Below are 72089 nucleotides of genomic sequence, written 5' to 3' on the forward strand. Positions count from 1 at the left end.
GCCTCTCTGCTCCTATGATGCTGCTTGGCCTGCTGTGTTCATCCAGCCCTGCACTTTGTTGTCTTGGTTTTCATAGTGACAGGATTTGGGTGCAGGAGCAGGGATGTCTTGCTGCAATTGTACAGCGCCTTGGTCAGACCACATCTGGAATATTGTGTGTAGTTTTGGCTTCCTTATCTGAGGTAGGATGTTCTGGCCATGGACGGAGTGCAACAAAGGTTTAACAGGCTGATTCCTGGAATGGCAGGACTGACATACAAAAAAAAGACTTGACTGCTTCGGACTATATTCACTGCAGTTTAGATGAATGAGTAGGGATCACATAGAAATCTATAAAATTCCAACAGGACTAGACAGGGTAAAATCAGGAAGGATGTTCCCAATAACCAGGGATCACAGTCTAAGAATATGGGATAAGCCATTTAGGACTGAGCTGACAAGAAATTTCTTCACGCAGACAGTGGAGAGCCTGTGGAATTCTCTGCCATAGAAAATGGTTGAAGCAAAAGCATTAAATATTTGCAAGAAGGACATAGCAGACAGAATATTTTATTTAATTTGTTAACATTAAGATTTGTATGACAGCTGGTGAGCAAATTACTTATGAACAGATGCAAGTCTAGCAAAGACTAACTTTGTAATGGATGCCGCTGGCTACTCTGAATTGTCAAGTAATATAGACAATCAAAAAGAATACAAGCTTAATAGTGTGTCCTTCACATAATTATATCTCAATAAATTACAATAACAGCTATTAAGCTGTGATTTGAATGACGCAACAACCCTGATCAAGCTTTTCCACATGCAGTTAATGACATTATACCCCTGCGGCTCGGCTTTCATTGATAGGATACCTTTGTACCTTTGTACTTGAACAAATAATGGAATACCATGGTGCTGTCATTTCACAGCTGTAAGGCACACCCATGAATGGAGATTACAGACTTCAAATAAAATGCTAACAAATTCACCCGACAATCACCTCATTAACCCTAACATTGTGTCTGGTGGATCAATACGTTTCCAACACTGCATGGTACGGTCCTTGTAACAGTCATACCTGACTTTGGGATTTGCTTCTGAATGGCTAAACACAGCATAAAGTCATTGAATATCACGTATTTTTTAGTCTTAGACTCTAAAATCCCTTCTCCATCTATGCGCACAAAGGAAAACTTGTTCCAGCTGAAAAATAGTGCAAAGCCAGTTGATGTAGCTGAATGGACATTTGGTTCAGTGTGAAATGTGGACCTCTGGCATTGACAAAGCCTTGATATGTCAGTACCTTTCTCAGTCAGAGACCATCACTCTGACCTAAGTGTCAATTAGGTCCATCCTTGTTCTTAAGTCCAACTTCAATAGCTTTTCAGAATGACTATTCCTGTCCTCCGAGCTCAGCTTTGTCAGTGATTTAACACCAATGGCTGAAGCTGAATTTAGTTAGCATTTGATAGGCCTCAAGTACTGCATGACACTTGATACTGGAGCCTGCAAGTGCTTCATGAATTCAAATCCAGCTGCTTCACTCCCGTCCACAGGCTTCAGTTTGTGCTGATGATGAAAAGTGTAATTTATAACTAGATTTTGTTGGGAGTACAATTGCTTTGACAATGGGCTGCAGCTGTCTTAGATGTCAAGCTATATTTATGGCCCTGAAATAATTTCTAAACAATAAATAGTATTCCTGCATATTAGAAAAAAAAATTCACATCAGCTAAAAAGAAATGGCGTGTTTAGTCTGTGTTATGATTGTGTTTAGCAAAGTGGCTAGTTCCATGTTGAGGACTCTGATGGTAGGAATGATTGTTATGAGGTTTGAAAAAGGCAGCATTTGTCTTCTTTAGGACAGAATTCTTTGTTGCTTCTCAGAATTGGCTCTTTTGATCGATAGCTTGTCCTTGTCTCCGACACACCTTCGGCAAAACTGATTGCTGAGCATCATCCTAGAAAAAAAGATTGTATCCTCTTTCTACAGCCTCCAGGGCTTTCTCAAGTAGCAGATCATTCTGCATCAATCCCTAGATTTGAAGTTTGTCCTTTTCAATGGATTCCACACATATATTGTTTAAGTGCTTGGTTTGTTTAGCTTACAGGCAAGACAAGTTTTCCATCTCTCACATTCTTTATAAAAGCCAGTTTAGAGCTGTATGGATAGAAACCTGTGCAGGATGTATGACAAGGATAGAAAAAAAAACGAAATGCAGTTGATTTGATTTGATTTATTATTGGCACATGTACCTAGCTACAGTGAAACATTTTGTTTTGCATGCAGTACAGACAAATCATACCATACAAAGTACATTAGGGTAATAGATCACTTGATCACTTCTTGAGAAACAAACATGGCAGGCACTGTCCATACAGCAATGATCTTCCAAGCAGCAACGAGAGGTGAAGTGTGCAGAAGCAGAATATTTCAAATATAATGGAAATTTGAAATAGACAGAAAGTGCTGGAAAACTCTGCAGGTCAGGCAGCACCTGCAAAGAGAGAAACTGGTTTCAAGTTGCAATGACTTCTCATCACAGCATTTGAGCAGTGAGCAGGGGCATGAGGGGCAGGAAGAACAAAGGGGAAAGTTTGTAAGTTGTTGACCAATAGGAAACAGTAAATGACAAAGAGGTTCATGTACAAAGGCCCAAGGGAAGTACTAATGGGTAAAGCGTAAAAAAGAAAAGATGTGCCTAAATGTGATGTGAATGGCTGGATAGCAAATGTCCAACTTCAAGGTGAAGACATGAAGAAAGAAAACAGAAAGAATTGAACCAACATTAACTCAATTAAAAAGAAAGAACGAAAGCAGTGGTTATGCTTCAAAATAGTAATACACACCTTTACATATAGGAGGCTGTGGAGTGCCAAATGGAAAGGTCAGTGGCTGTTCCTTGACCTTTCATTAGCCCTCATTAGCACATTATGGCAGACCAAGAATAGAAAGGTTAGAGTGTGATCAAGTTAGAAAATTGAAACCACAAGCAATGGAAAGATCAGGGGCATGTTTGGGAGTGTGCAGAGGTGTTCCACACAATGGTCACCCAGTCTGTGTTTGGCATCCTTGTGCAGACGGGATTGCATCACAAGCAGTGAGTACTGTTTTCCAAACTGAAAGAAGTAAAAAGGAAATCATTGTTTCAGCTGGAGGGAATGTTCAGTGTGAGAGATAGTGAGATAAATGACTTGCTTTTGGTGATGCTGGCTGAGGGAGGAAGAATAATTGGAACAATCAAGGAATTCCTTACTGCTTTTTAACCAGTGTCATGGAATCCATTACATCCATGTGAAAACCATCAGAACAGGCAGCTGAGAGTTTTCCTGAGATAACTGCATCTAACTATTAATTCATTAGAGATGCTTCCATTCTGGTGCAGTAGTTTTTCCAAAGTTCTAGCAGAAATGCTCCTCTGAACAGCTCTATGGAAATTGTTGGCTATTACTTTCTAGTATGTTGAGTATGAGTTATTCTTCGGTATCAGCATCAAGCTTGGTAAGTTGACTTTGAGTTCAGTGTTGGGATCGTTTCTGTTTCAAAAATTATATTGATGGCATTGGAATAGGAACTCAAAACAAATTGATTCAATTTGCAGGCAATACTAAACTAGAAGCAGCTTTTGAATTTGAGAAGGTAGTTTGTGAACTATAAATGGTCAAATGATAGCAGATGATACTTAATTTTTTTTAATAGAATCCCCACACTGTGGAAACAGACCATTTGGCCCAACAAGTCTACACCAACCCTCCAAAAAGCATCCCACCCAGACCTGCCACCCCCCACCCCTATTCTATCACGGTAACCCTGCATTTCCCATGGCTAATCCACCTAGCCAACACATCCCTGGACACTATTGGTAATTTAGCATGGCCAATCCACCTAACTTGCACACCTTTGGACTGTGGGAGGAAACCGGAGCACCCGGCAGAAACACACGCAGACACAGGGTGAACGTGCAAACTGCATACAGACAGTTGTCCAAGGCTGGAATCGAACTCCGGTTGCTGGCGCAACCATGAACATATAAGACCACAGTGAATTTCTTTGTACTTTCAGTCCCCATTACTATATAATGTGAAGGTTTCAGTGCGCTAATGAACTTGGCGCTCACTGTGTCCAATCTGGCAGAACAGTAATGTATAAATCAGCGGAAGTCATTGAGAAATTGTTATCATACTGTTATCAGACCACACCTTTTTACTTTACATAGTTCTGGTCACTGTAACAAAAGGAAAATATTGAAGCCGTGGGGATGGTACAGGTACAAACCACAAGGTTAATTCATAATATTGGAGAAATAAGAACATTTTGTTTTTCCAATCTTAAAAGAGCCCACACTGAAATGATCTGTTTGTGATCAAAAATGTTAGACAGAGCTATATCTAGAATATTATTGCAAGTTGTATGATGAAGTATATCCAGTATGGTGAATCTTTCTCGGTGCTCACTATAGTTCCAAATTGGTTTCTGTGGCGAACACACATATGACCTGAAGTATGCCAGATACCATAATTGTGAAATGGTTAGCACCATCAAGAGTATGCAGAGCAGTTGGAACATGACATCAGTCAGCTTACTGCACTGATTTGACACCAGGTCTGTCATTTTGAAGATCTATGTTTTAGCCTAAGCCCAATTTTAACCTTGCACAACTCAACATCCGTTCAATGGATTGAAGAACCCATCTTTCCCATCCTCACTACATATCCCTGGCACTATTCCAAGAGATCATTAACAATTAGCAGGTAGTTTGCTGGATTCTTTTTCATGGCTCGCGTAATTCTATGCATTTTGGGTGTGCTTCCACATTGGCTGGGGCCAAAGCAATTTTTTGGTGAGTTAAATGCTTGTGTGCAAACCAGGTGCTTCCATGGATGAATGGTCTGGTTGGGTTTCCTCTTGGTATTTAGTTTGGCCGAATGAACACAGGGGTTGTGTAAAGCAGGACAAGCTGCTCAAGTGAGGAGAACAAGAAGGGGAGAATGGTTTTCACAGAAACCCATATTTGCAGATGGTTTTTAAGCAGCAGATCTGTTGACAAATAGATTATGTGATGCTCTTTGCATGATCTTCAGTTTGAGGTTCCATTGCATGGACATTAGGTGGTGTATTCTTGTGCTGTAATGGCAGTGGCTTGTTTAGCTCTGAAATTTTGTTTTTGGAAGTGATCACCCATTCTATGCTGGAAAGAATGGGATCAAAGATTTAAATGCTACATACTCCTTGACGCTGAACATAGACTTCCTCACAGGCTTTCTTCTGCACCAAACAGTTAGGTGTGTGCACTCATGCAAACTCTGAATTAGCTTTTGTACCCTTTTGTAGGGTAGTGTGTGGCAGCAACTTCCAGTCAGTTGGCACCAAAGCTGTTCATTTTCACCTTAATTGGCTGCAGACCACTTGTGCCCAGCACCTCACCATGTGCAAATATCACCTTTATTTTGACATCTAAATTATGCACATTGTCAATATCTGAGCTTGTGTGTAAAATCACATGACAGCATGTCTTCATCGTCGCTGTCTTCTTTGTCAACTCCCTGGCCAGTCCATGGGCCTCTGATAGAATAAAAAACAGGTAAGTTTCAGTTTGGGGAGAAGGGAGAAGAGAAAGATAAATGTGTATGCCAACATATCAACAGCTCCTCAGTCATAAGGCAGCATGTGATAAAGGGAAGTCAGCAGTGAGAAGGAGGATTAGATAGAAAGATAGCATCATCTTCAAATAGTCACGTTAGTTGCTGGTCACAGCAATGGATAGCATCATCTTTTACATGGGATCAGGACACAAAGGCAAGCTCCTTTCATTTTGTTTAGCTCCTGCTGTCTCCAGCTGTCTCTGGCTATTTCCCAGTGAGAAAAAGGGAAGTGTGTCAGTGAATGTATTACAATCGGTTCAGATGACATGGCCATCATAGTTGAATAGCTGCCAATATTTTCGAGTTGAGAGATGTGAGTCTGAGACCTTTGCAATGGTGCAAAGTATGTGAGAGGGAGGTGAAGCATTTGAATGTAAAGTATGGGTCCTGATTGATTAAGATTGCCAGTGGATAACTGTTGGTGTTGGGACATATTGAGCAGAGGCAGGGATGACTAGTGCACATGGTAGAAAATGGAATTCTATAAGGCAGTCATTAATGTTGACCAGCATGTATGGCCATTAAACATCTTCTAGAACTGCATCCAGTGCTTGGGTCTGTACAGGCACTGACTTCCATGACCACCTGCTCCTCTGCCTACTCATCATGTTCCTGGAGAGCCTCCTGCCTCTTTTAGATACATATTACATGTCCTCCATGTTGCACCTCCTCCATGTTACATGTCCTCCATATTACACCTCCTCCATACTGCACATCCTCCATATTACAGATCTTCCATCAAAACTTGCAGAGAACCAACCAAAAGCCTTGTTGTAGATCATTCTCCCATTCTGTTTTTCCAGGTCAGATTTGATTATAGAATGAATGTCAGCACCTGCAACTAAACCACTTCTTCCCCTTTAAGGCGTACGTGTTACCTTTGTGTAAACAGGCTATCTTGAAGAAGTGCACGTTGTTATCAATATTGTGCCCCTTGCTGATGTGTGTAGTTAATAAGCAGTGATGGAAACTTTATTTTGCGTACAACAAAAGGAATCAGCAGGGAGTTCACCTACCATCCACACAACAATTAATCACTCACGTTGTGCTCAATGCACCCATTTAAAGGGACTAACAAATTTAAAACCCACTATTTGTTAAAGGAACATGTTTATTTCAAATATTTCTAAATGTTCATTTGAAACAGCACAGTTTCTTTTGTTCCCATCTATCATCTTTCAAACACCTCTATAATTTTGCTTTGAAAGAATTTATGGACTCTGCTTCAACAACAGCTGGTGGTAAAGAATTTCAGGTTCCAAACTGATTCTGTGTAAAGAATTCTAACTTCCCTTTCAATTCTTTTATGGGCTTACTAACCGGAGGGAATAGTCTCTCACTATTAACCTGATTATGGCCTTTGTAATTGTGAAGATCAGTATCGTGTGACCCTGTGTTCTCTCTGGATAACTGTAACTCCTCATCCCTGGTAACATCTGAGTGAATTTATATTTTCTGCATTTATTTTACATTCTGCTTATCAATGGCTGCTGAAAAACTGTGTACTATAGTCCAACAGTGTGATAATCAATGTCTTGGACAAGTTCAGCTTTGCCACTTTGCTGTTGTATTCTATGCCTCCAAGTGCAATTCTATGAACTTCCTTTAACCTAATTGATTAGTTTAGTCACCTTTAATAACACAAATGCCTGGCCTTGGACTTTGGCCACTTTTTTAATGTGTGTTTTTAGCTTTGAATTGTATTATGAAAATCGCAACAGGAAATGCTGAACTTCAGACTGTACCAAGGGTGATGCAGTAATGGAGTTATCATGTCTTGAAACTTGTTCATTAATAAATGAATCCAAGTCTGATTAAAAAATCCATAACATTACAATCATCTCGCACTCAACACTGAATATTGTGGAGTGTCGATTTCTGTAACAATTCCACTTTAAGGTTGATGCCTTAAAATACACAGAACATAACTGTAAATAAATCTGGTACCTTTAAGATTTTGACTTAAAAAAACATGAAGTCAAGTTCCATTAAAACATGACAGCAATAATTGTGAATTGCAAAGTATTACATCCTGCAAGTTGAGAACATAGCTTTACCCTCTGTAAGAAAAACAGATGCCCGACCTTGAGGGGATCTTTGCCCTCAGTAGCAGTTCAAGTTGTTTTTGCCTGACACCAAACATGTTTCTCTGGGGTCATAGAGTGTAACCTATTGGAGTCCTTGAAACGATGGATGTCAGGCGAAAGGAAATAAGCACCTGCATATCAGGCACACACAGCCGACGTCAGATGTTATTAACCAATTGCTGATAGAGATGTGGCGGAACATCAAAGCCAGAGGGAGAGTTAAATAGAAAGCTTGTAGATATGTTGTCAAATGCCTGGCCTTGGACTTTGGTCACTTTTTTAATGCGTGTTTTTAGCTTTGAATTGTATTTGTGAAAATCGCAACAGGAAATGCTGAACTTCAGACTGGAAGCTTGTGTTTCAGTCCAAGATATTTCCTAACATAATCATAAAACCATAAGAAATAGAAACAGGAGTAGGCCATTCAATAGGATCATGGCTGATCCGACATTCCTCAATCCCTGTAACCCTTGATTCATCTACTGATCAAAAATCTATCTATCTAAACCTTAAATATGCACAAGGACTCTGCCTCCACAGCTCTCTGTGGCAAGGAGTCCCAAAGATTCACAACTCTCTGAGAGATGAAATTCTTCCTAATCTCAGTCTTAAGTGTGGACCAGTTAATTCTGAGATTATGCCCTCTGGTCCTAGACCCTCCCATGGGGGAAAACGTCCTCTCGGCATTAATTATGTCAAGCCTGTTAAGAATCCTATATGCTTCAATGAGAACCTCTGGCCTGAAAGTTCTGCTGTGTTATCTTACAAAGAGTTTGCACGTTTATATCAAACTCACTTTGTTTGAATGGAGATTTTAATATTTTCATTTCTAACAAGCTAATACCTCTGTTAAAGTAGTGGGTTAAAGAATTTGACAATATAGAAATTTTTGTCTCAAAATATTATGTAAGTTTATGTCTGAAAATATTACACACTGTTCATTCTTGCGGCTGCACAAATAATATGTTCATCTGTTTATTCTAATGAAATAATGAAATTCTAATGGATGGTCATTGACCTGAAATGTTAGGCAGAATGTAATGTCACTGCTCCCTGCCCAAAAGAGAGTTAAAGACCGGGTGCAGAAGGGTGTTACTTCGAAGATCCCAATGCCTTCCCACCTATGTTTGGTGAAGTCCAGTTTGCGAAGGTTCATGGATGATTTTCCAGCCCAGATGCTAATTAAGGTTCTCAAGTTGGGGAGTTAATTCCCACTTAAGGGCGTCAATCCACAGTCATCATTGGTCAGCTGTAAAACAAGAACTCCAAAAACCAAACTGTCAAATTCTTTTGTGGGGAATGGGGGTGCTGGGGTTGGTGTTGGGGGTTGCCATGTTTAAAGGCACTAAAGTGCTGAAAGCCACTGCATTGGGATAGGAGGAGAAGGGACAGTGGTTCTTCTGAAAGTCACCCCTTGCCCTTGTTTCCAAACCCCCATCTCAACCCTCTCCTGCGACCCTTCCCTGTGACGTACATCAAGTCTCACTGGATTCCTTCTTAAATCCTTGACCTCTGGTGGGTGCATTACTGATAGCTGCCACAGCACCTGGTGGCGATGGTGGAATTGGACGGTTATTTGCGGAATGGCAGGCAGATCTTAAGGGGGCAGGATTTCTGCTGCTAGGGCCCTTACTCCAGAATGTTCCATGAGTGCCTGTGGTCTCAACCCAAGGTGGGACTCCAGCCAATTATCCAGCTAGCAAGTGGAGACTCCTGTCGCAAACATTACATTTTTCCCGTTAACTCTTTGTCTTCCAAAGGTGCTGCTTGACCTGCTGAGTATTTCCAGCATTTTCAGTTTTCATTTCCAGTCCGGTATCGACAGCATTTTGTTTTTAAAAACCTTATTAATAATTTGATTTCTTTTCCTTTCAACATGGGTATTTTCTTCAGGTGGTTAGTTGTGTCATGGGCAATAGTTCAGGTAGGCATCTCACTGCTAGGCCCTACAACTGTTGCTCTGAATCTGGTGACAGTGAGTAATCTATACAAACAGTGCCTCTGATTATTTTTTTACTGCTCTTTTCACTGTAAAGGGAATACTCAACTTGTCACACCTCAGGTTGAGCAACTGTGCCATGGCAGAGATTGCTGGTACCACCTTCAGTTTAACAATTCCCTTGTACCGATCAGAGGTCAGAGAAGATTTAAGTTGTTTGATCTTCAGCCGATCTCTTTGACTCATTGCTGTAGATTGTGACACTGTGCGACAGTATCAAAATGGTTATAGAGAACAGGCAGTCTGTTGTCCCCGCTCCTTATTTTTACTCCCTTTGAAGTCAGACTGCCCGATTAATGTTATCGCAATCAAAATCTCCTGTGTTGATACTGCATGCCGAAATAGTCTTGGATTCATGCACTCCTACCTCAGCAATTGCCTTATACCAGGGTGGATTTGATGGCAAATTGTGGGTGAGGTATTTAATCACACACTCCCACAATATTTTGGGTGGTGGGCTAATATCAGCATCCATAGTGCATGATCTGGTTGTTGTATGTGTATGCACAAAATATAACAAATTTAACTACAAAAACAACTCTGGTGAGTCAGCTGTGTAAAAGGAGCAGTACAAATGAATGTGACATTTTGGATTCAGGTACAGAGCCAATACAAAGCTGCTGGGTCTGAGAATAAACAAGATCAAAGGCGACTTTGAGCATGGGTTTTCTGCGTTTGTTTATTTTGGGGTGACTTTGATATGAAAGTACACAATTTTAGTGCATAAGTGTTTGACAAACCTTTCTTGTTGTTTGATTACAAACATCAACCAATAATGGTCTGAATGTAATGCCCTCCCCCTTGTGAGTTGGGGACTGCGAAAAATGCAGTTAGTTGAGAGGGTGATTTTGTATGAGTTGCTAGTCATGATGAAGGTGGCTGTCACCACCATCTTTAACTGTTGTAAACTGCATAGTGACAGAGGAAAACCACTTCCTGTCTCTTGTGGATAACAACATATAGTTTATTGCACATTACTAACTAGTTACAGGTAACATCAACATGAGAGACAGTGCTGGAGAGACGTTGAGGAGACGTCAAGTCTCACTTCTTCAAGTTCCTGAACTGTTCTGCCCAGAAGTCCCGAGGACATTATCATTGTGAATAGTGCTAATGACCCTCTCAGTATTAACCCTTTCATACCCTTCCAAAGCAACATACAACAGTTGGTAGTTGGGGCCAACTCTTGTTCTCTCCCTCCCGGGTGTCCTGCCACTCCATAGAGCTGTTAGTCACTAACTGGCTGGCAGCTCTGTGCAAGAAGGATTTCTTCCCCCCTGGGATGCCAGACCGTGATGAAGACCTGCCACTATCCAGTTAAATGCCTGAGTGGCATTTAATTCAGCTAGACAAACAGGAGGCTGGTAGAACACAGCAGACCATGAAGCATCTGGAGGAAAGGAGCAGTCAACGCTTTGGGTATTACCCTTCTCCAGTCCTGAAGAAGGGTAATACTTGAAACGTTGACTGCTCCTTTCCTCCAGATGCTGCCTGGCCTGCTATGTTCTTCCACCCTCCTGTTTGTCTACCTTGGATTCCAGCATCTGCGGTTTTATTTTGTCTCTAATTTAATTCAGCTAACCTTCTTTAAAGGGGATTACCATAAGATCATAAGACCATAACATAGAGGAGCAGACTTGGGCCGTTTGGTCCATCGAGTCTGCACAACCATTCAGTCACGGCTGATATGTTTCACCACCCCATTCTCCTGTCTTCTCCCCTTTACCCTTGACCCCCTTGCCAAGAAAATATCAATCTCTATCGTAAATACATTCAATTACCTGGCCTCCATAGCCTTCTGTGGCAATGATTTCCATAGGTTCACCAGCTCTCTGGCTGAAGAAATTCCTCCTCATCTCAGTTCTAAAGGGTTGTCCATTCACCCTGAGGCTGTATTCCTGGGTCCTAGTCTCTTCTACTAGTGGAAACATCTTCTCCATGTCCATTCTATCCAGGCCTCTCAGTATCCTGTAAGTTCCACAGTGGCACAGGGTTCTCACTGGTTCTGTAGACAACGGGCAAGATTTCTGTTACCTTCTTTAAGTACATATGGTTCAGTAATGCCAACTGTTTTTCAACTATGGAAATGACACACAACTGGTTTTGTGATTCTCCTACTCAAAATTAAAAGATTTACCAGACACCTTTCTTTGTGGAGAGCAATGACAATCCTGACATCGAATTCAGAATTCCCTCATTGTTATAATTCGATTTCTCATCCACATCATTCTCAGCCACTTCGCTCTAGAAAATCTTGACTTTGTTTCAGTGACCTTTATACTTGAGGGATATTTTATCTGTCTTCTTAAACATTGGGGTTATTGGTGCAGATACCATAAATCACAGTGTATTAACACAAACAACAGAAAGTTAACTTTTAACAGAGTGAAATGGCCCAAGGTGCTGCACATAAGCAACAACAAAGAAAAATTGACACCAAGTCGCACATTAGGGCAGGTGATCTAAAACTTTGTCAAAAATATAAGTTGCAAGGACCATCCTAAAAAAGGACAGAAAGATAGCAATTTGGAGAGGGTAAGAGGGAAAATTTCAGTGCTTAGGACCCAGGCAGTTGGAGGCATAGCCATCAATGATAGAGTGACTAAGGATGTGCAAGGAACCACAACTGGAGGAATGCAGAGGTCTCAGCGGGTTATAGGGCTGGAGGACGATTCAGTGATAGGAGGGGGTAAAGCATAGAGGGACTGAACATAAGCATTAACATTTTAAAATCAAAATGTGCAATTTTAGGTGGAGACTCATCTTTTTCCAGCTCCAACCATTTTGTGCAACCAGTTTGTTAAGACTATCATGCATCTTCGCCACATGCACCAAAGAAGTTAACTTCAACTGTGTTTCATAATCTTTGCAATGCCGGATTTCTTGAGGCTGTATTTATTCTTGGGTGGAATGAATCTCTTTGTCATGAGAACCTTAGTGGAAACCGTGACAACTGTGGCTCAGTCTGACACTGAGTGTTGTGATAACAGGGTACTGATGGCCAATATACCTAAACCAAAACAACCAATTTACATACAGCAAACACCCACAAACAGCAATGAGACAATTATTAGATCATCTGTTTTAATGGTGAGCGTATGCAGAGAATTCTCTTGTACTTCTACGATTTACTGGTGTTTTGAGGGGCCAGAGAAGCCTTGGTTTAGCATCTCATCAAAATGACACACTATTCATTTGAACTGGAGTGTGACCTGAACCCACAACCTTATGACACAAAGGTGACCGTGCTAGCACTGAGTCACTGTTGATGCATTGACATTATAGCGTTGCTATGTTCAGCTGGACTGGAATTTTATGAGGCCACAATTAATATAGATATGCAGGTTCTATTGTAGTGATAGGACCAGGGAACTATTTTGGACCAATTCCAGATACCAGTGCAACTTATACTTCTGTTCCTTGGGGTTATTTCTGGCCTCTGCATGCTTGTTCACAAATATTTCACTGGATTCTTTATCCTTCAACAGTTGACCTCTTGCTGCAAACTATTAACCATATAAGGAGTTACCCTATTCTTGTTGAAATTTGGACAAATAGATTCATTTCTTCACATTGTTTCCATGCCAACATTGTCTTATCTCTGAAGTGTGCATCTTCGCACATTTTAACGGTTGAAAGTTATTTTCTCCAGAAGATGAGCCAACATCCACGCAATTGGCCTTCATACATTGCGCTGTCAGTAATTCAGCGACAGCACTGCCTTCTGGAATGGAAGATGTAGCTTTGTGGGGTCCTCATTGCATTTTGTGTATACCAGTGATGGTATTTGTGCACACAGTTTGCTTCTGCTTTCACTTTCACATTAGCTCTTGGCTACCTGCCATTTTAGTACTAGTTGCTGGTACAAGGTGCAATTCTGGAATTTAGCCAATTACCAGTCCTTGGCTGATAGACCATGGTCTGGGGATGCGGATGGTCTCACTCCACTTTTGTTAGAGAAAGTGAAATTACAGGACGGTGTAAGGGCAGAGGCTGGGTTGCTATGACTGAAGCTTGCTTTAAATAAATTAATAGTCTGTCAACATTATTTAGTACCCTTACTCCCGTGACTTGCTGCAGACTGAAGCTGATAAAGAATTCAGGTTCAGTCGCGCCATGAGAGCATTTTTATTCTAAAAGATTCAGAACTTCTTTTGAAAGGAAAGCACAGCAGTCAAATATACTTGACCTTCATAAGGTACCTGCTACCCTTTTATGTGCAACAAACATAACGACAAAGGGAATATACTTTAAATTCCTAATGTGGCAGAACATGTTTGTGGATTTCGAGATGGAAAATTGTCAGCACTCGCTCAATATCTCAGTGTACACTGTTGAAAGTGAGTGTTTATCTTGGGGATGGGGGGTGGGGTTTGTCCATGTAAATAGATCCCAGTGACGGCTGATTCTGGTTTAACAGACTGCTTCCTGAAACTGGGAATAGTTACAGGTTTAGATTTTACCTCTTCTGTACTGAGGTATTCAGTCAGGGTGCTTTCACCAGGAAGTGAGGATTTGAGTAGGCTTTGGCCACTGCTGCCCCTACACTAAGTAAGGGAGAGGTCAGCTGTAGTTTTCTCCTCTCCCACCTCATCAATAATCCAGGAGGTTGCTGGAAAGTGCTTGCACAAAATGACAGAGTTGGCCACCAGAGATATGCTGGTCCTGCTGTGCGGATGGCCCCTTTTTAAATACATGCGTGCGCAAGCTTGTAAAAGCCACAGAAGCCTGTTTTCAGCTGAATGATCAATTAATCAGCTGAAAGCAAAAGCTCTGACACTTTAAAATCCTTTGTGCGCAATAAAAGATGTCAGCTTGATGAAACATGCCACTTTAATATAGTTCATAAAGCAATCGGGATGGCGAGTCCAAAATAAATTGATTTTGCGATTCTCAGGTCATTACCAATATTAAGTTATCGAACTGAAAATCGACACATTTTGTCATGTCTTTTTCCTGCTGCTTTCATTTAATAGCTCACAGATGATGATGTATCAGCAGGATGGTTATATTCCCATAGCAGAGACCACTGAAATATTGACGGCAATCAATGTAAAATTGTTAAAATAAACGTGGTATCTGCGACACCTAAACTTATTGTAACCCCGTTTCCCCACTTCGTCCAAGTTGCTCTACTGTTCCCTGGGCAATGGAGAAGTGATTACATGCAATCCTGATACTGTTTTACTTGGCTGTCAAGCTTCCTTTCTGAGTCAATAACAACAACTTATTTCAAATAGCACCTTAACCACAGTAAAACATCCCAAGGCTCTTCACAGCAGCTTTATCAAACAAACTCTGACATAGGGACACATATGTTCATATTAAGGTCCCTGATCTGAGTTTGGTCAAAGAGTTAAGTTTTAAAAAGTTGTTACAGGAGGAAAAAGAGAGGCAGAAAGGTTTTGGGAAGACATTTCAGAGTCTGATTGAAGATAGGTGCCAGATTTGTGAATGGTTGTTCAGTTCTGCAGGGTATTTGGCAGTCATTCTTTCGAATGCCTCAAAATAACTAATATTTTCATGGGAATTCAGAATCTTAAGAGTGCAAATAATTTTTTTTATGTAAAAACACAGAAAATAGGAGCAAGAGTAGGCCATTCAGCCCTTCGAGTCTGCTCCACCATTCAGTCTGATCATCCAACTCAGCACCTTGTTCCCACTTTCTCCTCGCAACTTTTGAACCCTTTAGCACAAAGAAGAATATAAAACTCCTTCTTGAAAACATTCAATGTTTTGGTCTCTTTCTGTGGCAGGCAAAGAATTCCACAGGCTCACTACTCTCCAAGTAAACAAAAACTCCTCATCTCAGTCTTAAATGGCCCACCCCATATCCTAAGAGTGTGCTTTTGCTGTACCTAAAAGCTGTGAGCCAATGACACAGACAACTTCCATTTATAAAGCTCCTGTAAGATAGTGAAAAGTCCCAAAGTGATTCACTGTAGCATTATCAAACAACATTTGGCACTAGGCCCACTATAAGGATAACCCAAAGCTTGGCCAGAGAGGTAGATTTTAAGGTGTGTCTTAAATGGGAGACAGGTAGAGATGTAAGAAGACTTAAGGAGAGAATTCTATAGCTTAGGACATAGGCAGCTGGAAACAGTTCAGAGATTGAAATCAGTGCTACACAACAGGTCAGAATGAAGGAGTGCAGAGATCTTGGATGGTTGGAGGATGCTCTGGAGATAGAAAAATGTATAGAGTTCAATGGAATTGGAAATTCTGGAGAAGATTTGTTTACATGTACAATATTATCACAGACATCGATATGGGTTCTATCATTTAACAGGATGATCTTCCTGATGAATTACAAAGTACAATAAGAGCTGCTCAAGATGTCACAAGAATATCATGTACTAATGCATTCTTTAAAGTACATACTTGCCAAGTCATAGAAACATGCAATGTCAAAACAACATTCAAAAAGGATGAAAAGGTGGCTAGTGCCAAAATCAGTAAACATCACACCAGTACTATTAGGGTATCCTTCTGTAAGTGAGTTAAGACTGGTGAGAAATGATCAAAGCTGGTCTCCCAAAATAGGAGGCTGACAATTTAAAGTTGGTGGAATTAACCTGAACACAGGCCTTTATTCAAGCACACAGTATCCAATGCCCACAACAACAAGCTAAGATACTATCCCTGGTTCAGATGCCCTGATTGAACTGTTAAAAGAGAAATGGGTGGAGTGTGTGGAGTGCACACTGGGCGCAATTCTTCAGGAATTGACAGAAATAACATATCTTTAAAGGCAAAGTCAACCCAAAATAATGGGTGATGTTCTGACATAGGGACCTGGCAAACTGCATTGTGAAATTCTTCCTTGGTTCTGCTGTTCACGAACAATGACCTGGAAGTGGTTCTGGCCACCTAAACTATGCATTGGGTGAATATGGCGCACATGTGGCTATATTTGTACCTACTTGTGACACCAATTAAAACTCCATCCTACAATACTGCCAGGGTAAAGGAGACCATTACTTAGCAACTGCTTTTAGATAGAAGGTGGAATGCACCACCACAGGTCATAGTGAGAAGCACGATATATCTAAGGGGAAGCTAAATAAACACACGAGGAAAAAAGGGATAGGTACGTTGATAAGACTAGATGCAAAACGCAAGATCAGCCATGATCATACAATGGAGCTCAATAGGTCATATGGTCCATTCCTGCTTCTATTTCTTATGTTCTTGTGGAAAGGGAATGAAGAGGAGCATCAAAACCAGCAGAGACCAATGGTGTCAAATGGCTTGTTTCCATGCTTGAGAATAACATTGGCTGTCCATTCTACGTTACTAACACATCTCTGTCAATACCTCTCACCTCGTTCACCAAATGAAACCTTTCTCTTTGCTTAAAAAGAAAAGCCACGACTCTAAAACTGATGGTTGCTTGCTTATCTATTGATTACGTGTGCATTTCTTTACTGTTGATCTCAAGAACTCACAGCAGAAAAGTTGGATCCCTTGTTGTCCTCAAAGTGTTAATACTCATAATTAAAAATATTATGCCTTTTTTAAACAAGCATCACAGGGAGCCCACTGCAGTTAAAGGATACATTCAGTGATGCATTAGTATGTGACTCATTGGTATTTAAGTAACCTCCCCAGTGGAACAACACAAAGCAATGAATTCTTTCAATGGAGCTTCTGGTGAATGCTATAAATTTGCAGACATTTGGTTGAGAACATTGAACTATTTTTCACGTTGCCAAGCACGATACGATTCTCGCTTTTTCTTATGTATCTCAGGCAGCAGTATGTTTGCAGATGTGAAATGTTTCACATGACCTGAATTATTGGGAAACAGGTACTTTCCCAGACTAGCTTCAGCATGCACTGGAACCCCATGAGTAAATCAAGGGGCGGCCCCCTTTTACACCCGCACCCCTTTGAGTTGCACAGCTTGAGACAGAAATGATCTAGGCAGGGGAGAAAAAACCCCAAAAGAAATTGAGAGCTGATTTGGTATGAGAAGAGTTTAATCATTGTGACTGTTTCTAACCTCAAGACTTACAACACTTTAAAGTAACTGCTGGAGGCCAAATTGTCATTTCTGAACTTTTTAAAGTCATTGTCTCTGCAACAAATGGCTTTAAGTGAGTTACACGTTATGCTACATGTGTCACTGGGACCAAGGAAGCCAGTAGTCGCTTCAGTCAATTGCTGGTCTCTACTAAGTTCACTGGTATTGGCTAAGTCAGGATCTGGAATGAAATTATGATAGTAAGCATCAGAACTGGAAAATGTTTGACCTCACTGGTGTAGTACACTGGAAATCAAGGCCTGCTATTCCTGAGTCATCACAAAGTGAAAGACCTTTTTTTCAAAAACTTGCAGAATTCCATAATATGCCCCACTTTTAGACCAAGATTGACAGAAAGTATTTATTAAGAATGATTATGTATTGCAAATAGCTCATTGCTACATACTGATGGTCGTGAACCACCAACATATAACTTGATTAGTTAAAATTCTAACCCAGTTATAGAACACCCCATACACATATACGTACAAACAGACACAGATAGATATACAGAAAATACGAGTGATATGCACAGAGGGAAAGACTGCAAAGATAATTCAGTGATCCCTGTCCACAGGGTTGGCTGAGATTGTCCTTTTGCTAATCAGAATGCTGATTCTTGATCTTTTCTCTGCAGATATTTTTGCTTGTTTTCAGGAGGCACAGAATGCATAGTTCACGGTTACAAATGTCTCCGACCTATTAATTAAAAGTCACAGCTTGGAGCAACTGGTGAGGGAAATAAAATGACTATCTTCAAGTTTGAAAGAGTTTCTTATAGAGCAAAAGCTGCTCCTTCCCTTCCAGAAGTTTGATAGCTTCTCCCTCAATATTCTAGGAACCAATCACATAATTGTTGGCAGGCAGGTGGACTTTGTTATTGATAACTGGTCACTAATCCACAGACCAATCAGCTACTTGTTGCTGATTGAATCACCCTTTGTAAACAGCTCCAGCTCATCTGCAACCAGACTTCAACCAATGCTTGACCAAGTAGCTGTGTAAACAGTACATACAATGGTTATCAGGAAACTTGCTTTTAAAAAGTACAGTAATCCTTCAGCAATCCTTCATTTTTAAATTTTCCTATTTCTGTCCACAATTAAAAATACAGAAAAAGAAAAATATTTGGTCTTTACAAAAACTGGAGAAGAGTTGAAAATCCAACTTTCAGGAAGGTCAAACCCTCAAAGTGCTCTCAGCACCTGGTTAGGTTCACATGAGCACTAACTGCTTTTTGTTTTGGACATCTTTCCATGTATGAGAGATAATATACACACAGCAAATAATCCATTTAGGTGGTGGTGGGGAGTGTGTGAATTCTTCATTTGGTGAACTTTTGCTGATGGCTTTGAAGGCCAATTCTTGGGAGACAGCTTCTACAACATGCACATGATGTTGCCAAGTGACATAGCAGATTATTCTTTTCAGCATTGGTACCTGTCACCAAGCTGCTAAAGTCACTAGACACTGTGGTGATGGACAATAGTCACAGGAGTTATGGTTAGTTCCCTCGAAGCACCAGCTGACAACTCCCTCAAGCAACAGTTGATGTTCAGGTCCTCATCCACTTGCATGCATCCTGCAAGTTGAGTCTTGGGTGCCCTACTAGTAGACTAATTCCAGCTACCTCCCCACACAGAAGGTCCTTGGATATGTCTCCCTTCTGCAGATATGCCCAATCCACTAAAGCTGCTTCTGTTTGATTGGTGCCAACACATTTAGGAGCTCTGCCTCTGAGAGAATAGTTGCATTTGTGATTCTACCTGAGCTGCTTCTGCTTCTGCCTTTGTTGTGTTAGTACCACAGACTAATATCCTTATTCTGCTGGCACGATAAAGTGACACAGAGAGCAAAGTTGACAATTGTTGAACTTCTTTTCCTGTTAGCTATAGGTGACTCATGTTTCATAACCATACAGTGAAGTGCTGAGAACATAGGTCTTTGACCCCAGGGATCAGCTTCTTATTATCCCATATACACTTCATGAGTCAGCCAAACATAATAGTTCCTTTCCTAATGCGTGCATTGAGCTGTGTATCAAGGGACAGATTGTTACTGTGGACTCAAGGTAACACAATTTGCTAACCACTTCCAATGGGATGTTACTTGGCATGATCTTTTCCCATGACCCCAGTTTTCTTAATGCTTATCATCAGGGAAAACGAGTCATAGGCATAGGAGAGACAACCCATCTGCTGAGTTTCTATGTGGGCAGATAGCACAGCATTATTTGTACAGAGAGTTCCAGTGATCCAGATACAATGTGTTTGTATCTTCACCTTCTATTTTGATAAGCGCAGACCTTACCGTCTGACATAACACACAAGTAGACTCATTCCATAGGGATGGTGAAGGTTAGGAGAGTGGAGAGAAAGGTGGGGTGGAGGGGGAGATCTAGAACACAATATTTAGTAAGTCCTGACAGGTTGAATAGTAATATCTGGAGCAGGGGTTGTGATGGTGTGGAAAAGTCTTCAGAAATATATATAATGAAGCGATAATGTGGTGAAATCTTACAATCACAGGAAAGAATGACAATACCGTTGCCTTTGCAGTTCAGTTTTAACACAATGCTAATCATTGCATTTACTCACAAAAAGGCAAGGCTAAAGTTTCACCTCGATATGGAGGCAGGTTTGGAGGCAGGAGTGCCAAGATTTCTTGTCACTGGCCTGTGCGCTGCTCTTCCTCGATGTTCCCAACTCTGGCCCATTTCCAGGAAGGTGATGGCTACCCACCTGCAAGTGACAGTTGGCCAGTTAAAGTGCCAATTATGGGCACTCTTTACCTGCTTGTGTGGATTTTCCAGATGGCAGGCTGCCTCCCACTCTCCCCCACCCCATCCTCCTGCCCCCACCCACAATGTGGCTAGAGCTTGAAGAAATAAATGACAGGCATCTCCCAGCAGCTCTGACCATGAAATGTTTTACACAATTTTCAAGTATCCTGAGGGAGTCTTTCTCCCAGCTTCAGGCAGAGCTAAGGCCTGCCCACAACCTCGAGTGCTGTCATTGCTTTGGCCCCCAGGTTGCAGAGTCCCAGCCATCATCCTTCATTATCCTATAGGGCTCCCACATGTAGCCTTTAATTGCCTCGTCATAATCTCCTCCAGGGTATCACCATGGCCACTTCAAAATAGGCTCCAAACTCACTAAAAGAGGATGGACCATAGTGAGGTGGTGGCCCTGATTGAAGATCAGATGTACCAGGTCAATTATTTCAGTGGCAATTGCTAATCAGCAGAACAGCAATTAAAGGCACTCATTTGATTAATATGTAAAGATGTAATTATGGGTCAACAACTACAATACTCACAGGCAAGAAATTTTAGCACAGATGCACTTTCCCTTATTTCAGAGATAATACAAATCTTAGCTCTTCCCTTTCCCAGTTACAGGTTATGCTGCTTCCTGAGGTGTTCATTCTAGAATATTATTCAGTCAAATGAACTTGTGAAGCTTTTGATGACACTGTTACAATGATTGTGTTATAAAAGGCAAGGACAGACCATACTTTCAGCAGTAATTCTTTGGGGTTTCTAAATTACAAAGTTCGATAACCCATCACCATTTTTGGTAAAATATCTTTGAAAGACAGCAACAACTTTAATAGTGCCCTTCAAACCAATTCTGATATGTAGCATTTATTTTATCATCATGGTGTGGCACCTTCTCTGTCTGGAAATGATTATTATAGGATGAGCAATTTACTTCTTATTAATGAACAGAAAGATTAAACCAGCTTCTGTTTTTGTGTCAAGACATTCAATTACTTCCCATCATCTGGTAAAGAAATGGGAAAAGTGGTCCTTTGAGAATGATACTTATGTTAGCTCCCATAACATAAAGGAGAGGCAATGGTAGTTTTATAGATCATAGAATCCCTACAGTATGGAAGCAGGCTATTTGGCCCATTGACCCTCTGAAGAGCATCCCACCCAGATCCACCCCCTATAACCCTGCAATCCCCATGGCTAACCCACCTAGCCTGCACATCCCTGGACACTATGTGTAATTTAACATTGACAATCCACCTAATCTGTACATCTTTAGACTTTGGGAGGAAACCAGAGCACCCGGCAGAAACCCATGCTGACATGTGGAGAATGTACAAACTCCACACAGATAGTCACCCAAGGCTGGAATCAAACCCAGGTCCCTGGCACTATAAAGCAGCAGTGCTAACCATTGAGTCACTGCGCCACTCACATTGGGCTGTTAATCCAGCAACTCGGGTAATCTTCTGGGAACCTGGGTTTGGATCCTGCAATGGGAAATGGTGGAATGTGAGCTCAATAAAAAAAAAAATCTGAGATTAAGAGTCTAATGATGATCATGAAATCGTTGCTGATTGTCAGGAAAATATCATCTGGTTCACTAATGCCCTTTAGAAAGGAAACTGCCATCTTTACCCAGTCTAGCCTATATGTGACTCCAGATCCACAGCAAATGTGGTTGACTCTTAACTGCCCTCTGGACAATTAAGGATGGGCAATAAACACTGGTCTAGCCTGCAATGCCATCATCCTGTGAATGAACTTTAAAAAAGCATACGAATGAGAAGTGTTTACGTAGTACTGAATGATTCAATTAGAGCACCTGATATTCACGTTAATAATATGAATAATCACAGGCATTTGCATTACTGTGTTTAAGATTTGCAGTTCTGATGTATTGCAGCACACTTCCCTCAGTATGCCATGCTGCAAGAACACAAAGTGCAGTAAGATGGAGACTGAGGACTTTATATTATTAAATCGCATGTCATCATATAGTGATGACATCACAAGCATTTCCCCTTAAAGGCATATCTGCTGTGAGACTTAACACAACAGAGGAGGGATTTCCAGCAGGGCCTCAAGAGAGAGAAGGGGAATAGGTGTAGGCTAGGTCAGACAAAATGTTGTGTGTTTCACTGAGGATGACTAATGTGGATTCACAATAGGCAGCCAGTATTGAACTATTTACACCTCCCCTGCAGATAGGGGAACAGAACAAAATGACAGAGCGAACAAAACATTCAGTGTTAGCAATGTGCTGCAAAGAACATAAAAAGTAAACGTTGGAGAAGGCATTTGGCTTCTCAAACCTTCCTGCCATTCAATAAGGTCATGGTTGATCTGATGCAGCTGGAACTCACTCTTCTGTCCTTCCCCATAACCATTGACTCTCTCTTCTATCTAAAGTCTTGATTACATTCAATAATTCAGCCTCCATTTCTCATTGCTCATGGGGATGGGAGGATTTGAAATCTTTAAGGGGACATGTTTGTGATATCATCACCATATTCATGACATGTGACCTAATAATATAAAGCTCTTAGTCTCCATCTTACTGAGCTTTGTCCTCCTGCAGGATGGCATGCTGAATGAAGTGTGCTACAATACATTGGAATTGCTAATCTTGAGCCCAGATATGCAAATGCCTGTGATCATTCATATTATTAATGTGAATGAACCTCTGAGAGAAGAGATTCTTGCTCATTTCTGTCTCAAGCAGGCCCTTAATTTTGAAACAGGATTCCCTGGTTCAAAATTTCCCCACAAGGGGAAATATCTTCTCAGCATCTACCCTATCAAACCCCCTCAGAGTGTTATGTTTCAATAAGATTACCTCTCATTCTTCAAGACTCCAATGAGTATAGACCCAACCCAAACAACCTTTCCTCACAAGACAACTATTTTATCCTGGGATCAGCCACGTGAACCTTCTCTGAACTGACCTCTGCAAGCTTGCCCTTCCTTGAATAAGGTGACTAAAACAATATGTAACAGTTTAGATGTTAATCCTACCAATGACCTGCACTATTGTAGCAAGACTTCCCTGCTGTTTTCCCTCTTTCATCTGCAGAAGAATTTGTAGTGGGAGGGAAAGATCTAGTTGTCCACATAGGTACCAATGATATAGGCACAAGGAGGAAAGAGGTTCTGCTGAGGGAATATGAACAAGTCGGGGCTAAATTAAAAAAACAGAACCAAAAAAGGTAACAATCTCTGGATTGCTACCTGAGCCGTGAGCAAATTGCCACAGGGTCAGCAAGATTGAAGAGGTAAACGCATAAATCAAAGTTTGGTGCAGAAGAAACAGGCTCAAATTCATAGGACATTGGAACCAGTACTGGAGAAGGAGGAAGCTGTTCCGATGGGACAGGCTTCACCTGAATCATGCTAGGACCAAAGTCTTGGCAAATCGTGCAACTAGAGTTATGTATATGCCTTTAAACTACTTTAAACTAAATAGTGAGGGAGGAAGGGGTCAGGTGCATGGAAAATCACAGAAGTTAAAGGGAGGGGTTGAGCTCATCAGTAATACGAAATAAGATATCTAAAAGGTAAGAGAGAGGCAAGTGTGGAATACTGGAATATGAGGCTAGAAAAGAAACAAAGAAATGGCTGAGAAAATTCAAGAGAGTCAATGGGGCAGAGGTGAGTGTAGTGGCCTTCACGAAGGAGGTGCTGGGGAAGCTGAAAGGTCTGAGGTAGATATATCACCCAGACTGGATGAACTATACCCCAGAGTTCTGAAGGAGTTAGCTGAGGAAACTGTAGAAGCATTGATGGTGATCTTTGAGGAATCACTGGAGGGCCCTAGATGACTGGAAAATGGCTTATGTAAACTCCTGTCTAAGAAGGGAGGGAGGCAGAAGACAAGAAACTGTAGGCCGGTTAACCTGACCTTGGTTGGTGGTAAGATCTTAGATTTCATTATTAAGGATAAGTTTGAGGAGTATGTGGAAGTACATGGTAAAACAGGGCCAAGTCAGCATGGCTTAGTCAAGGTAAGGTCACGGCTGACAAATCTATTAGAATTCTTTGAGGAGGTAATGACCACTTTTGACAAAGAACAGCCAGTGGACGTGACCTATTAGCATTTCCAGACAACCTTTGACAAGATGCCGCACAGAAGGCTACTAAATATGATTAGAGTCCATGGTGTTAGTGGCACAGTACTGGCATGGATAGAAGATTGGCTGACTGGCAGAGGACAGACAATGGGGATAAAAGGGTTTTTCTCCGACTGGTAGCCGGTGACTAGTGGAGTTCTGCAGGAGTCCATATTAGGACCACAATTATTCATGCTGTACATTAACAATCTGGATAAAGGAACCGAGACACTGTTGCAAAGTCTGCAGATGACACAAAGATAGGTGGAGGGACAGGTAGTGTTGAGGAAGTGGGATAGCTGCAGAAGGACTTGGATAGCCTAGGAAAGTGGGCAAAAAAGGTAGCAGATGGAATACAATGTGGGAAAGTTGTGTGCTTTGGCAGGAAGAATAGAGGTGTAAACTATTTTCTAAACAGGGAAAGGCTTTGGAAATTTGAAGCACAAAGGGACTTGAAACTCCTAGTTCGAGATGCTGTTAAGTTAACATGCAAGTTCATTTGGCATTTAGGAAGGTAAGTGCCATGTTAGAATTCATTTAAAGAATTTTGGAGCAGGGATGTTCTGCTGAAGCTGTATAAGGTTCTGGTCAGAGCGCATTTGGAATGTTCTGTGCAATTTTGGGCCCCATATCTAAGGAAGGATGTGCCAGCCTTGGAGGATATCCAGAGGAGATTTACAAGCATTATCCAGGGGATGAAGGACTTGTCACGTAAGTATCAGTTGAAGACTCAAGGTCGATGCTTGATGGAGTTTAGAAGGATGAAGGGGGGCGGATTGTAACTTACAGAATACTGAGAGGCCTGGATAGAGTGGACATGGAGAAGATGTTTCAACTAGTAAGAGACAGTAGAACCCTTGGGCACAGCCTGCGAGTGAAGGGACAATCCTTTAGGACGGAGATGAGGCGGAATATTTTCAGCCAGAGGGTAGTTAATCCTTTGAACTCAATATCACAGAGGGCTGTGGACACCAAGTCATTGTGTTTAAGACAGAGGTAGATACATTCTTCGTTGGTAAGGGGATCAAGGGTTATAGGGAGAAGGCAGGAGAATAGAATTTAGAAACGTGTCAGCCATTATTTGATGGTTAGAATGGCCTAATTCTGCTCCTATATCTTTTGGAATTACGATCCTAAGGGACTTGCCAACTTTGGGAGGATAGCTTCAAGGACACAGTTATTTCTTGTTCTTGTTAAATGACTCCAGACTATTTTTGTACCTTCTCTTATACTAATACCATTTAGCATTTGAGCGACCTTCGTGACAGTTTCCTTTGCTTTACCTTGCTAAACAAATCAATGACTGGGCCAGTATCAGCATGTATCAATGATTCTTAGCAGTAGATCAGGTCATTTACTAAATTACTCGGTTTTTTTCAAGGTCTACTCCCAATGGGTGCTAGAAAACAAATTGCTTCTTAATAGGTAAAACATATTTTATATTGTAATGGGGCTTATGAATAACACACAATAGCATCCAATTAGCTCAGATGTCCACAACATTGGCAAGGATGAGTGGAACTGGAGCTGCAAGTTTTTGCCTCAGATCACAGCAACCAGTCTGTTCCTGGATACATCCATGGCACCCATGTTACAAACAATTTAAGTGATGTCCTTCTCTGAAGTCGTAACATATCAATGTTCCCTTCCATGCAGATAATCAGGATGTTTTGATCAGGTAGAATAGCCTGTCTTCCAAGCTGGGCTGTAGATTCTAGAAGGAGATGCACAGGACCTGTGATAGCATGCTTCAACTAAAACATCAATTACAGCTAACAAAAGGCCAGGAAAGGTCCTGAAGGACCTCACATCTCAGGAACACCATTAGGTTCAAGGGGTGTGCCTCACTGTGTGTAGCAGCTTGAAATTAGAATTGCTATAAGTGCGATCATTTTTCCTGGTCCCCTTAAAATTGAATATGCTTTTATTGACTTAACATGGTAATATTAAACAAGAGTTCATTTATCCCTGAATTAACATTAGGCCAGCCACACCTGGATTAGAGCAGCAGTTTTTACAGGACAAGAACAAATAACTACCTTCCATGACTCATCATACAGGGAGGTACATTTTCACCTTCACCGTGCGAGCAGTAATCTGTCAGAGCAGATCACCTTTCCATTATACATCAGAACTATTGAAATGAGCGGAATAGAAATCAATTGCATTTTATAGCCATCAGGCAATCAATCTATATTGACAAATTACCAACTATGAGAGAGATGAAAGGTGTTGTTCCAAGTTAAGCGAAGTTAACACAGTGGTCTTCAGTGGTTTTGTTGAAACCAGTTCAGTATGGCATTAGCTCTATGTCGAATTTTCTGATTTGAGAATGGCATGTGCAAAGTAGCAGTGGAAAGGAGACATTGTGCTATTGTTAAAGCATGTTTATTTCTCATGTAGAATAAATTGTTGCTCCTTTTGAAATTTGGCAATCTTCCATCTATCCTGACAAGTGCAAGATGAAATGTTTTGACAGCAATGCAAATTATTTTTAGCGAATTTAGGGAGGAGAGGGTAGTAATTGAATGATGTCTCGATGTTAATGTGAAGATGATTCTGATTTTTGAATGGCCACTATCCCATATCCAAGATGAAGAGGTAGCAGTCCAGTTTATGCTAGATCAGCAACTTGTGAGATACTAAAGAGTTGTGGCCAATCCAGACTGCCCCTACCAGACAACCCCACTCCTGTCGCCAGCTTCCAATAAGGTAAGAGTGGCGTATGGGTTGACATTTACAGAATGGAACATCCTATGGTGATAGCAGTCCATGTTATTACTGAGGGACATCCTCCTCCGACACCACCAACTAACCTTAGTGGGGTCTATCTGGGCCCATAATGAACAGCTTCAATTTATAAAATGGTGATTGTGGTCCCCAGACCATGACATGCATGTTTTAAAAAAAGCCTGCTACTGGAAGCTAGCAATTTCTTTGGACACCCAACAGTAGAATCATAGAATCCCTACAGCATGGAAGCAGGTGATTCAGCCCATCAAGTCCACACCAACCCTCCAAACAGCATCTCACACAGACCCGAACCGCTACTCCCTACCTGCATATTTATCATGGTCAACCCACCCAGCCTGCACATCCCTGGACACTATCAACAATTTAGCATGGCCAATCCACCTAACCTGCACATCTTTGGAGTGTGGGAGGAAACTCGCACAAACATGGGGAGAATGGGCAAACTCCACACAGGCAGTTGCCCAAGAGGGGAATTTAACCTGGGCCCTTAGTACAGTAAGGTAGCAGTGCTAACCACTGATCCACTGTAGGCTGCTTTAAAACAGAGTTGTCAAAGTTAACAGAATGGTAAGGCCATTCATCCTGTTCTCAGATTGTTCCCAACCTGTTAGTACTAGAATCAGTTATAATCAACCCTTATGAATATATCTCTAAATGTACAATCATAAACTAATCAGCCTAACAGAGTCTTAATGCAGCAACACATCAAATTATCAATCTGCATCAATAAAACGTGTTGTTTTGGATCTGTGCATTCTCAATGCTACTTTAAAGCAATCACCACTATAACTAGAAGGCAAATTATTTTTGTCACTGCTAGATAATGATAAACTGAAAGAGCTTTCTGCATCATTAAGAATTCTGTGGGAGTCAAAATCAATTTCAACATTAACAATTCAACCTTGCTTAGAGCTTTTAGGAGCTGGGCTAAGGTTGCCGCTCTCTTTTCACAGCAGGTTAGTGAAGGAACTCATGTGGAAAAATATCAAGACCCAGAGTTGAAATTATATTGTGGATCCACTGCAGCACCCAATCCATCTCCTGCCAGGACTCACAAATCTGCAAAGAAAAAGCAAAAATAGTAACTCTCTGTCGCAAATCATCACAGAAGGTAGATGTAATGCAGAAGCTAGAAGATTAGATGTAGTCAGAGTAATTTTGTGAAGACGAAAAATGTGTTAACAACAAGAAAACTCAAATTTGTGACATGGTAAAACACACATTTGATCCATTTTCCTGGCTGCAATCTGGACAATAAGCGGAAAAGGATAGAGGCCTTTGAAATTTGGGTGCTATGACATAAGCTAAAAATTCTATACATGTCGAGGAATTTTCCCCAGGGTAAGGGCGTCCAAAACTGGAGGGTTAAGGTGATAGGGGAAAGATTTAAAAGGTACCTCAGGTTACTTTTTCACGCAGAGAGTGGTGCATGTATGGAATGAGCTGCCAGAGGAAGCTGGTGAAAGGTGGTACAATTACAACATTTAAAAGGCTTCTGGATGGGTATATGAACAGGAAGGGTTTAGAGAGATATGGGCCAAATGCTGGCAAATGGGACTAGGTTAATTTAGAATACCTGATCGGCATGGATGTGTTGGACTGAAGGATCTGTTTCTGTGCTGTACAGCTCTATGACTCTATGATTATATGGGCCACAGGACAAAGGTTGCATCTTCTGACACACGTGCAGTAGAAGAAATCAATGGCAAACAAACTTTTAAAAAGAATGATTAAAAACTAGCAAAGACACAAAAATGAAACTATATGAAAGTATAGAATAGTACATGTAAAGTGCCAAGAAAAGTAGAATTTTGTAATTTCTTAAAGAAATTGCTTTTATATTGTGCATGCAGAGAATAAAAAAAAAATCAGAATGAGCTTGCACCATCAGAACTTATTGGTGAATCATTAGTGCCAGCAAATACTTTGTAAAGAAGAGGTGCCTGAAATTAAAAGAACTCTGAATAGTGACATGCAGAAAAGAAAATGTCAGTATTTCAGTCACTTGATCAGAGCTGAGGAGCTGCTGAGATTTTTTCTAGGTGGCAAAATAGAGGACAGGAGAGAAAGGAGTTCTATGATGGATGTCATAGAGTGGTTGCAGGTGAGATAGAATGGATGTATGAGGATGGCGCAAGACAGATGAGTGTAACTTATCACGACAGCAGCAATATCAGTTCTGTTACTGTAAAACTTCAAATCATGAACACCACCCTCTTGAATTACAAGCTTCTCTTTGTTTGAATGCACCTTGATTTCCAATTTAATCTGTTAAGCCCTTTTAATGAACTGTAACAGATTTGACAGACTGAATTGCTTCCTTCTTTGCTTTGTGGTTCTGTAACAAAACAACGAAAAAGCATTAGGCTTCTTCCTGATTAACTCCAATGGTCATTATCCATCTCTAACGATGGCCTGAAAATAGATGGGACTTGTGAACAATGTGTGGAAACCTGTGAATTAGTGTGAATCGGCTCACAATACATTACCTATAACGTACTTTTAGATTCCACAGAATTCGTGATGCTGTTTTAGGGGTATAGACCACTTGAAGTCCCTTTAATCATGCCCCTGAATCATAGAATCACATCGTACAGGGCTGTTATTCTAATCCAGAGACCTAAGAGTTGGCTTTCCAAAGCCGTCTTTGGACGTAACTGAAAAAGTTTGCGAAAATTGATGATTCCTCTCAGGGAAATTTGCATAACTGTTCTTGGCTAGCAGTCAGTAATTTTCTTCAAATACTGAAACTCAGTTCAGGAACCCAGACACAGCCAGTAATTCCTGTCCACATCTTGATAAGAGGATCTTATCAATGTGCAAGCACTCTTAAGCATATTTCCTAAACATACTTGGCATATATTAAGGCAAAACTTTAAACTAAATTCTTTAAGTTAAAAGCTTTAAATTTTAAACCTTTAAACTCCAACATAATGGCAACCATGGGGACCTACCCACTTCTTTCATGGTCCAGTTTGACATCTGTCCTATGCCAGCAGTCACCTATGCAATTCAAGCTTGAAGACATCAAAGTGGACATTTGTGATTTTGCAAAATGGCATCAATTCTGTGTTCTTTTACATTGGATTTGATTTTAAATATAGACAGAAATGCGGACCAAGGTATTTCACAGACCATACGATAGACATGAATGTGAGATAGTAAGAACAGACGATGCTGGAGCCAGAGATAACACAGTGTGGAGCTGGAGGAATACAGCAGGCCAGGCAGCATCAGAAGTGCAGGAAAGCTGATGTTTCGGGTCGGGACCCATTTCTAAAGAACGGTCCCGACACAAAACGTCAGCTTTCCTGCTCCTCTGATGCTCTCTGGCCTGCTGTGTTCCTCCAGCTCCACACTGTGTATTATATAGACATGAATGTGCTTGTTTTAAGGAGAATATAAGCTGAGTGTCATTTGTGTTAAATCAGACTTCCATGCACTTTTAGCAATATCGTTTCATTAACTCTACGAAAGTCTTGCTAACATTCCCTTCATTTTCCTGGACAAGAAGAGACCTGGAGAAGCATAACGTCCTATCATTAGCAGCATCTCAGGTCGGATGAACTTTGATGGCAGGGAGGCTGCATACTTTCTGTAGTTAGATGGCTTGATGGTGCTCATGACCTTAGATAACTGGTAGAGAATGGGCAGCTGCTAACACTAAAGAGATGGTATCTCAGCATGAATCACCACCTTGAGAGCAGGCTAAATTGTGAGAATAAAAGACATTAATATTCTTTGCTTACACAAAGCATTAAACATTTTACTGAATGTCGCCGTATATCATGGCATTTGTTTGCATTGTCAGTCATCACCAGGTCCAATTGGAATTTAACTCAAAAACCTCTCTGAGCATTTTGCGTTCCTCTAATTGACTTCCCCAAAAACCTTTGTCCCAGTTCCTTCAGCTGTTTAGGCCTTAAAGCACTGGAATTTTATTCCTTAGCTCCTCTACCTCACTATCTCTCTCTCTCTCCTCCTTTAAGAAACTTCTCGAAATCTATTCTCCATACAAGCTTTTGGGAAACTGTTTTAATATCTCCTTATGTGACTCAGTGTTAATTCAATTCACTCCACAAGATATTAGGTAAGCCCTGAAGGCATTGATTTCCAGGAAGGTTATGGACTGTGAGAACATTCTGGCAATAGTATTGAAGACTCATGCTCCAGTCATAGCCGCAGCCCTTTCCAAGCTGTTTCTGTGCAGTGATAACACTGGCATCTACCTGGCAATATAAAAAATTGCTCAGATATATCCTATCTACAAAAAGTACAAATGTACCACCACCTCCCGGGTCTACTTGCTACCATGTGCAAAGTGAAGGGAGTTGTCCTCATTAGAACTGTCAAAATGGCATTTGCTCAGCAATAACCTTCTCACTGATGCCCAGTTTGGGTCATGCCAGGGCCACTCAGCTCTTGACCTCAGTATAGCCTTGGTCCAAATGTGGACAAAAGAACTAAACTCCAGAGGTGAGGTGAGAGTGACAGCGCTTGAGATCAAGGCTGCATTTGGCCATGTATGACATCAAGGACTCCTGACAAAACTGGAGACAATGAGAGTCAATAAATGTGGATCTGTAAAAGCACAGCAGGTGAGACAGCATTCAAGGAGCAGGCAAGTCAATGTTTCAGTCCAAAACCCTTCCAAAATCTTTCCAGCTCCACACTAATTGACTCTAGCTTCCAGCATCTGCAGTCCTTACTGTCTCCAAGTCCCTGGAGACAATGAGAATCGATGGTGGGGGAGGATGACTCTGAATTGGTTGGAGTCATACCTAGCACAAAGGAAAGTGGTTGTGGTTATTGGAGATCAATCATGTCAGGTCAACAACATCATTGCCAGAATTTCTCAGGTTAGTCTCCAAGGCTCAACCATCTTCAGCTGCTTCATCAATGACCTTCCTTTGATTATTTATTTTTTTTAATGGGATGTGGATGTCACTATAAAGGCCAGTATTTTTTATCCATTCCTAACTTCTCATGAATTAAGCAGCTTTTTCAGAGCGTAGTTAAGAATCAACCACATTTCTGTGGATCTAGAGTTACAAGTAGGCCAGACCAGGTAAAAACAATGTATTTCCTTCCCTAAAATGGTATCAGTGAAGTAGACAGGTTTTTACAATTGATGATAGTTTCAGTGATGGTGACCATGAAACTATGTTTCTGTTCCAGAATCATTAATTGAAATTTAATTCCACACACCTCCACGATGTCCCCAAGAGCATTACTAATCCAGTAACATTGCCATTACGCCACCAGCAACCCAAAGGAAATCATAAGATACAAAGTGGGGATGTTTGCACATTCCAACTTAATGGCCAGCTTTCTATTACTTAATTGACGAAACAAATCTTCACTGGTAGGCAGTGAATAAATTGTGTTCTTCATCATTTTACTTACTGTTCACTTATAACCTCCATTGGTACAGTCTATTAGCTACACTTCACGTTCATTGCCCCTGTTCTTCCCAGACTATCCAGTTATTTGCTTATTGTTCCTAATTTTACAAGAAGTGCTGTCCTACTCTGCAGAAATGTTGACCATACATTGACTTTCACCTTGACCTCTGCCTTGTTATGCCTCAATTTATCATTCGTTCCTCCTTGCTCAAAGACCCTATTTGTGTCCTCAGCACTTTCTCAATGTTAGACATACTCTTACTATTCCCTCCTGCAAATAACTCATCTCCTTTCACCGTACTTTCTTAATTCCTTCCCATCAGAGAGACATCACCTCCTTCAATCACTAACAATAGCAGGTAATAGGATGCATCATTGCATTTCACCCTAAGACAAACTTAACCTACCACTGGAAATGCTATTGGAATCATTGACCCATTATCTCACTACCAGGCATACCAAAATATAGACTAGCCAAAGAACTACAACAGAAACTGAAATACTTAGTTGACAACACTACCCACTCCATCCACTCCTCCCAAGAATTCCTCAACATCATCAAGGACACCAGAATAGAAGAGAGTGAGATAATGATATCCTTCGACATAACAGCACTATTAACATCCATAAATAATCGACCTAGCCAAAGAGACAACTGCTAACAAATCAGGAAGGCAGGGATCCCACGACACCAACAGCATCAAGGACAGGACCCTGAAACTACTGGATCTGTGCTTCACAACCCACTTTACCTTCAACGGTCATATATTTAAACAACGGAACACCAATGGGATCCCCAATATCGGGACTGATAGCAGAAGAAGTAATGCAAAGGTTTGAACGAACAGCACTCCCCACTATCAAACCCAAACTCTGGATCAGCCAGTTACATGACACCTTCATGATTATCAAATGCACAAGACTAGAAGACACCCATTGACACAAATATCATCCTCACCAGAATAAAATTCACAAAAGAAGAGAACAACAGCCAACTAATCTTACTGGACGTAATGATAAAACATAAGAACAATGGGGAACTCCAGACTAGCGTACACAGAAAGACCACACATATGGACCAGATACTTAATTACTCCAGCAATCACCCCAATACCCATAAATGAAGCTGCATCAGGACATTATTCAAACCGGTCACAACACACTACAGCAACCTGCAATTGAGCAAAGCAGAACAGGAGCATTTATATGGAGTTTTTAAAAGGAACGGATACCCAAATAGCACAATCTGCCATTACCTCCATGACAGACCACAACAAGACAACACAACACGGCCAAGACACTAGTCACCCTACTGTACATCAGGGACACCTCAGATGACCGCAAGACTGCTCCCCTAGGTATCAGGGTAGCCCACAATCCAACAACCACCCTGCGTCAGCTAGTGACGAATACAAAGGACCCCATATCCACAACTAATAAAACTAACGTAATATACAAAATACCATGCAAGGACTGTGAGAAATATTACATAGGCCAAACTGGAAGAAAACTGACAATACAGATACATGAACACCAACTAGCCATCAAGGGACACGACCAATACTCACTGGTCTCAATACACACAGACAAAGAAGGGCATGAATTTGATTGAGACAACACAGCCATAATAGCGCAAGCCAAACAGAGACATGCCAGAGAATTCCTGGAGGCCTGGCATTCCAACTGGAACCCCATCAACAAACGCATTGAATTAGATCCTGTGTACAAACCACTGAAGAACAGAACCGGAAGTAATACCATCCACCCCAGCAAACCGAGGCATATAAATAACAAGCGGGACAGAACACCAACACTTCACCGGAGGCACACTGACCATGTTACCTAGCAGGGTGACAAAACATCTGCAATCAAACACACCAGTTCAGAGAGCATGTCTACAACCTCGTCTACAACCTCATCCACAACCTGAGCTGCAAATCTTCTCAAAACTTTCAACACCTTGTTGATTGTTCAGAAGCCCTGTGTTATACTCAGTTAATCCGTGATACAGAAACATGATAATTAAATGGATTAAAGCTACACCATACCCTAAGTGTGTTTGTACTGCAACAGGGTCAGTTCCTCAAAAAACACTTCAGTACTTATGAAGATTGGCCCGAGCATCTGATGATATATTACATAGATTTAAGTTTTGTTCTTCAGCACCTACTGACATTTGTCTTGTGGATTTTGATGGATTTTCTTGGTTCATCCATTTAACACTTGCACTGTACTTTGTGTATGCAACATTAAATCAGTTTTTTCACATTATGTATACTTCCTTCCATTTCCAGTGTTTTCTGGATGACATTTTATTTGAATGGTCTCATTTGTAGATTGGAACATAATCTCAAAAGCTTTGCTGTAACCCTTCTAAATGTGTCCCATATTCATTCACAATATTTGCTCCCTAAATTTCTTCAGTAACCAGATGAGTTTTTACAATGATTGATGTGGTTACATGTGACCATCAGGTCAGGTCTTTGTTTCAGATTTTATTGAATTCAAACTTCACTATTTGCCATAGTAGGATTTGAACCCATGTTCCCAGAGCACTGATCTAGGCTGTTTAATGTCCAGTGACATTGCCACTATGTCATCTCCTTCCCTAATTGATATAATACAAAGTAAAGAAATTGATGATCTCCCCATGATACTGCATTGGGTTGTCACTACAATGGGGCTGAAATACACCATTCCAGTTTAAGGTATATCCCTGATAAGAACTTTTGCTGAATCTGAGTGTGGAAGTTTCAGAGAAAGGTTCCCTTATTAAAACTATGCTGGTACACCACTATATATATTCTTACCAAAGTGGGATGTTACTAAATACAATAGTGGGAAGTTTCTTTGTTTGGGTAGAGCATTGGTTTGAATCGTTGGAATTGAAAATTTGGGCTGTTAGTTGGGGAAATGATTGGGTTACATAGTTGAAACCTAGGAACAGGAGTAGACCATTTAAATATTTAATGCTCTTCTACTATTTGTATAATCAGATGGATTGGGAGAGTTTATAGGGCAATTGTGTTGATTAAACAGGGAAAAGCCAAGTTGGGAGTTTGGAGATTGAGTTGGAGAATTGAGAGTTGAGGTTGATTGGGGGAGAAATTAAGATTTTGGGGGTTGGACTGAACATTTGGATTGGGGATTTTAGGGTTGCTTTGTTTGGATTTGGGGTAAGAGAAGTTGACCTTGAGGAGTTGGTTGCATTGGGAGGCAGAGTCTAGAGATTTGAAGAATTTCTGTTGCGGGATTTGGATTGGATGCAGGTTGATTTCTGACTCAGATAAAACGTTATCTCAGGCAGTTTTTCTTCAAACTTTTTCTTCAGTTTGCAGTTATGTTAAAATATCTCCTTGTATGTTGCAAAACCAGCTGTACGATAGTTTGCTTTATTCATAATGGGGTCCTGATTATTTCCATACTTCATGTTTCTCTGAGTAACTGCTAACAGCCGCTGTTACCTTCTCCATGAATCTGTTTCCATGACTTTTAGAATTTTACTGGAACAATACTGCTTTATGAACTCACAGCTCAGTTATGTTCTTAAGGAAAATAAGCAGCATACCTGAAAAGATTGTTTAAGCAAACAACATATTAACAAGAATAATACACATTAATCTTTTTGTTGTAGTTGTAGTTTGAGGAACCTTTGATGCCTTAGTATCATAAGAACCAACGCTTCTGTGTTCAAACCTCATCCATCAGCTTAGACGACAGGGCTAAGCCCCTGTGACCTCAGGGTATGAACTTCCGGTTCAAAGAACTTCCAATCCTTTGATAATAGCTTGGCTTTGTGTGTCTGACATTAGTGCCTTATTTCAGAAGGGTTAAGAAAATATATAAAAACTTATCTGCTTAAGGCCCACAGAGATTTGCAGCTGAGTTTTTGACTGATGCCTTCGGACCTCATTTCCCATCAAATTGTTTTTTTTGCTTCTCGTGGGGGATCGACAGCATGTTCCATGTGCTGCTATTGTGGCCTGCAAATGTTCATTTCTGTAGTTTAGATATGACTATTGGTAATGTAACAGTTGAACAGTTAAGGCGGTTCCAGCCTCTGTTGTCTACTTTCTCAGTGGCCATTTTGTCCTTTTGAGACATTGGATTGAGTGTGTACATTAAAATAGTGGACAGATGTTACATGATTTTACACGAATGCATTCAAAGTTCAACCATAAACTTTATAGAATCATCATTCTAGTCTGTCATGATATTTCCTGTTTAACTGTATTAGCCACCATATGGTTCAAGGAGAGACATGTGTTAAAATTTGGCCCTGAGTTGCCTCAAACAATTTATTTATTTGGGAAGAGTCATCTCACTTGATACCATTACTGGGCAATCAGGTTTCAAACCAGCAAGCAGTGCATTTGTCAGACGTTACAAATGAGTGCACAACAACTACAGCTTTAGAGCACAGACTTAATTAACATGTAAAAAGCTATTGTCTTCTCCCCGCTTCCATAAGACGCTAAGTCAGGGGTTTTGTACTGCTGTCATAGACACCTTCTCCTGTGCCCTGTCCACTTGCCTGGGTATCTGCAGCTTCAACTACACTCAAAGAGTTCAGTACCACCCAAGACAAAGCTGCCTGCTTGATTAGTGCCACATCCATTACCATTCACACTCTCCATCACAGGCAGTGTGCACCATCTGTAAGTTACACATCCAAGGCTCCTTAAACAGCACCTTCTGATCCCATGATCTAGGGGGACGAAGGCAGCAGATATATCAGAATACCATCACCTGCAAATTCACCTCAAAGCGGTAGACCATGGTGACTTGGAAAAGTATTGCCTATCCTTCACTGTTGCTGGATCAGCTCCCTCTCTAATGGTTTCTGGGGCTTATCCTCAGTGCATGGACTCCAGCAGTTCAAGAAGGTAGCTGACCTTCTCGAGGGCAACTAGGGATGGGAAAGAAATGCTGGCCCTGACAGTGACATCCACATCCTGTGAATTTATTAAAAAAGAAAGGCCCCTCTCTGCATGCTTCATCCTCTATTGCGAATGAGAAGCATACACCAATTCTAGTTCGCGTGATTCCTCGAGATGCTTCATCAGGAATGCTACAGAGATCTTTGAGACTGAGGAGAAAAGGAGGAGAAGGATAAATACAATTGTCCCCAACCTCGGCTCCAGACCCTCTGGTTGTTAATCAGGCAACCGATAAGTACATGCTTCCAAAATTCTTCATCCATGAAAAAATGCCAAGAGAAGTTGCTTTAAGCACTTTAAAAAAACCTGCCTGTGTTAGCCTTTCATAAAGGGACCTATCATTGCTACTACTTTGCAAATGATGTAAAGATGTGTTTCACGAACCCCTACAACAGTCAACAGCAGAATATCCATTCATCTGTTGCTAGATGGAACTGAAAATAGCACAGTATGGGCTTGAAGATCCCCCTTGACTCATATGGTAAATATATTGCGAGGCTATAAAACTCAGCCACACAGAGCAGGGACATATGAAGGTTTAGATATTACTAGAAGAGTAAAGGAAGCATTTTGTTTCCACACAAGGGCTCTCAGAAGTGCAAGTTGCTAAAGTAGTCACTGCCCCAAAACTGTAACATCATGTAACAGTGAGCATGTATTTGGCATGTAAGAATACAAAGAAATACTGAGAAAAGACTGGCAAATGGGATGACAGTAGATATCTCCAGTGAAGGAGCTAGCACTAGGATAGGGTCAAAGTGGAATAGTCTCCTCCTGTGTTGTAATTTCCATGAGCATCATAAGGAAAGCTACGATGCAGTAGGTAGCATAGCCATAGATACCACAATACTCCAATCATGGGAACAGATTGTATTTTAACTGATCACCATGCCTTTGTTGCTCTTGTTCTTGGTTTCTCTTTCAGTACAAAATATTTTTCCTGGAGTCTTTTTAAGTTTATTTTGCAGCAAAAGCCCTGGGCTCAGTTCCCTGTATGTGTGGATACAGTCAGCCTGAACCATGGCATTAACAAGGCTGCCACAATTCTCTCATCTGAGCATTACACAAGGAAACGAAAACCACCCAAGGTTTCGGTAGCTGAACACTGATCTGTGCCTCCAATAAGAAACGACGTACCCATGAATATTTGTTGAAAACCAACTAGATTTACTTGTGCTATGGTGCAAGGGCCTGTTTGTGTTTAATGTTTAAACTCATTGACAAAGAACTGGAAGGTTCAACATTGGAAGGTCACTGTACAGTACAGGGCCAAACTCCAGCAGGACTCATCATCTGACCATTTTTGCGTAATTTCCATTTCTCCCATTGCTGATTCTCTATTGCTACAACCAATAGAGAACCCCAGCATTTCACAGTGTTTGCTGCTGACTACTCTAAGTAACCTCCGCCAAGCCTTCCCCATTCTATCTCTATCACCTCACGCCAATAGGATGAATGTGTGTCAGCTCTTGAGAACTGTGGTGGGAGCTAGAGTGGTGTAGATTTTTCCCTACTCTTCTATGGTGGCAGCTGCCTCTTATTTGGAGAAGTAGTAACTGTGTTAGGAAACCTGTGTCTGTGCAGACAATAGCAAATCCATTACTTGTCACAGAGGGGCAGGTATGGCAGCTGGTTGTTCCTGATTGAGTGTTGGCCCACTGTAGGAATGGAATGTTTTGCTTACCTTATTGGACCAGAATGAACACACTAACTCTTCCTCATTCACTTTCTCAATCATTTCCATGGTGATGGTTTGAAAAGTCTTCTTTTGGTAAAAGATGTGACCTTGCAGATTGATTATCCTGTCAACAGTGAACAGTGTATGTTGGTTGCTACATGCAGCTTTACACATCGAGCAGAAAAGAAAGAGACCCTTTGAACAGAAGAAAGTTTGAGGATGTCAGTACCCTGGCTTGAAACCACCCTGATAATTATGCCCCCAACAACTTTTCATTCCAAATGTTTACTTATGATACCAAGATTGAGCAATTTGTTTGTTATGTGTCCAATCTTAATCAAAATGTGGCAAAGTGGTTTCTGGTTTCATTATGTAATGGACAGATTAATCTTGTTTTGTCAAATATGGATCCGAAACTTAGATATAATGGGCCAGATTTTCATTGAATGAGGAGGCTTTAGGAGCCCTTAAAAATAGTGACAAGGACTGACTCCATGATTTCCAACCCCATTCCCAGGCTTTCTGATCATCACCAGGGTCTTGTAAGGGTGTGAGTGCTGGTTTAGGCATCACCTGACGCTCCTGACCAGACCAGCTCCTTTGTGGGATAGTATGTGTCCTTTTCCTCTGTAATTTTCCTGTCGTAAAGCCAATTTTTACGGGTTTGTGACATACGGCTCCTCGAAAGTTCAAAAGGTCCTCCTCATGTCCTCATGTCTATGTATGTCCCCTGCAACCCACCTTGCCTCCACTCCATGCCAAATAATGCACTTCGATGTCCATTCACTGATGATACACTGTGAAGAAGTGATGAACCCTATTATGGCAGTTGCATGTGCTGTATAAGGTAACAGTTCTGAAGTGGTTCTTGTTGGAGACTAGATTAAACACCATTTAATCTGGCGATATTATGGCTTGAATGGGATAGGGCAATCCCTACAGTGCAGATAAAGTCCTTTCGACCCAACCATTCTGCACCAACCCTCCAAAGACCACTCCACCCAGACTCAGCCCTTCACCCTATCCCCATAACCTCACATTTCCCATGGCTAGTCCACCTGGCCATACACTATGGGGCAATTTAGCATGGCCAACCCTGCAGATCTTTGGGCTGTTGGAGGAAACTGGAGCACCCGTTGAAAATTCACGCTGACACAGGGAGAATGTCCACACAGACAGTCACTCAAGGCTGGAATTGAGCTTGGGTCTCTGGTGCTGTGAGGCAGTGGTGCCAACCATTATAAGCGTTATATTATATAGTAAATTATCTTATAATCTTAGGCACTCATGAAGTGGAGATCAATATCCACAAGTCCCCTCATATTCTTAGAAACAATGTTTATCACTTCCTCGTACTTGTAGCTGACAGCTATAATGTTAGTAAACTACATCTTCTCATTAAGATGGACTAGTGGTTGTTCCTCTACCACTATAAACTAACTAAGCCCTTAGCCCCAGTCAAGGAAAGAGGAATGGTTGCAGTCTTTTTCTATCAACAAATATGACAAGATGAAAAAAAAAGTAATTTATTAATAATTTCTCAATATGTTTACAAAGTAACTCCTTTCTTCAAGAGAAGAATGATATCAATCCAACTCTTTAAAGCCTCTGCACTTGAAACCACAAGGTTTTTGACTCCCCTAACTTCTGTAAACAGATTTTATGAAATTGGAAGAGATCAGACAGCTAGAACTATCAATCAAGCTGGAGCACATGTATTTCAGCTTTCTAATAGATATCTGGCTCAAGAGATGACAGGACAGGCATATCTTCACATTGGAGGGGATGGGGTTGGTGCAGCATGAGGCCACATAGGGGTTATCTTGGGAAATACCTTTGCAAGGGGGCAGGGGAGACCATGAGGAAGTTAAGGTCAGAAATCACACGACACCAGGTTATGGTCCAACAGGTTTATTTGAAAACACAAGCTCTCAGAACCTTACTCCTTCTTCAGGTATTAGTGAGAGAGGGAGTATCAGACCCAAAATCTATAAGTAAAAGATCAAAGGATCATACCACTGATGAGGATGTACTAAACAAACCTAAGATCTTAGGTTTGTTTAGTACATCCTCATCAGTGGTGTGAGCCTTCGATCTTTTACTTATAAATTCTGTGTCTGATACTCCCTCACTCACTAACACCTGAAGAAGGAGTAAGGCTCTGAAAGGTTGTGATTTCAAATGAACCTGTTGGACTATAACTTGTTGCCATGTAGTTTCTGACCTTGTCCATCCCAGTCCAACACTGGCACCTCCACCTCCACATAGCGAGGGAGTTAAAGGAGAGGGAATACCTTAGCCTGTAGGTCATACGGCACTGTGGACGTGTTTGGGAGGCATGAAATGCCAAGGGTGTTATTCTGGTGGGGGGCAAGTAAATTGGCATAATTGGCATTACAGCTCATGAGGGATGATTTGGGAGGGATAAGATGTGTATTGGGGTGGTGGGGGCTGTTGCTGAGGGAGTGTGAAGGTCAAAGGCTGCAGGGCCATTTGATTTTGTATTGCAGCCTGAGACAAACACACACTTTTGGCAAGATCGAAAGATTTTCTGGGGTCACCTTGCCCAACATCAGCTGGCACCAACCTCCCAGCATGAAAATTATGCCTCCAGAAGTTCCCAAACCGAAATTTTCCCAAATCCCACTACTCGCATCAAGATTGAAAATCTACCCTTATGTTTCAGAATGATAAAGGGATTTGATAGGGTGAATAAGGAGAAAGTTTCCACTGACCAGGACGTTCGGTAAGCAAAGGACACAGATTTAAGATAACTGGAAATGGGAGAAGAGAATTCTTTTCTGCAAATAGTTGTTATGGAAAGCACTAGGTGGTACAAACTGATTCAGGAAGGAATCGGATATATTCTTGAAAAATACATCTGCAACACTAAAGAGCAGGGGTGCGTAAATAACTGGATTGTTCTTTTAAAAAGCTAGGCCAAGTACAATGGGCTAAATAGCCATCTTCTCTGCTGTAGGTTTGTATGGTTTTGATGAGCACAGTGACACCTTATATCTCCCCCCTGCAATTTTATCCTCTCATCTCCTGAAAGTGCAGCCATTAGTTTGTCCTACAGGTACTGACAACACCTCAGGACCCTATTTAAATGTCCAATATCTATATGTAGAACTGAGGCAGCAAGTTGCCTGTTCAACCACAGGTAAAAAAACACACTTAAGCCTGACCCTGTCCTCACCCACTATCACACATGCATTGTTCAGCAAGGGTCATTGGATAGTAATCAGGGATGAAAATTGTGACCAAGCTCATTTTTCTTTCTCCATTCCCTGGCCTTCTGGGATTAATTGTGACAAACGCCCATTATTGTCCTGCAGCGGATTAACTAATTCAACGTAGCCTGGAATCTTTCACGGCACAGTAACACACCAGACGTGTTGCTGCATTTGTGCACTATTTTGGGAAGCTATTTGCTCACTTGGCTTAAAATTACAATTAAAAAGCTAAAGTCAGAGACATTTAAGAGTCATCTATTGCCATTCAGTCTCCATTATAAAATGCTGATTAGCACAATGGAGCTTAGAAAGACAATTTGAGGGGGTGCTGAATCGATGGAAATAAATCCCTTCATGAATAATGAAATGGCAGATCTTGCATTTAGAGATAATCACAAACAGCAACAGCAGGTACACTAGGTTTGACGTTAAAAGTAAGTGTACAGGACACAACCAAAATGACTTCTTCCTTTATAATAGCTTTGGTGTTGTGTCTGAAATTCCAGCTCACATTTCCCTTGCAGGCAAAGTATAAGTCAAGCTGCTGTGTACAGTACACACAATGGGAGAGCCTAGCATCTGGCCAGCAACAATTTATCAGAGCTGACACAATGAGCCTAAAACAAAACTAAGAGGATCAGTTCTGGTCCAAACAACTTCCCTCACAATAAGTCGTCATTATTGGCTCAAACAAAAGCACTTTGAAAACTTTCTCTTTTTTTTAGTAGAAGCCAAAGAGAGAGGTATTCCTGCTTGCTCGCCTCCACAGATGAGCAGATGTTGCAAACATTCCATTTTGCTTCTATCGGCCAAAACTGGATCCCCAGATTTTAACCCATTCCTATGTGCCTGTGAATACAGGCTGGTTTTTTTGTTTATTGTCCCAACTCCAACGTTCAACCTTAAGAGACTGCCTTCTTAGTATTAAAACCAAATATTTGCCAAGAATTAGGATTGATTGAAACATTTTTCCCCCCCTCTTTAAAATAAAAAAAAGTTCTTCTGTTGAAAAAGTAAATACATGACAATATATGAAAGCCTGGCTTAAAGGAGTCACTGAACTCAATTGTAAGAAAGACAGAGTAGATTGCCAGTGGATGAATGTATACTGAGGGCCAGCTTCAGCTGCTGAATCGTTTTAACTTTGTCTATGTTATTTCTGCTGAGGAATGATGTGTACTTCCTAATTTTGACATCTTTGTATAGTTTTTGTTTGCTTCTTGAGTAAAATGTTTTTGTTCAGAGCTATTAATATCATTGGAGTAACTTACAAAGGAGCTGCTAAAGCTGTGTTGTGTACTAATACGAGGGAAAGGTAGTGGGGTAATTTTAATCTAATTCCCAATGTGTCAATTCCGCAAGATTGTTTGGAATTTCAATGGAGAGTAAAATCAAGCAATTTGTGCACAACACTGTTAGCTTCCTGCATTCAAGTTGTGCCTCAGTGCAAACAAATTGACTCAGTTCACTTGTGTTGCCAGTAACACCTCTAGCTCAGAACACAGCTTATTAATTTTTGTTTTTCTTCTCAGAACCACTTTTGCCTCTGAGTTTGAAGTTTGTGGGTTCTACGTCCCACGTCAGGCACTTCAAAGCACAAACCCTAGGCTGTATTCCAGTGCAGCGCTGAGGGCCTGCTGCATTGTGGGAGGTGCCAGCCCTTGGTGGATGTTAAACTGAAGACCTGTTTGTCCTCTCAGAGCCATAAAAGATTCTATGACACTATTTTGAAGAACAATGAACCACATCTGAAACAAAACCAGAAATTGCTACAATAACTTAGCAGGTCTGGCAGCATTTATGGAGAGACAGCAGATTTAATGCTTCAGGTCCTGTGAATCTTCTTCAGAACTGGATTTGAAAGATTAACTCTGCTTTCTCATCACAGATGCTGCCAGACCTGCTGAGTTTTTCCTGCAACTTATAATTTTGTTTCTGATTTCTAGCATCTGCAGCTATTTATTTTTTATTTAATGAGTTATCTCTGGTCTCACAACCAATATTTATCCCTCAGAGAATTTCACTTAGTCAGACTATCTTGTTGTCATCCACAATGTGCTGGTGGGAGTTTGTCATGTGTGAATTGGGTCCTGCATTTGGGATGTCCCAAGGTTGAGAAAGGTCCTATAAAAATGAAAGGAGTTTTGTTTTGCCACCTTGGGAGGACTGACCACATTTTGATGAGTTCCAGAACGTGTTGCTTCATTTAGCACTTATTGTTTGTTGATGTGTCATGTGAATTTATATGCATGAAAGCAGAAATAATTCACATTCACTTCATGATACAATAACAGCCCAACGTCCAAAGGAAGGCATTTTCCATACTTCAAAGAATACACATTATCTGTTCAATTGTATGAACCTGGAACTGTATTAGTTGCCTTAAAATTTAAAGGAAGTAAAAAAAGACTGTTTTTACAGACCATGGAAGTGGTGAAGAATCAGATTCCATTGGAACTTTCCAAAAGCAATTGGATATGTAACTGAAGACGGCTGATTTATAGGGTAGGGAGAAAATGGCGGTGTGTGGGATTAAAATGGAGAGCTGATTCAAAAGCCAGTACTGGCATGACAGGCTGAATGGCCTCATTTTGTGCTGCATGGTGCTTTGATTTAATTCAAAAGAGCAAAATGTTCCAGGCCTCATGAGTGGTGTCTGCAATAGCTAAGAATGAGGTCAGCAAGACCTCAGTTTTAAACAGCCCTGACACATAATGTGCACAAATACAAAGCAAATAAAATAAAACTACAAAGTATCTTCATGGCCTCAGGATGTCCCAAAGCTTTTTGCAGTCGATGAAGTATTTTTTGAAGTGTTGTCACTTTAGTAATGTGGGAAAAGAAGGCAGTCATTTGTGCCCAGCAAACTCCCACAAAGAGCAAAGTGATAATGGCCTGGTAATTTGCTTCAAGTGCTCCCTGGAGGATGAATATAGTCTGAGTTGCTGAACTGATCTCCCTGCTCTTCTTCAAAAAGGTTTTGTGCAAACTTTTGAGTCTACTTGAGATGTTTAATGCGTCATTTAGAGATGGCACGTTCAACAGAGCAGCCTTCCCTCAACAAGGCACACAATAATTAGCCTGCATAATAAAATATCTAATATACCTCCTCTATGACAGGGTAAAAGTTGAAGGGAAACAAATACACTGTGAATAATATTTGACAATCTCTATACAGACCAATACCTATTTAAAAAAATGATCATTGTCCAGTGACTAATGGAAGGAACCAGCAGACAGGATCTCCCAGTTTAAGGCTTTTACTGTAATGAAAAGAAAACTAAAATCAATGTAAATCAAAAATGATGTAACAGACAACTTTACATAAAACAAAAGAAAGGCTCCTTTCTCATTCACTGATTAATGCATTTGAGATATGTTTTATAATTCCTTTAACTGCATACCACACTTCCAGCAGATGTGCAGCTTTACAAGAAAGAGTTTGTAGTGCCCCAGCTGACCGGCTGTCTTACATCACCCTGCTCTGTTGGGTCAAAACTTCCAGTGAACTTCAAAAGTTGTCCTAAACAACCTGCATTATATTTTACTTTCATAAGCAAAGTCCACCTCGGCAATTCATTGTTCCTTAAATCTCCAAATGCCTGTCAGTCTGTACTCTTCATTACAAATAGAAAACAAACTCTTAAAAGCATCCCAATCCCTCAAAGCAGTAGCTACCTTGGTGCGCTATATAGCAGTTATATAGCCATCTCTCTTTCCCTGTGTCTCACAAAGCAGTTATGTCCTTTCTGAACTACTGTGTACAAATGTGAGAACTACCATTTGGCGTAGAATTTAAGAGAGGTGACGGGGGTCTAGCTGTCTGAAGAGCTGATAAACCTCGTGATGTCACTTTTTGAAATTTTTTCAATTTCGAAAATACACTTAATTCATAAAAAATATCTTTACATACATATATAGTCACCAAAGCAGTTCGGTTCTGTACGGTAGCCGATGAAGAAAACAAACAAACATCGGATCCACAAACAAATCAAAGGCATCTTTTACCTGAACCAGACTACATTTACAGACATTGGAGGCACCAGGAGGGTCCGAAAACTGAATGATCCCCATTTAACTTTGACAGCAAGACCTCAGACAGTGATCTTTCCCCACTGGGTCTTGTCAGCAGCTGCCCCAAGCTTTAGTGTGTCCTTCAGCACGTAGAGCTGGACCTTGGAATGTGCCAGTCTGCAACACTCGGTCGAGATCAACTCCTTGCTCTGGAAGACTATCTTAGGTCAAAACTAACTTTTACAGTGAATAGAGCCTCAAACATGCCATGTGGCATTGAAAGAATACAACCAGGTTGACTTAAATGCTGTGATCCACAGCCTATGAACTGATCAATTTAAACATCTGACAGAATAGAGGGAAGGGCAATACTCATGAAATGCAGTAAACATTTGCTAAAATCTCTAGGGAATGGCAAGGGTTAATCCTGACTTGTGTTAGATGGAAATCAGTAACATCTCACAGATCTGCTGAGCCTGTCAACATGACACTCTGGCTTTATCTGTCTGGCTGCATTGCTGCTTTGTTGGACTGCGCTTCAGAGTTTATTTCCAGATTATGTAAGTCAGCAGTTTTTAAAATCGTGACCACGGGGAGCTGACCGAGAGAAACTCAAATGTTTGTATACAGGGCTTGTGTTTAGATTTACAGTTAAAAGGCCTGCTTGAATGAAATAAAATCTGAGGGTCATTGAATGGTTACAGCACAGAAAGAAGCCAGTGATCAAACTGGCTCTTGGTCATGACAACTCAGCCAGTCCCACTTGTCCACCTTTTCACTGGAGCCCTGATATTATTTTCTCTTCAGGTAGTTATTCAATTGGCATTTGAAAGTCATGATTGAATCTGCTTGTGCTGCACTCTGAGGCAGTGTATTTTAGATCCTAACCACTCGCCATGTTCATAAAGAACTCCTAACACTGCTGCCATTTACCATTCACTTTAAATTGGCATCCATTGGTTCTTTATCCCTCTGCTGATATAAACAGTCTCTCATGGACTTCTCTAATGTGATTCCTAGTGATTTTAAGTACTTCTGTCAGATTTCCTTTGAATCTTGTCGGCTTCATTAGACCATGTGATGTGGCAACAGAAGTAGGCCATTATTGATTAAAAATCTGTATATCCAAGCCCTGAATATATTTAATGACACAGCCTCAACAGCCCTCTGCAATAAAGAATTCCACTGATTGACTACCTTCTCAGGGAAGAATTCTTTTCCCCATCTCTGTCATATCTGGGTGACGCCTTAATCTGAGATTATGCCCTTTGCCCCTAGACTCTTCCACAAGGGGAAATGATCTCTTTGCATCTATCATGTCAGGTCTTCTAAGAATCTTGTGTGTTTCAGTGAGATCACCTCTCATTTAATGAAACTTCTCTGGATTGCCTCCAATGTCAATATATCTTTCCTCAGAAAAGGGGCTCAAAGCCTTCACAATATTCCAGCTGTGATCTGATTACAGTCTTGTGTAGTTTTAGCAAGACTTCCCTACTTTCATATGCTATTCCCTTTGAAATAAATGCTGACATTCCATTTGCCTTCCCTATTTCCTGCTGAACTTGGGTGCTACTTTTTTTTGTGATTCATGCATGAGGACTCCAAATCCCTTAGTGCTGGAGCTTTCTGCATATTTGTTTCCATTTAAATAATATTTAGCTCTTCGATTCTTCCTGCCAAAGTCAATAACCTCGCATTTTCCCATAATAGATTCCGTGTACCAAATTTTGTCCACTTAATGTAACCTTCATAAGCCTCTGTAGACCCTTTGCATCAACCTCACCATTTGCCTTTCCACCTATTTTCGTGTCATCCACAAACTTGGTGATAGTATGTTCATCATATAAGTCACTAATATATATTGTAAGTAATTGTGGCTTCAGAATTGATTCCTGTGGCACGCCACTGGTTATCCCATCTTGCTGCCTCCTATTAGTTAGCCAATCCTGTACCCATGCTAATATACTGCCTTCAACACCATGGGCTGTTATCTTAATAAGCGTCTTATGTATGGTATCTCACTGAATGCCTTTTTTTCTATCCTGCTTGTTAGCTCCTCAAAGAATTCAAGAACATTTGTTAGGCATGATTTCCCTTCATTAAGCCATACTAACGCTGCTTAATTTGAATCACGTATTTCTAAATGTTCCTCTTTTACATCCTTCATAATCGATTCTAACATTTTCTCCGTGATGGGTGTTAAGCTAACTGGCCATTTTGTTGCCCTACCTTTTCAATAAAGGTGTTAAATTGGCAGTTTAATCATCTAAGGATTCTTGGTAGATTACTACTAGTGTATACACTATCTGCAGCTACATCTTTTAAAAACATGGAATGCAATCCATCAGGTCGAGGGGACTGATTGACTTTTAGACTGTTAGATTCCCTAATACCTCTCCTCTAGCCCTTTGATTATTTAGTATTTTTGGAATGCTGCAACTGTCCTAGATTTCAGCTTGGGGCAACTTTGGATTTTAGAAAATTCAGACAACCGCGTGGGAAGCATACTAGATTCTGTCTCTCTATATTCTGCCCTGTGAAACTAAATATTAACGTTTATTGTCGCATTTTCCTGTCAGAATATATGAGCCTGAGTGTCCAAGGTAGCTTTCATGATCTTGCTCTGTATCTTCAATGGAAAGCTGTCAAAGCCTCAAGAGCAGTGAAGTCTATGATTGAAAGCAGTCATTCACTTCATTTCTTTGCAGGTTCCATAATTTCAAAACAAATACGCTGTGGGCAACTTGAAACTCATGCATTTATACCCCAAGCACACGTGAATGCCTGGGCCACCTATATTTATTTTTCAGAAGGGAATAATAGAGAAACTCTCCACATTGTGAATATATGTTTGTGTGTGTGCGTGTGTGTGGGAGACGGTGTCTCTGTACCTTGCGGAGAGTCAATTGGAAAAATGCAAAGTGAGGAAAGTAAATGTTAGTTCAAGTGGAGTTAAGATTTTAAAATTTAAATCTCACAGATTTTTGATCACTTAGGTTCAGATATCTTGACCATTTGGTCTTCGGTTGAAATATAACCTGAAAGGGATGACAAGCAAACAGTGAGGTAAACAAGATAGGATTTAAAATGAAGCAGCTCATTATGTTTAGAAAAGGAAAGATTTAATTTGCAAGAAAGAAGCAGCATTGTGATTCTGAATTGGTTAAAATGTCTGTGTTGTTGTTTTTCTTCCTGTGTTGCCACCCAGGCAGGTGCAAGACCCAACGATTAATGTCCCATATGTTGGGCAAAATGCACAAACAAGTCAGTGAATTGTTCCCCTGGCTAGCTGCCTTCCCTCGTTGGCAGTGGCACAGTAGACAGGACATGTATTCTTCTATGGTCTGCCTTTGGGCTGTGGAGGGATTATTGGGTAGTTAGAATTCGAATCCAATTACCAAGCAGTGCCAGTAAACAAAGAACTGTGGTAAATTGAAGTTGCGCAATGCGAATGCGAGGACATTGAAAAGGCTCTGATCAAAGTCATGATTTACATTCTCAGTGCCTATCTTAATTTATCCTCTTTGATATCCTCCCCAACTTTCAATAAGATTGAGCTCACCATTCTTCTCCAACACTTTCCCACCTAATCCAGTATTGTGACTCAGTAATCATGTGGTTCTCTATTTCTACTGCCTAAACAGAATTACTGTATATCCAGCATTGGCTTCTCTTTCCTGGCCTGGACTATCATTTCCTTATTGCAAAGGATCTATTCTTGTTTCTTCCCTTTCCCCATCTACATGCTCACTGACATCAATTGAAAGTGTTCTCCCAGTTTCTTACATGTATGCCAATGATACCTAGCTACCTCTTCAGCACCTTTTGCAGCATATTCAATGGGAAGCACTTTTACATTGTCAATTCTAACCAAATATCACATCAAGATCTGACAGAGTCACTCCACTCACCTTAGTGCCGCTGTGACTGGCGCATGATTGACTGTGAAAGATGGAGATGGGAAAGGGTTACAGAAATAGCGGAGACTGGGAGAAAAATGGAGACAGTCTGGACTGGCAGGTTTTACAAATACTCAGGGTAGGCCACTAGACCTGAATTAGAAACTCCCGGTCCCACTTTTGCCAGGCCTCAGTGTAAACTCGACCTCCCGGCCTCAGCGTGGACTCGAACTCCCAGTCTTGAGGTGAAGCGCAGCCTGGGTTGGAAGGACTGTTATTCTGAACTCTTGCTTTTCTATTTTTCTGATTTATTGCAGGACTTTTTTATTTCTTTATTTTTCTAATTTTTTTTCCCTTAAGAATTTGTACTCAAAAATCTATACCTAGGTACATTGGTACCAAAGATGGCGCCCTAAGTGGCAACTTGTAAACTTTTCACTGGACTCATGTGATTGCAATGTGACAATAAATAAACCTAATTCTAAATTCTTTCTTGCCTCCTTAATTGCTAACTTTTAATGAGTCACAACATCTTCCAACTCAATGATAGGAAGACTGAACATTGGATTTTGGTTCTGCTACATGCTCCATTCCTTCACCATACTGATTCCATCCTGCTGTCCATTTACTCAGTCCCCAACTGGCCTTTCCTGTTGCTACTAGTATCAACCTCCAATTGCTCTTCACGGAACGCAGACACTGATTCATAGAGCTTTAATTTTTGCCATTTTTGGACTCACCTCTCATTTCGAAATTGTGTGTACATGTTTTGCACTATCGATAATAAGCTAATAAACTCACTCTTCCATTGACATAAGAAAGCCTGGTTAAGTTAGTTTCTTTTAAAACGTAAATGAATTTGGTTTGGGAGAAAGGCAGCTGCAAGGAATCCTTTTAAGTTCACCTCAGCCTATTTCTCAATAAAGTTTTCAAATCCCATTTTGATTACCAAAGGTTTGATTAGCCACCCTAGTTTCTGTCTTTGCTTGGCAAGTTATTTGTCTCTCTGCTCAATGTCTTGGGACATTCCTGATGTCAAAGTCACTGTAACAATTCAAACAGCTCTTGTTTATCATGGGTTCAGATGACCTCACCTTCCAGGAAGACTGAAATTATGCAGAAGCCTCACAGGGGTCTTCAGAATGGTGCAATATTGAATTTTGTTTAAACAACGAATGATGGGTAAATGAGCTGTAAAGTTGTTATGAACAGCCTTTCAGGCCTATTTGCAAAGTGACTGCAGCTCATGTGTGAAATTGTTTGAATATAACTTTATTTTCTTCCTGTCTGTCAGTGAGAATTAACTGGGAGATCTTGCAGAAATTGAGCAATTCTAGATTGGCTATTGTGCTAATACAGCAACCGGAGAGAAATAACTCTTTGCATTCTCTACAATTTTGGTGAGAAAACAAAATAATGGGATAGGTACAGTCAGGTCTGGGTCAGAATTTTTTGATAGTATTTGTTCCTTGTGGGAGTTCGCTGTGCATTAATCGTGTTTCCCACATCACAACAGTGGCTATGCTTTGAACAGTACTTTGTTGGCTTTAGGATGCTGTGATGTAATAAAAGCATCTATATAAATGGAAATACATTCATTCGTAGTGAAGGAATACACCAAGAATTTGAAAAATATTATATCATTAGTAGTTAGCAAACCAAATACTTATCAAATGATTTTTGGCATTTTGAGTTTTTGACTGAAAGTAATTATATCAACATATTCCTGATTTTATTTTTTTAAAAAGCCAGATGAACCTGAGAGACAACTGGAAGTTAATTGTGGAAGTTCAAATAATTGAATCAAGAAATATTTTATAAAGCTTCTGAGGCAGTGTCATGTTGATAAAGCCAATGTAAGCATGCAATTTTACTATAACAAAAATAGGAAATACTGGAGAAACTCAGCAGGTCTTGTAGCATCTGTGGAGAAGAAGCAGAATTAATGTTTCTAGACCAATAACTCTTCTTCAGAAAAGTTTGATGAGGAGTTACATTGAATGTAAAACGCTAACTCTGTTTCTCTTGGCACAGATCTTTTTTCCAGCATTTTTTGCTTTTATTCAGATCTGCAGCATCGACAGTATTTTACTTTTCTTTCATCAGACATAGAAATCCAAGGGCACAAGTGGTTATACTTCATCAGCCAAGGTATTTAGTCCGATGTACCAATTGGATTAGGGAAGTGCAGATCAATTTGAGCACTGACGCTGGTGGACACACTTTACATCCTTGTGTATAAATGGAAATGTTCCTCATCTTTGTCCTACTTTACAAATTAGCTTCACTCCCTCAACGACTGGATTGATTAAGAATTTAACCGATGGAAAGAAATATTTGCATACATATAAAACAATTTTCTCAACCAGCAATTGCCTCAGAGCACCTTACAGTTGATGAAGGACTTTTGAAGTGTGGTCATTGTAGGAAATCCGGCAACATCTTCCAAATAGTAAGTTTCTCCAAAAGACAATGTGATAATTACAATGTGATTGGAGGATAAATGTCAACAATGACACCGGATATAGCTCTCCTGCTCTTCTTTGAAACAGTACTGCCATACCTTTTTCATTCGAGAGCAGGCAAATGGGACCTCAGTTTAACATCTCAACAGTAAGGCAGTACTCTGACAGTGCAGCAATTCCTTGCTCCAGTGTAGAAAAAGGAGCCACACGCATGGAACCAAAGGCTGGCAGTAAGAGCCTGAAAATACTTACAAATTGGTGAAGATACAGGCACTTGGAAAATACAGTGACCGTAAGTACGAAATGAACTGGGGGATGATTCCTAGTGGACTCCAACCTGACCAGTTTTATCAGGAATTGTGAGTGCAGAGTACGAAACAATAATGTAAACACAGACCATTGCAGTCAGCATGAGTCCCAGCAGTAGTGGACATAAAGTGGCAGGATGAACACCTCCTGATAGAATTAATAGATCCACAGCAAACTTTCAATTTCCTCAATGGTACATTGAAACCATTTCTGAAGAAGAGTCCCAACCCGAAAGGTCAACTTTCCTGTTCCTCTGATGCTGCCTAGCCTGCTGTGTTCCTCCAGAACCTTACTGCGTTGGCAGAATATTTAGTTTTAAATTGGATATTGGAGCAGATATATTGATCCTTTCAGAGCGAAGCTGCAGTCAGGAATTGCAGTAACAGCATCTACAATTAAGGCCAAAAGATGTTGTTCCACAGTGGAAAACTGGGCCGCTTGCTACTGAGAAGCAAAAAAGTAACTTTGCATTAGCACAATCACTGATGAATGCAGAGAGGATTCAGAAATTTCTATAGCGATAAGATTACAGCAGCATCTGAGACAACAAGAACTCTGGAGTTAGAAAACCATCTTGAATCATGAAAGTAAGAGATCTCCGAGCTTCAAGACAAAGTCAGGACCATTGAAGATTCAGTCAGAGTAGATGGGCCCACCCCTGCACAGTCAGAAGTAAACCATATGCAGCAAATGTTGCAATCATGCACAGCGAACATCGATGAGAGCTCAATATAGTTAGAGAAAAACATAGATCCTCAGAAAAGACCCATCAAGAAGAAGTACAACAACTTCAAGTAGTTAATAAGAAACCTTCCAAAGAGAAAGAAATTAATAAGTTCAAAGCAGATCATGATAATATTTGATGCACAGAAATTGTTGATCTGCGTAAATGGCAACTGGATGCTGAAAGAGACGCCCATCAGCTAACCATGGAAGCACAAGGAAGTGTTTTCAGCCAAAGCTTGCAAGACCAGATTACTGAGGCCATGGACACAGAGAATGCCTTTGTGAAGATTAAAGTTGAAGATTGATGACAATTCTGATGCAGTGCTTAGCATATTTAAGGACAGAATTCGTTAACAGAAGAACCACTTTACATGGTATCTGCAGAAAGGGAGTGATTTTGGTGTGGGCAAGTCCCACGGACTATTTAAACTGTCTGCTCATCCAGTTTCTGTCAGACTGGCAGGCTTACAGTCATTGCTTTAGCTTTCTCTTGTATATTGCCTGAACAAATATAAAATCCATGTCTTGGTATGGCAGTCTAGAAAAGTTTGATGTTGTCACTACTCTGATGAAAAACAATCAATCAACAAAATCTTTGTGTCAATGCCTACCTGTGATTTGAGTGTGAATTAATGCAAGTGTATTTCCTTAGACGTTGGTGTAGCTTATGAATTGATTGATGTTTTCATTCCAATGTTGAAAAGCAATATCAAAGAAGAAGTATTGCTTCATTTCTGCCTTGTTCCTTTCAACATTAAAATCGTAGTTGATGGCAGCAGCCTCCATATTTCTTTGATATACTGTTCTAGCCAATCCCCTGTAATGTTGCTTACAGGTAGTTCAAGGTCTGGAGCACAGTTCTGGTGTTAGCCTGGTCTGTCCCTTTAAGTGAATTAGTCTAAGTAGGTGCGTCAACTTAAACATAGTAACCTAATAAAATGTTAAGTCAATCAGAGAGCAGTTGTGACTGCTTGTGAATTTTATGCCTTGAGTCAATAACCTAACCGGGCCAATTTTGTGATCCCTCGCGATCTGACCCTGCCCCATGACTTGAGGTCAGTTCAATAATATCATTTTATAGCTCTATCAGTACAAAGTACATGACATTAGGGAGCAACAAGGGCTTGAGGCTGGAATTTCAAGCATCAATGACCAGTCAAAGGCTGCCCATCAAGCACTGACAGCACCTCCTGGAGTGGCCCAGGAATAACCTGGATGACACGAGTGTGGAGGGAACATAAGAATGGCATTGGGGCAGAAATGGTCAGAATGTAGACAGGGAAAGGGCAAGGGAAAGTTTTTTTTTTATATTTGCCTTCATTACAGTGAAGTGAGCAATTACTCTGTTGCTTAATTCACTATAGGGAGAGTTACAAATTCAATGCCGTAATACGCCTTGTGTACAATTTATGGGTAGATTTTTTTAAAAATTCATTTACCGTTGACAGATACATAGGACCAAACTAAGGGCTCTGTGGACATTGCAGACCTCAGATCTTTGCACAAAATAAAGTAGGGGTGAATCCTATTTGTCATAACGATTATAGGACATAGCTAGCAGACCATCTGTGGCATTTCTCCACAATGAATTGGAATATATGCTGCCTTATATGGCCAAGGCCATTTTACCATACAACACACTTGTAACACAGAAGCAAAAGCAGAATTGTGTTCCTTGTGAAAGGTAGCTAACTGTCAATCAGTGAATGCCAGTTCTAGTCACTCTGATTCGTTATGAAACAATGGATTACAACCTGAATTTCACAAAGATAGATAGCTCACAGCTGCACAGGCTGAGATCATGGATATTCCTGGAGTAGGATTTTTTCAGATGGCAATGTTTCCTGCCCCACCACCGAAAATGTTGATGGTGAGAGTGCCCATTGCGTGGAGCTCTGCACAGCCAGAGAATGGCTTTCCACCTCTATTTAGGGAGAAAAACCTGCTTCAGAGATCTACCAGCCATCTGATTAACTGGCAACTGCCTAGATGTAGCAGCGCTATCTCAGGCAATGGTGACAACTGGAAATCCTTGAAGTACCAGCTAGGAGCCAAGTTAAAGCTGAGTATTGACTACGTTCTTACCAATACAAGGACCAGGGGAGATTAACCAGGGTGGGAAGGAAGGTTGAGTCAGGTTAACCTGGCAGGCTTCTCTCCCTCCCCAGTTTTTTATTTCCTCCCATGAGTTATAAATTGGAGCTGTGTAGGATGACCATAATTGGCTCCTTGAGGTTCTCTTATCATGGTAAGCATAGGTGGCCCAGATTCAGCCTTGCCAAGATATCATAAAGCTGCTCAGTGTAGGTGTGGGCTGCGGTTAGCCTGTTGGTGGCAGGAAGGACACAGGGAATAGATCTCCTAAACCTGCCCAAGGGAGGCCATAAAATTCTGCACTTGGTGTATATTCATCAGATCCATTCTGGACTTGTCCATTTACTTCAGAACCACTGCAGTCCACAAGCTGCAGATTGATCCATAATGCCGTTAGAGAGTGAGTTCCAGGATTTTGATCCAGAAGGAATGGTGATAAATTTTCAAGTCAGGATGTTGTGCGGCTTGCATGAAAACTTGCAGGTGGTGCCGTTCCCTTGTATCTGCCACCCTTGTCCTTCTAGATAGTTGTGGTCATGGGTTTGGTAACCAAAGTCAATTGTTGAGTTGCCGCAGTGCATCATATAGATGATACGTACTGCTGCTACTGAGTGTCAATGGTAGATGGAGTTTATAATGCACAGTGGAAACGCTATTCTTAAAATAAATTTTAAAATTCAACTGTTAGTAAAGCATAGTGATGTTACTATTCACTGTAATATTTCAATATAGTAAATGACCCACATTAGTGAGCTTTCCTTCATAAATAATAATGTGTGCTATTTGGGATTGATATTATGAGCACTGTTGTACATATACATCATCAATATGATTAATAATTAATCTGAACAATATCCAAAGTGGTAGTTGGCTGTCGACTTTTATTTCTTAAATGGAACATGTATGATCTGCCATCCGTATCTTCTAAGTCTGTAAGTTCATTAGGGGTTCAGTGGACTAGTATGTGAGGTAGTACCTCTGTCTGGTCTAATGAGAAGAGTCTTTTAGAATAAACAAGATGTAGTTTATTACTCTCTGCAACCATTTACAGTTTACATTAGGCTCAATATTACAACAAGAGGCTGTTGGGAGGACCAACCCTTGGATCAGAGATCCAGGAGATCCTACTTTGCTCTTGCACCAAGTCCTCATGGCATCATCATAGTGTATGTTGCTTGTCACAATGAATCAAGGATTAACCCTTTCAGATCCACGCACAGTAGGACAACTTTCCATTTCTCCATCTTTCTCTTCACCTACCCACCTCACTTTCCGAAAGGGCTGACTTATGTTTTGCATGTTCTGGTCCACTAACCAAGATGGTGAATGTTATGCTCTTTAACCGTAAGGTCCTCATAGCCAATCCAATTTCTGTACTCGGCCACCATTCATGCTTTGGAAAGGAATCACAGCATAGCAAATTAGAGCAGGACATTAAGTTGTTCATTTTCCTTTCCTTGGAGCCTGTGGGATCCCCACAGAAAGTCAGCTAACCCAGCAGATTCTGGATAAACTATGAGACCTTTTGGTATGTCTTTGCTGTAGTTCTATCCTAGACCTTACAATGAAACTACTAGCTGAGCCATCGGTGGGTGAAAGGGAATTACTGGTTCAGTTTAAACCATTTGGTTTGTATGGCCAGCTTAAATTTTTCTTTAGAAAATGGAGACAGGCTGAGATCACTTCTTACCAACACTTGAGAAAGAGTTAATGTATAAAATGAATCACTAGAAATGTGGAATACTAGGAGCACTCAAGTTGGTTACAGAGAACAATAATAAAAGGACTGTATCTGGAAGCTTAATTTGTCTCTTCTCTCCACAGATCTCACTTGAAGTGCTGAGTGTTTTCAGACCAGTTATTCCTGTGCATGTTAAAAAGGATATGGAAGCTGTGATATTGCATTCAGGGGTTTCTGTTACATAACTGAGCTTGCAAATAGTTCTCTTGGGGTGGGGGACTTCTTAGCGGAATGCATTTTTACAATAACCAAATGCATTTACCCAGCACCTTTAACATAGACAAACACGTTAAGGCGCCTTAGGGGAGCATTATCAAACAAACTTTGCCAAACTGGGAACAATTAGTGCAGGCAACCAAAAGCTCGGAAAAGAGGTAAGTTTGAAGTAATTTCTTGTAGTTAGAAAGTAGTAAAGAGAGAAAAGCTTGAGGCAGGGAATGATAGAGCTTAGGACCCAAGCAGCTGAAGAAATAACCTACAATGGTGTAGAGATGGAAAGTGAGGATTGAAATGCTTGTAGTAGACAATTGTTGTGCTGATAGCTGTTAAGTCAGGTGATGGGTAGACAGTGTGCAATATAAAAATCATAGAATCTCAACAGTGTGCAAGCAGGCCATTCAACACATCAAGTCTCAATCCCCCCCTCCAAAGAGCGTCCCTCCCAGACCCAGCCTCCTATGCTATTCCCGTAGGCCTGCATTTCCCATAGCTAATCCAACTAACCTACACATCCCTGGACACTATGGGCAATTTAGACTGGCCAATCCATCTAGTCTGCACATCACTGTACTGTGGGAGGAAACTGGAGCACCCGGAGAAAACCCACGCTGAGACGGGGAGAACGTGCAAACTCCACACAGACAGTTGCCAGAGGCTGGAATCGAACCCAAGTCCCTGGAGAAGTGAGGCAGTAGTGCTAACCACTGACCCACCATGCCACCAAATGTAAAATTTGATCAATTAAATTAGGAAAGAAAGAAGTAATGAAAATTCAAAGCAATTTAACATTTGCCCTCTGTGCACCTTAAGGACAACCAGGCCATATTCTTGGAATCTGAAACAGTAATCTGATCAGTTTGCCTCTGAGTGGATGGGTTTCTGGAACTTGTTTGGAGTCATTGTCACAAATAGCTTTCATTTGCCAGTTGAAACCTGCAGTACCTCTTTTCTCTCTCACTCTCTCTCTGCCAGGAAATCTGCTGGGTAATCACCGACTCCTGAAAGAACAGTGCCCGGGCACCAGCTGCTCTGCCTCGTTCTTTGGCAAGGCCAAGTGTTGCTATTACTATGGAGACAGCAAAGCAGCAAATGACATCTTAAGCTGGAGAGGTGCCAAGGTAATCTGATGGCGCGGGTTTTTTTTTGTGTGTGTGCATTATGTGTTTTAATAGAAAGAGTAAGCCATCCCTTCCAGCCTGCCCTGTTGGCAATGAAACAAGTTTGAACTTTGAGCCAATTGTAGACCACCAATTAACTACCAGAGCCAGCTGTTGTTTATGTTCTGCCAAGTTTCAGTATCTGGCAATATTAACACTTTAAGGGGCTAACAAGCATTTTAGCTGGTACACTACCTAATATTACTCATGGCATTAATATTCCCAATGTTCTAGGAAATGTTTTGTCAAGATTAGCATTTGTGGCACACCTTCAGTTAACCCAACTTCTTGCGTATCCTGATGTCTCCGAGCTGAGAGATGATCATAAAGGGAACTATTTTATTGGCAGTAATGAATGTTCACATTGCAAGTTGTTTTTGGGTCATTGCTCCTTTGTTCTTTCTGTCAAAATTCTCAGTTGTGCTGAGGTTTCTCTCTTGCAGTTTTAGCGGGAAAATGTTACTTTTCCCTCACCTGTGTGTGGGAGGGATCTTCTTCGAGTGCTGGGGTCCAACTAATGTCTGCCACCCTCTAGGCTGTGCCAACTTGCCTTAGTCAATCAGTATTCACAGCCCATTGTATGGCACAGTGCACACAGTTGCCAGTACTAACCACATCATCACTTGCCTTTTCCGTGCACAATTGTGTTTAAAAAGTGATAGCTACATAACAAGGAACAAAGACTAACTTTGCTCTTCCCTCACCCACTAACAATAAAACCCAGTTGTGGCACTGTTCCCATAACACCCTAGCTTTGAAGTTTCAATCTCTTTATTGGTTTCTTTTTCCCTTATGAGCAAGAAGACACAATGGAAAAGGAGCAAATGTGTTTTCAGGAGTAACACTTGGCAGTTTTCTTGTGATTTGTTGACTCATACAGAAGCCAGTTTACAATAACAGGGTGCTATTTTGAAACCACAGCCAAGAAATAGGTTTTTTAAGTCAGTTGGGTGAGGCAAGGTGGAAAGAACTGGAGGAGGGGTGGGGGTCACTCTTCAGGGTTATTTAGAATTAAGACTGATCTTTCTCAGCATACTTTTGGTTCCTTTTTCTTCGCTGTAAGCTTTTTACAGACATCTTTCTCATTTGATTTACTGACATTGAGAATGGCATGGTTGGTTACAGTCCCAGACTATGGTTGGTAGACGCATAACCCTGGTTAGAGCTGGGGCTCCGTCTGCTTTCACAAGTACTTCTCTTAAGGTGGGGAAAATGCAGGGGAGCCTTTTTAATGCGCAAACGCATCATCCAATGTACGAAGATCCCAACTGCCATTTTATGACTCATTGTTTGTACTTTGCAAAGCAAAAAGAAATGTCCTGAGAAATTAAGTTTTAAATTATTTTGGTTCTTCAAGCCTGACAAATATAATCTGAGTGGCTGAGGCCCTGACTTTCTGCTCAGGGTGACCTTTGGGGTGATCGATGTTATGCTGGTATTAAACATAGCGTGATATATGCAGCTACCCACTAAAATAAGGCTTAAAACACATGCAGTGACTATAATGCAGTTGCCAGGAGATGGTGGCCTAATGACAATGCCTCTGAGTCAGTAAACCAGAAGTCAAGGCTAATGTTATAAGGACATGTGTTCTAATCCCACCGTGGCAGATGGTGAAATTTGAATTCAATAAAAATCTGGAAGTAAAAAACAAGTTAGTCTTATGGCAACCATCTACCCATTGTCGTAAAATCCTCTTGGTTCACTAATGTTCTTTAAGGAAGGAAATCTGCCATCCTTACTGAATGTGGCCTACACATTCAGACTCCAGTTGGTTGACCCTTACATGCCCTTTGGCATTTAGCAATGGATGATAAATGCTGGCCTAACCAGTAATGCCCACATTGCATGAACAAATTAAACAAAGGTATTTCCTTCTTAAGCTTCTCTGCATCTTTATGCTCACTCTCTTCTTTTAACCAGCTCCTCAGGAACCTATTTCTTTAGTAAAGACCTTTCGATCACTTGTGGTTTGGTGTCAAGTTTAGTCTGATACTGTGACATGGCTTGGGACATTTCTTGAGAAAAAAAAACTTGCACTTATGTAGTACCTTTCACGATCACCAAGTGCTGTACAGCCAATGAAGTAGTTTTGAATTGCAGTCATTGTTATAATGCAGCAGCCAATTTGCACACGGCAGCTTCCACAAATAGCACTATGATAAACACAGGCAATCTGGTCATTTTCGGTAATCTTGATCGAGAGACAAGCACACCAGGGACACCATCCTTAGAAATTTCTTAGAAATGATACCATGGGATTGTTGACATCTACCTCCTTTTTTTTCATCTGTCAGGTAGGGCCTTGAATTAGTGTCCCATATGTAAAACATTAAAGGTGCTGTTCCCTGATCGATTGACCTGATTTCATCTTCATACAGACGAGGCTTCAGTGTAAATGGATTTAAGAGGGGAAAAAAAGTCAGCTCAGAATTCCTGCTCCCGGCTTTCACCTGAAGATCCCTATCAGAGCATGCATGTGGGTAAATGCGGGCATGGGACAGAACTAAGCCTGGCGTACAATGCCAAATTGTGAAACAGACTGCTTAAAATTCACAAAGCACGTCCACCTGACTGATCAAGGCACAGAGACACTAACATTACCTGCAAAAATGACAACAAAGAAAAGAAGAGCAGCCCATTGCCAAGGAATCTTCATCTTGTGACTGTCCATAAATGGTTGCGCCACTAAACTTTGCAACACTGGTCACCTTCTTGCACAGGGGCAATGCAATTAAATGGAGACACTGCAATCTATAAGAGGACATCAAGGGAAGCCTGGAGTTAAAGTATGGGGGGGCATATATATGTTAGGATTGTGGGCAGTGAGGAAGGGAGAAAGGGGAAGGAGAGAATCAGGCACGCCACCCCTCATCAATCTCCCCAGTAGCTGTGTCCCTATATTTAATGAAATTGAGAGTTCTACGTGCAGACAGCATTAATGATTAATTCATGATGCAAAACACCACTCCCCTACCCCCCATCTTTGATCATCAACAAAGACCTTATTGTTTGTTATTATTTTATCATCAATAATACAAAGGACAAGGGTCAATGGCAAGCAAATCAGGAGCTCCGTGTGCCCCAGGTCCAGGCTCTTGCCTCTTTGGATTCAGAATCGTACGAGTTAAATGCACATTTTCAGAGCATTTCCCTCTCTCATTGTGTGTGGTTTACTTAGATTTCACCCCGAGCTGCCCTTTTGAATTGGCCTCAGCGGTCCCAGCTGTCCCGGCTGCCTCTAGCCTTTAATAGAAGTTCATGTTACTCATTGACCGGCAAATGAGTCTTTCACAGATCTCTGGCAGGGAGCCAAGTGGGAAGTTGTACCACCTATAAAACTACACAAGCGGCCTAGTGTTGTGTTTTTATTGCTCTGAGCCCCCTCTTTATAGCTTTCCAGCAGAATATTTGCGAAGCAGCCGGTGAATGATACATCCGTCAGCTCACAGCTCTGATGTCAGGTGTTCAACACTTCTGTGCACTCATCTGCTCTGAGCGGCTGGGTTTGTGGGTAAGGACATCATGTGGCAGCAGAAGGGATAATCTTTATTTCAGCCCACGTCTATAACAAAGGTATCGTGGCTGGGGCTAAACCAGGAGGAAGCAGTACTTTACTTGTTTCTACCTCTTTTTCCCTGCGTTATACAGATTAGGCCTATGCGCTGTAGAATTTAGAAGAATGAGTGGGGATCAAATTGAGATATTTAAGATGCTAAAGGGGTTTGACAAAGTAGATGTTTCCCCTTGTGGGGCAATCTAGGATGAGAGGTCATGGTTTTAGGATAAGGGGTGGCAGATTTAAAACAGAGATAAGGAGAAATCACTTCTCCTAAAGATTCTGTGTAAATCAGTACCCAAGAGTGCAGGGGATGCCAGGATGCTGAATAAATTTAAGGCTGATTTTTAATGAGTAATTTTTTGAAGGGTTATGGAGAGTGGGTAGGGAAGTGAAGTTGAAGCCAAGATGCTCATATCAAATGGCTGAGCAGGTTCGAGGGGCTGAATTGCCCCTTCTTGCTCCCAGTCATTCTGTTCTTACACAAGGATGGAGATCAACAGAGTGAAAATTAAGTCAGGGAAGCATTCTGCTCTGCTACATTTGACAGTTACCCCCTATCACTGCCCTCCACTCCTCCTCAGTGAGTTATGGACTGAATCTGCTCCATTAGCCATCGTCAGTCAGAAATGAGTAATGGGGCTCAGTGCAACAATTCATCTTAGTATCCTTGAGATAGAAGGGGAGGGGGGAAGGAAATCAGTTTCCTGTTCCTCATTGGCCATCAGTGTCCCCTGAGAATTTGTGAATATTGACAAATTAATCGTCAGCTCTGACATCTCTTTCAAGGTCAAAAAACATGGCTAGCACTCACTGTTCAAAGTGCACATGTGAAGAATGTTTCCAGTTAGGTACAATGATTAACCACTTTTTAGAGAGGAGTTCAGTGGCAGCCATGTAAGTAAAATCAGCTCCAAGTCTATGGGAGCTCAAATCTCACTCTAAAGAAAGGGCACAAATGTCATGTTTGATACTCCACTGTTGTACTGAGTGAGGGCCACACTGTTGGAGATAAGGGTGGCCACACAATCCTACTCAGGTAGACTAAAAGATTCCATGACATTCTTTTCAGGAGGAAGGAAGTTGTCTTTGGTGTCTTGGTCAATATTTATAATGGAGCATCACTAAAACTGGTTATTATCTCATTGTTGTTAGTGTGAGCTTGCTGTGATCGATTTAACTGCTGCTTTTCCTAAGCTGTAATAGATAGTCACCTTCATTCTAAGAATTTAGGAAAAGAATTCTGAAGCAGGATGGGGAGCAGGAAGGTAAAGGTATGGCTATGGAATGAAGGATTTTGCACTTTATTGGCTGTACAGTACTTTTGAATGTCCTGATGTTGCTATATAAATATAAGTCTTTCCTAAGGAGTAGAATGTAGGGTGAACGTTTGTGAAAAATGTGTAAAATTTGCTTAAGTTGTGAATTGTCTTAAGTTCCCATTCTGCATTGCTCTCTCAATGAGGCACAAAATAAGCACAGTTCAAAAAGTAATCATTCATATCCTTGAAGTGCATTTTGACTATACAGCAGTCTTCGGGTTAGAGATGGGTTCTGTTCCTGAGTACATTTGTAAGTCAGGTCAAACTCAATACAGTACAATATAAAGCAGCTATTTGTAGTTACAAGCAAATATTCGCAAGTTAGATCTTTAAAATAATATTAATACATCCCTATATGGAATCTTGTTCATGAATATGGACATTTGTAAGTCAGACGTCTGTAAATTGGGGACTGCCTGTACTGTCCGCCTGAATGTCAATATGAAGATAACAGTTTGCCAATGTTTGATAAGAACTGTTTAGAGATACCAAAGTGTTTCAATCTTACCATAAATGTGAAAAATGGATGCCAAACTAAGAAGGACCTGTTGCAAGGTGTGACAAAAAGCTATGTTGAAGGGATGGGTTTTACAAATGGATTCAAGGAGGATTTTGAAGATGATGAATAAAGTAGGTACCATTTAAATGGAGTGAGATTAATTAACTCGGTGGTACAGAAGAGTTGGGTGTCCTGGTACATGAATCACAAGATGTGTAGTATGCAAGTACATCAAGTGATTAGGAAGGCAAATGGAAGATTATTATTTAGTGCAAGGGAAATGGAATATAAAAATAGTGACATTTTACTGTAGCTCTATAGACTTTTGGTAAGAGATCTCATCCCAGCACTGTGCTCGGCTTGGGTCCCCTTATTTCGAAAGGATATAATTGCAAGGAGGTCGCTTAGGAGAGATTCACTTGACTCATCTGGGATTCATACAGGTTGGACCTGTATCCCTTGGAGTTTAAAATCATGAGACGTAATCTTATTGAAACAAAAGATATTGACAGGACTTGAGAAGATCAATACCGAGTGGACATTTCTTTTTGTGGGGGAGACTAGATTTAGGAACAAGAGATCTTCCTTTTAAGACAAAGTTGAGAAGCTTATTCTTTTTCTCCCAAGTGTTTGTTAGCCTGTGTAATTCTCTTCCTCGAAAGGTGGTGGAGACTGTGTCATTGAATTTCTTGAAGGCTGTGTTTTCAACGGGATGGAGTCAAGGATTATGGCAACAGACAGCAAAGTGAGATTGAGACACAAACCAGATCAGCTCTAATATTATTTAATGGTTGAACAGACTAGAGGATCAAGTTACCTACTTCTGCTCCTAATTCCTATTTTGTTCCATTCCTAGGACTTAATAGATAGAATTCTGGAGGCAAGTGCGTAGCAGGAAGCAGTAGGCAAAGCTAAGAATGGATGGAATGAAAAAGTTGAAACAGAAGTGTGAGGATTTACATTTGACATTTGGGAGGATTGGAAGCCAGTGTAGGTCAGTGAGGTCTGGTTTATTGATTCAATGAGTGTCGTTGTGGGATAGGATATGAGCTGTACAATTTAACTGATTGTAAACAATAGGGGTTAGAGGAAAATCATCTTGGAGAGCATTGGATTTGCTGTGCCAGGAGGAGATGTATGGTTGAGGGTTACAGCAGTGGGGTGGGGTGATGTTATGAGGGTGGAAATGGGCGTTTTTGTGATGGAAAGATTATTAGATGGGAAACTGAAGGTTATCTCGGACATAGAGGCAGTGTGCAATTGGGTACAACCTTAGCCACTGGGCTCCCAAGTCGGAGCAGGAATCAGAACATCTCCAGACTTTGTATGCCTGCCTCATGAGAAAGTATCCTAAATGGTAGGACTTCTGTTCTGGAAAGTGGGTGCAGCATGCAGTTAGACCTGCCACCCAAGGCTCAGGTCTGAAATGACTGCTAAATACTGAGCGAGCAGTTTAACAGACTTGTCTCAGTTCTCTGGATCTTCTGAATTATTCTGAAGAAGGGTCACTGGACCCAAAACGTTAATTCTGCTTTCTCTCCACAACTGAAAAGATTGCTGATTCACAAGTGTGAACTCAGAGCTGAAGAACAGTCAGCTGCTGAAGATTCTGAGTGGCTATCTGTATGGGCACACTGCTGCCTGAGATAAGGAGAAAAGCAGAGGGGAAAAATGAAAGAATTGTATTAGCTTTGTGTGGTTTCCTATTTTGTAAGAAATTACCTTTTTTACATATTTGGGGAGTTGTAGGGAAATGCAACTCTTTAAAAAGAAATTTTTTATAGAAGCTGCACATTTATTAAAAGTTTATGACCACAGGAAGGATTTGCATGTTCTTTTTCTAGCATTACATTATGGTACCAAAAAAGACTTGTAGTGATGTTCAGTCTAAACAGACATTGGCCTTTCCCAATTTTAAGAATGCATCTGAATAAATAAATGATATTCTTCAACAGAGAACAGAAATTGCTGGAGAAATTCAACAAGTCTGGTGGCATCTGTGGAGAGGAAAACAAAATTGACGTTTTGAGTCCAGTAACCGTTTGTCAAAACTGGGAGCAATGCTGATGGAAAGAGAGAAAGGTTGAGAGTTTGCACATAGTGGCACATTGCATTAGGTGTGTATCCCATGATGTGACGAGAGTAACTGTCCGAGGAGCATCCTGCTTCATGGAGATACCTGTGATCCTGGGTGGATTCGAAACATGAAGAATGAGACTTCAGTTGGAATCAATATGGGGTAAGTGTGACCCAGAGGCAGTCACTTGGTAATGAAATGTGGCCGTGAAAGTGAGCTTAGCAAACATCTTAACAAACACTAGTAGGAGAAACAAAAGTAATGAAGACAAACGAGAAGAAAGATTTAAGTGGACATCCTGTCGAAGAGAGGAGCAGAACTCCTTCAAGGAATTATACCAGTGAATTAAACACTAAAACAAAATAAAGGACTGTGGATGCTGAAAATCTGAAACAAAAAAAACAGAAAGTGCTGGAGAAACTCAGCTGATCTGGCTACAGTTATGGAGAGGGAAACAAAGTTAATATTTTGAGTATGATATGACTTCTTCAGAACTGGAAATGGCAGTCTTCAATGATACTGACACCTCCCAGGGCTGTTCGTAAACACAGGAATAGACAAAAGGTGTCCAGTACAAAACCTCTGTAACTCATAAACTCTCAGGATTTGGTGTCATTAAGCATTCCATAGTAATACCAACTTAGATTTATACAGTCATTAATGTAATATAATTCCTAGGGAATTTCACAGCACTACAATAAGACAAGGTATGACCCATGCTGTACAGAACCTGGTTTCAATGACTCAAAGGCCATTTTATATTTTTGGTTCCACTGAAGTCAAATGTAATGAAAATTGGGATGGGGTGCGGAAAAGTCAAGCAGTCGTCATATGCGCCAGTGCAAAAATTCCCTCTCATGATATCGGTGAAAATTCACCTCCCTATCATTTGTGAGCTGAGTATTTGGAACCTGTTAAATCTCCCCTCCTCTTTCTCACTGGTGTCTATGACCTGTTTTGTTCTCTCTCCTGAATTTACCCTGATTTCTCAACTGTTTCACATGAAGCCACATCCCAGCTGCCTCATCCAGTTGCTTATTTATTCGGGTATGCTTGCCTTCACCTCGCCTCCGTCGTCCTGACTTTTAAAACAGCATTAGACTTCAGATATCATCAGAAACATGCCATCGCAACAGCACACCTTTGCCCAACCACATCAAGTTGTCAAATTTTCACCCCCTCCCTTTACAGTATTCCTATAATTCCACAATATTTTACCTCTTGCTGCGGCTCCTCTGAAATGCTTCTGCTCTAATTCCTGTATGTCAGCGAATGCATATCATAAAAAAATTAATTATCTAATCATAATCACATTGCTATTTGTGGGAAATTGTTGCGTCAAAATTAGTTGCTGCATTTCCTATATGACAACCAAGATTGGAGTGTGTAGATGAGGGTAGTACAGTTGATGTAGTCTATATGGATTCCAGTAAGAATTTATACAAGGTATCGAAATGCAAACTGGTCAAGGAGTTCAGAGTCCACAGGATCCAAGGCAATTCAGCCAATTGGATTCAAAATAGGCTTTGTGGTAGGAAGCAGAGGGTGATGGTCAAAGGATGTTTTTGTGACTAGAAGCCTGTCCCCAACTGTGTACCATAGGATTTGGCATTGGGTCTCTTGCTTGTTTGTTGTTTACATTAATGATCTAGACATGAATGCACAAGGTGTGATCAATAAGTTCACAGATGACACGAAAATTGGTGGTGTCTTAATGGTAAGGAGGAAAGCCTTAGACTACAGAATTGATATAGGAGGGCTAGTCAGCTTGGTTGACAGCTGGCAAATGGAATTTAATCCTGAAAAGCATGAGGTAATGCATTTTGGGAGGACAAACAAGGCAAAGGAGCACACATTGAATGGTAGGACTGGAGGAAGTGTGGAGGATCAGTGAGAACTTGGTGTGCATTTTCGTAGATCCTTAGAGGCAGTAGGACAGTTAAGAAGACATATTGAACAGTTGCTTTTATTACTGAAGGCAGTGAAAACAATAGTAGGGAGGTTATGAGCTCCCTAATAGCACTGTGGGTGTCCCTACATTCCAGAAACTGCGATAGTCCAAGAGGCAGCTCACTACCACCTTGTCCACGTCAATAGACGCCAAGCCCATATCTCAAGAATGAATTAAAAAAAGATGTGAAATTCTGTACCTGCAGCTTCTTGCTGTTTTAAAGTTGATAGGGAAAATATTAAGCTTTCTTGTGAACATGTCACTTTAATTTGTTACAGCCTGTGACGATTTCATTCTTGAACGTGTCACTATAAAGTGGTTAGCACAAGCTCTGCAATTAAAATGTCTGGCTAGCTTTGGAATTGAAAGACTGATTACAGCATTGTGGCAAAGGAACGGTTCCATATATGTCTTTGAACAGAAAATGCACCAGCGCAGCTGTGGGTATTTTGATAACTTGTTTATACGTACATACACTCAGCACAGCAACAAAAAGAAAATTTCCTGGTTAACCACTGGTGAGAGGGTAAAAGTTATTTTCTTCTCATGCCGTGGGACCAAGAATGCAAAGTGATGTCAGTTCCAGTTGCTGATCACACTGGAAGGTAAAGATTTAAACCAAAACTTTTTACTACTGATTAAAGGTTAGAAGGAAATCTCCCATGTTGCTATATGAACAGTATTGCACACAAGACTTATTTCCATTTGTACCTTCTGTGATCAGATGACTGTGCCTCACCATGGAAAATGCCAAGGTTATAAGTCTATTTAAAATTCACAGTAAACTCCTTCCCAACAATGGCTTTGTGACATGCTGTTATATTTGAAAGCAGGTCTTCTTGCAAGAAAATTGGGAATCTATTCACCAAGATGGTTTATTTTTTTCCAATATTGTTACATTCAGTGCTCAGCTAAGTGTCTTCCTCAATCGCAGTGAGTGAAAAGGGCAAAGTGGAGAATTACAGTTCTAATTTCAGCCATTCCAGGTCTAGAATCTCAACTATTGCTTAGCTGGGCCAACTCCATAAAGTTGCTTCTAATGCAATTGTCAGATTCAGACCAACTTGTAAGTTAAATTCAAGTGAGAATAAGTGGGCATCAACTGAAGAAGAAAACAATTGCTTTGAACCTGGAAGACATAAGGTTTGGGAGGGGGAATGGACAAGTAATGTGTGGGACTCACGTAGCAACTGTCAATGAATGTTCCTGTGATCTCTGATAGGAGGATTAAGAGGTGGAACCTCAATGTAGGAGGTTCTGCCTTGATTTCTCGCACTCATCATATTTTACTTCTTTAATAGCTCCATATCCAGGGAAGTTTCCTGATTAGAAAATACATGGGTGTGACAATGTGTCCCACGGAGATCCCAGAGAGAAAAAGTATGTAAGCAATGACAATTTACAAAGATAAAGCACTTTCAAATTAGTAAAATTTCCAAAGGTGCTTCACAGGAGCAACATAAATCAACATTAGCATCTTGTTTATGTTGCTTCTCTCGGGAGCTGAGTTTTTTGGCTAATCTTCTGTTTAACATACAGCAGACAATTGGGGGAATTTCATGGATTTTCATATCCCACATGCAAGTGACAGGACACCATTTTCTGTCTCTCACTCTCTTTGCAGTGGAAATGAAGAGGTGAAATTTCTGTGTTTGCAGTGATCAATGTGTTGTTGTAATGTTGAAAGTGGGTAGAAGTATTGAGAATTTACTGGGAATTTACTGTAAATTTAACTCATCCTTATGCTTAGGATCTCTCATGGGTAGGGAAATGTAGGGGCACCTCTCCTTCAAAGGTGTTCAGTACCTGATTGAGAGGCCCAGCAGAGGATGGGTGTTATAACAACTGAGAGCCACCCCTCTACCCTTGCTACCAATTCCTCAACCCCTCTTCTCTCCAAGACTGCCACCCTATGAATCCCCTTCACATCATCAAACAAGTGTGTCCCTGTGTCCATACATGATTCGAAGCCCTGAGTGGTTTTTGTATCAACAAAAGCCATAACGTCTCTGGTGAACATGCCCTACAATAGAGCTGATGACCTCTGATTGGTCAGCAACGCTCAGCAGGCGGGACATCTGCCTCAGGGGTAATGTTCTTCTAACTGTCTCTATAATGATGTAGGTCATATTTATGTGACCTGTAAGTAGTTTTAGTCATGCAGTAATGCAATAAACTTTCTATCATTTTCCCAAAAAGACTTGATAGGTAGACTAAAAAGATGGATATTTTTATTCACAAGGCCATTTCAAGCTTGAAGGATCTCCTACATAAAATAGCTCTTCGCTCCTCTCTTGTTCTCGATGCCTCTCTCTCTTCCTTGAAAATGCTACTTAAAAACCCCTCTTTGACCAAGATTTTGTTCACCTGAGTGCATGTCCCTTTCCTTTCCCCATGTCAATTTTAAAAATCTGACCACCTTCCTGTAACTTATATGTGGTGTTATGCCAAACTAAAGGCACTACACAAACGCAAGTTGTTGTTGAGCGTGAATGTGAGCTGAGGAGAGGATCAAGTCAAAGGCATTCCTTCCTCCTCACCTCCTGACGTTCGGACTGTCTGGACTCACAGGAGGAACAATCATTTGGCTGAAGCACTGGAGGCTTGAAAGTGCACACACAACCATGCATTAACATGAATCAACAACTGGAGTTTGGGAATATAGGGCTAACATGTCACCAGGGATAGTTAGAATACTTAAAGGTGTTGCGTCAGCCTGCTAGTTAAGAGTTTAAAGCTGAATATTTATATCTCGAGCTTTGAGTCACTTTCAGGTACATTAATAACCATTAATTTACAATTCTATTCGATCAGGATACCAAGATTAAGGTCTGAAATCCAAACTCCACGACATTCCAAACTATCAGTAAACAAAGACACACATCTATCACAGTGATGTCTGAATTTTACAATTCCCCTGACTCAGACTAATGGTGGTTTGCCAGAGATTCTAACTGAGAAATCAACACAGATGGAAAGGGTAATCTACATCTGCATTGCAGTCTAGTACTCCCCCAGGAATTAGGATTCCCTTCACTCAAGCTAATGGTTATTTTCAAAGAGTCTTCAAGAGTTTACTTAGGCATTTCAAAATTCCCAGCTTCAGATTCTTTGACAGGAAAGGAAAATAAAGATTGCACAATACTCACTGACTAATTAAATTACAAAGGTTCAGGTTAAACAAGATCACAGGCCAAAATGCAGCTCTTAGTGTAAAGAAATATTACAGACAAGACAAGTGTGTCATGCAAGAAATAAATCTTTCTAACCCTGTCTCTTTCCAACACGACAGGAGATATTTTCTGAAAGATGCTGCTACAGCTCAGAGGATAATGGTAAGGGTTTGAACCTTGAAATGGTAAACAGTGTGGTACGTATATCTGCAAACTTATGAATTAGGAGTAAGTCCAGGCCATTCA

The sequence above is a fragment of the Rhincodon typus genome, chromosome 4 (genome assembly GCF_021869965.1).
Source record: "Rhincodon typus isolate 14 chromosome 4, sRhiTyp1.1, whole genome shotgun sequence".
NCBI classification, from domain to species: Eukaryota; Metazoa; Chordata; class Chondrichthyes; order Orectolobiformes; family Rhincodontidae; genus Rhincodon; species Rhincodon typus.